Raw genomic sequence first — 72,089 nt, forward strand, 5'->3', positions numbered from 1 at the left:
GTGAAAATTCACAGAAATACTCAGCTTCTTTGAGCCTGGTGAAAACAAAGGTCTATGTGACTTTGATTAATTCTAGTTTTAAATCCTAGCTCTAGAAATCATCTCTCTGTGTCTCTAGAGATGATATATCCTTCAGCGACCTAGACTTTCCCTTGGATAATCAGCAACCCCTGGGGCAGCAGAAGACAATAGCCCAGACATAACTAGTGGTCACAATGCCTGGACCTCTGACAGGCCAAAGATAACATCTTGACCTAAATTATGTTTCAGCTCCTGAGCCCTAACGTGGAATGGACCCCTGGCTCCTTCTCCATGAGACCAGACAGAAGGATGCTAGAACAGACCTTGGAACCAACTCAAGACCTGAAGAAATGACTTAGCACTCTGAACTCACCTCTAACCAATCACCTCTCAGCATGACCCCAAGCCCCCTAATCCATGGTGTTTTGTGATTTTACCCTACATACCATCAGGGAGTTGGATCTTTAGAGCCTTAGCTCCCCATTCTCTGGATCAGCCAACCCATAGTAAATTCTTTTTCTTTCTGTGCCGCATACTCCCGCTCGTGAATTATTTTGGGCCAGTGTGCACAGGTGACTGACTCAAACACTGGGGTCCCAGTAACACTGTGTTTCTTAATTTGACTAATGGGGGTAGTAATCCCTATGTCATTAGCTGGTGTAGTCATTTCCTAAGGCTGTAGTAACAAAGCACCATACACTAGATAGCTTAAATAATAGAAACTTTTTCTCTCATAGTTCTGGAGGATGGAAGACTGAAGTCAAGATACCAACAGGACTATATTCTCTCTGAAGGCTCTAGGGAAGAATCAATCCTTCCTTACCTCATCCAGCTTCTGGTGGCCCCAGATGTTCCTTGGTTTATGGTAGCGCAATTTCAGTCTCTGCCTCGTCTTCACATGGCCATTTCTCTCGGTCTCTGTTGTGGCAGAAACTCGGTCCGCAGTAAGGGACAGACTGCACACACCCGGAGGACTAGAAAAGGACTGTTTAATGCACCAGTGCTGGCCCAGCAGAGTCACTCCAAAGGCTGAGACCCGAGCCTGGGTTCCAGCCGCCTTTTATACATGATAAGCTTCCGGGTATTTGGGGGCCTCCAGTTCTGCTGTAGTTTGGGCGGTTGGCTGATGTAAGGGGCAAGCAGGATTACAGAAGCCAGAGCAGGGTCTCTGCACGGCGAGCTAAGGGGGTTGTCTGCACCCACTCGCCTTCTCATCTCTGTGTTCTCTCCTCTTCTTACAGGGACATCAGTCATTAGATTTAGATCCAACTGTAGTCCAGGATGATCTAATCTTGCTTCTTAACTAGTTACATCTTCAAAGACCCTATTTCCAAATAACATAATTCTAAGGTTCTGGAAGGACATGAATTTGGGGGAGGAGGCACTATCAACCCTTGATAGCTGGTTAAAATTTAAAATGAGAAGTGCCTCATACAGTAGTTACATGTTATTGGTCTTTAATAAAGAGGTGGGTTTGTTGTTGTCGTTGCTGGTATAGGGGGTCACTGTTGTATTCCTAGGGAATGAAGAAAAAAGTTTGATTTGGGAATGAAAGGGCAGGCCGGGGAGTAGAGAGGAAGGGCAGAGACAAAAGTAGGAGGTTCAGAAAGGGGAAGAGAGAGTGCTAAGGCCACAGTCATCTACTGGGCTTGCTTAGTTCCTGTGCCCTCAGATGCCAACACTGGTTACCAGACTAAAGGGGTTTGTTTGCAAATGTGCATCAAAGCCCAGGAAGACACAAACAAGAGCTTGCAGCAAAGAAAACAAGGGTTCATTCGTTGAAGAAGTGGTATGATGATGCCTAGAGTTACAGGTGAGCTAATGCTGAGAGACCTGGCTCCCTCTTGGGGGAGTAGTTGATCAGTGCATCTGGTCCTGATGTCAGCCATGGCCTCGCGTCATTTGATTTTGTTGGTTTTCTGGGCCTGGAGCTGAAACACAACTGAGGCCTGGATGTTGTCTTTAGTTTGATTGGCATTCTGTCACTGTGGTCAATAGGCCCAAGGCTGTATTCCTAGAACTGTTTAATACTGACCAGAACCTCATCATCCTGAGGGCTTAGTGATTAAGGCAGTAGATGTACAAGGATGGAGGCAGGTGAGTCAGGATGCTGGATGAGGCCAGTTTGAATCAAAAGGAAAGAAAGGAGAGCCCTGGCCAGTTTGGCTCAGCAGTTAGAGCGTCGGCCTGCGGTCCGGAGAGACCCAGGTTCGATTCCCGCTAAGGGCACGTACTTCGGTTGCAGTTTGTCCCTGGCCCTGGTTGGTCGTGCGGGTGGCAGCCACTCGAAGTGTCCCTTCACGTCGATGTTTCTCTCTCTCTCTCCCTTCCTCTCTCTCCCTCCCACTCTATCTGTACAAAAAAATGGAAAAATATCCTCGGGTGAGGATAAAAAAAAAAAAAAGGAAAGAAAGGAGAAAAAGTTCCTATTAAAGAAACAAAGTTTCTGTACAGTTACATACCCGGGATAAGGTATCAGCATTGGTCAGGAAAACTGGACACCTCCGCTTGGCCTGTGGGGCATCTCCCCGGGGTGGCCTTGCTTTCCCGAGAGGGGTAGGAGAGGGGCACAAAACAGAGCAATCTGGGAAATGAAACCCTCTGAAGTGCCTCTTTCTTCCTCTCCTGGTATAAGTATTTCAGAATTTTCCTTATGGAAGAGAGAGAATTGATTCTGGAAGCAACAGTCCCAGAGTGCTGAGACCTTCTCACTGAAAAGTAAATGATCACAGTGTTGAGTGTGGAGAGAAATTCCCATGATTTCAGAGGATTCCTGAGACCTGGAAATTAACCAAGCATAACAAAAGTGTGAAGTCAAAGGCAGCTGGAATAGCTAAGCCCCTTCCTCCCCAAGGCCAGGATGACAGGCATCATAGATGCTCTGAAATTTAGTCAACACAATTCTGAATACATCAAAATTTCATTCTGATGTAACTGTATGCTGCCAAGCACTGTATGTAGCTAATGGTTTTGATATAAGTGTGTTACATCTTTATGTCACCAGGAGAGATAGAAGGGCAAAAGGTGAATGATGACTAAAAGTTATTAAGAATAAAGATTCCCTTGAAGACTTAACTTATTTTCTCCAGAGACCAGCCTAATGGCTTCTCAGCAAGGTTTTCTTAACCCTTTTTTTGTACCATGAACACTTTTGACAGTCTGGTGAAGTCCCTTGGCTCCTTGTCAGAAAAATGTTTTAAACTAAAGAAAATACACAAGACTACAAAGCATACTAGTGATCAGATGACAGTTATTCAGTACAAGTAATTAAGCCCTGGCTGGTGTGATTCAGTTGGCTGGGGATCCTCCTATGCACTGGGGGGTTGCCACTTCTATTCCTGGTCAGGGTGCCTGCCCGGGGTGTGGGCTCCATCCCTGGTGAGGGGCGTGCAGGAGGCAACTGATCTATGTTTCATTCTCACACCAATGTTTCTCTCTCTTTCCCTCTCCCTTCCTCTCCCTCTAGAATTCAATAAAAATATTTTTTAAAATAAATAAATAAATATCAATAATTAATATAACAAATTTGTGATATGGTCCATATGTGCTTCTTTACTAATTTACTAAATAACAGGATCCAGCAGCAGATCCTCTAGCTACTGTACTTTTGAAATTATGAAGGATATAAACGATATTTCAAGATTTCTGCCGCAACCATAGTGGGATCTACAAATACCTGTGATTTGTTGCCTGCATTGATAATGGAAGAAAATGCTAAATTTCCGTTGGAGCTTACTGAAAATAAACAGTTTTTTCCCTATCGAAGTACGTAGAAGTCTATCCATGGAATTTGTTGGCCCCAAATTTAGAACCCCTGTTGTAAGCAACCTTTTCAGAAGTACCCAGTGTTTGGTGGGGCTCCGCGCGTTAGCTTGAGTACCCAGTTATGTTAGCAAAGGAAGCCCCCTGCTGGCCAAAAGGCTCGTACTTTTCAACCAAAAACACATAATTGGCCCTGTCAGAAAACAGTAAATCAGGCAATTAATGCACTGACTCACATCAAGAAATGGAGCGGGACGTTACTTGTCAGCCAGGCCCCGGGATAGCTCATCAGTCCAGATTTAAAAGCCCCATCTGGCTTCATGGGAAAGGCTGAAGGTTTGTGCTGTTGGTCATTAGCAGAGGAGCTGGCAGGCTGTTACCTAAGGGGCTTCTGCCCCTCATCCTCTGCTCCTGGTCAACAAAAACAGAACCCTGTAGATTGTTTAAAGGTTAGATTTTCCCATGTGCTTCTATGACCAAGGTTTTTAGGAGCTGCTTTCAGAGCTTGGAGCTTGGAGCCACGAAAAAAGGAGAGGAACAACGAATCCAGGACTTACGATGTGCCAGAAACCAGGCTAAATATTTGTACATACATTTTTGCAATTCTTAAAACAATTCTGTATGGAAATGGAATTATTGCTGCTGTTGTTGTTGTTTATAGAGGCAAGTGAAGCTTGGGGAGGTGAGCTGTTACTTGCCCATGGCTACTCTGAATGAATGACTGGGGCCGGGGCCACGAGCCCGACTGCTGCCCCGTCTCTGCCGGCAGAGGCACAGTGAGGTTCACCAGAGGCACAGTGAGGTTCACACAACAGTGCTGGAGGCGCTTCGCCACTTTGAATCCTGGGATTCACCACTTACTTACTAACAGGGTAAGTTTAGACAAGTTGATCAATCCTTCTGTGTGCCTCAGTTTCCCTGTCTTTAAGATGAGGATGACTAATGCCTATTGTAAGGTTGTTGTAAAGATTAAATGTAAAACTCAATACTTGTATTACTCTCAGATGATATTGACTCCTGAATACCAAAGCTGCAGCAAGGCAGCCAATAGCCGAACCCAGTGCTCCTCAATTGCTGGGGATTCTCTTCCCCGGGGCATTGGTCAATCTCTGGAGACATTTTTGATGGTCACAACTAGGGGACATCTAATGGGTAGAGACCAAAGATATTGTAAAACATCCCACAGTGCACAGGACAGCTCCTCACAACAAAGAATTATGTGGCCCCAAATGTCAATAGTGCTGAGGTTGAGAAATTGTGCCCTAAACTGAACACTAGTAAGGTAGAGAATATTCCGCCAGATATGAGATGCTATTTTGAAACTGCAGGTCCCTGTCCTAATGGAGAGAAGCCAGACAATCAATCAAGCAAACAATAAAAAACTATTAGACGGCAATAAATGCTGTGATAAAAATAAAACATGGTGTCGGAGAGAGAGTGATGGGGTCGAACCGCTTCAGATTGGATGACCAGAAAGTCTTCTTAGAAGAGGTGGCATTTAAACTGAAACCAGAATGACAAGAAGTGACTAGCCATTGAATATCTGAGCAAAGGGTATAGCTGGCAAAGGGATAGTTTCTGCAGAGGTGACAAGGTAAGGACGATCTTGATGTGGCCGAGGAGCAGAAAGAATGGGAGATTACAGGTTCATTGTGGGAATGGAGATAGGGAGTCAGATAAAATTCCAATAAGGCCCTACAGAATGGCTTCCTTTGGCCAGTGTTACTTCTTGGTTTATTCCCTAGGAAAAAATAGTGCCTCGAAGTACTTGACGATGTACTAAAATACACATTTTGTTATGTGTTATAAGTTCTAAGTTGGTTTCAGAAGTAATTTTTTTTTCTTTTAGGAAGCAGTAATAGGAAGTTTCTTTTCTAGTAATGAATTACTATATTTGATCAAGTCAATTATTGGATGTGGTTACTTCTGGTTTACTAGCCATAGTATGTCTTCCTGTTCTCTCTAGCATGGGGGCTATTCGAATGCTGTACCATGAGAAGGGAGACCGGACCACAGTTCCGCTCTGCTCCTTCGGAGCTTTTCAACTGCCCTGAGGAGGGTGCAATATTACAAAGCCAGGATAGGGGGCGGGAGGAGGGCAGGCAGGGCGCTCTGCTAAACAGCTTTGTCTGTAGCCACCCTGCACTTACATCAGAGGCTAAGAAAAGGCTCATAAAAAGAACTGATTATCTAATTTGTCCACCGTTCCTGGTGGATCTCATTACATGAGAGCAAAAATTATCACAGGATACTTTGTCGACTTCTCACAAAATGGAGCCAGAGTTGTAATTTATTAAGCAAATAAATGATGTGAATTTTGATAGAATGTCCAGTAGACTGATTGGTTTATGAGGGGGCTGTGGGAAGCAGGAGGAGCTTTCTAGCTTTGAAGATGGGATAAACTATACCCGGGACCCTTTAGGCAGAAATGTGGGTGTGGTGTGAACAACAGCAAGGGAGCCCTCAGAGGCCACAATATTGGAGCGTGTTTACACAGCTCTGGAATCAAAAGATCTTTTCTAGGTGCTCTATTACATTTAGATTTTAAACATTAGCTGGGTAATGTTTAGGACTGTTACCAGACCCCATGGTCTCTAAAAGCTAAGCTCTTGGTTAATGAAGCTGGCAAAGCAAGCCTGTCAGCTCTTTACCAGAGTCTGCACTGGTTCATGACCAAGTAACCCAATTAGGGCAGGTTGTCTCCTCCTCTCCTTAGTCTTACGACTCCTAGTTATATTTGGGCCAATACAATGTATCCAGCTAAAAGACTATATTTATATTTCCCTGTCCCACCAATATTATTTGTCTCCATTTGACTAATTCCTATCCAATGAAATTAAGAGGAAGGGTTTTGTATGGTCTCTGGGAAAGCATCTTTTTTTTTTTTTTTTTTATCCTTACCAGGGGACATTTTTGCATTTATCTTCAGACAGAGTGAGAGGGAGAGAGGGAGGAAGAGAGAGAAACATCAATGTGAGAGACACATCGAGTGGTTTCCACCCACATGACCCCAACTGGGGCTGAGGACAAACTGCAACCGAGGTACATGCCTTAGTGGGAACCGAACCCGGGTCTCTCTGGACCACGGGCTGATGCTCTAACCACTGAGCAAAACTGGCCAGGGCTGGGAAAGCATCCTAAAGAACAGCTGATGTAATACCCTTTGTCCATTTTTCAATTTTCTCCATTCTGCTGCTTAGAACATGGATGTGGTGGCTGGAGCCCTATCGGCCATTTTGTACTATGAGGACAAGGGTCATATCCTAAGAAAGGCAGTTGTGACCAGAAAGAGCCTGGATCCCCAAAGACTGTGGAGTTGGCATACTAGCCCAAAGCATCCTGTCTCTGGACTTTTATTATGTATATAAGAAATAAATTACTTTTATATTATTTAAGTCAGGATTTTAAGTCTTTGTTTCATGCAGTCAGAACAAATTCTAAATGACGTACTGACCATTTGCATAATCTATCCATATTGTGAGATCAAATGACTAATATTAAGTGCTCTCATAAAGTCTTATCTAAGTTTCTTAAAATTATTATTTTGAAACAATAGATATCTCATATGGCACCCTCATTAATCCAAGGGGTATTTTAATGCACATTGGCAGACATCATTAAATGAAGAGAATGGAATTCAGGTGTTCTATGGCATTTTTCATTTAGAACTGGTTTACAACTGCAGTTATTGGTATATAGGAAGAGAAACCCTCATCTCAAGCTCCTTTGGCAGAATAGTCAGTAACTCTCAGTTAATAATATATCACCAAAAGATCTAGGAAATCCCTCTTTCTCCTGAGCATCCTGATCTCTGATGCAGTAGTGAGCACTGAGTGGCTCTAAGATAGCCATTTCTAGGGTTAAAACAAGAGAGATTGTTTCTGGCTGCACGTGGTGATCATTATTGCTGCTCACCAAATGCTTCTCACTCTCTGTCTTCCAGCTGTTATTGGTGGAAGTTGGGTATCCCTTCCCCCATTGAGCGCTAGGGGTGGTGTCTTTATGATATGTTGGAAAAAAACAAAACCAAACCAATAAAACAATTTTCTGAGACTCACACGGGAAGATGAGTGAGTTTTATTTGCATAGAATTGCATTCTGGGTTTCCAAAGTCCCATTTCCCTTAATCCTTTCCTGGAAGAAGTGCAGCTGGGGATTCAGTAGAGCTAGAAGCAAAGCCAGTGTCCAGAGTTTCCAGTCCATGTTGGAATTGGGTTTGGTATAGCATTAGGCTAGCTGCAGTCCATCGGTCCATTGTGCAGAGTCCACATGACTGTGAGACATGTGGGCAAATGCAAGAGAGCAGGAGCTTGAGAGCCCCGCGGCCAGGAGTCAAACAAGAGAAACCAAGAGAGCAAAATTTTTTGTTTAAATATTCCACATCTTCCCACACTGGCAGTGGCCACACCTACTCTGGCCAATGACCTGTTTCCAGGTGTGACTTTTAGGCAAGTACCTTTCCTATTTTACCCAGACTTTACTTGTATCTATTCTCCACCCTGTCCAGTCTTTTCCCCCAGCGATCTGTGGGGAATAGACTGGTGGCTACCTGGGGGGTGTTAAACTGCAGGTTCCTGGCAAAGCTGCACAAATGGCATGCTTGTAGTGTTTGGCCTTCCCTTTGCTCCTTTCTTGTTGTTAGTAACTAGGGTAATTACAACAGCATCACAGCCACATAATAGACTTCCTGGATCTCTGTGGTTGACAGGGTTATGTTCTGGCCAGTGAATTGTATCACTTCCAAGTTTAGCATGTAATTACTCATGTGAGACCCTTCAGAGTTGTTTTTCATTTGCCATAGTATCAGGAAGTGGCCACCCATCACCTGTGTCTAGGAGGGAGGGTGATGACACAATCAACAGAGTCCCTAAGTGTCTCTTATTAGATATGCAGTGTGAACAAAAAACATACTATTTATTTTGGCCTCAATACATTGAGGCTTGGAGATTTGTTGTTGTTGTTACTGCAGCATAAGCTACAGTATGTAAAATGTACTAGCATAATCTACTAGTCAGTACACTACACCATCCAGAAACAGCTTCTGAGGGTGGGGATAATCACAGAGGAACTGAATGATGTAAACTATGGTTCCAACAACCAGAGAAGAGATGTAGGAAAACGTTCCCTCCGATTTGACCTATGCCTTAACCCTTTTAATATCAACACCTTTTGTTTCTTAGAAATTTTTTTGAGCATTTTCCTATATCTACAAAAATTTGTCGGTAAGCAAAGCAATCCTCCCATTGCTTGGTGACTTCAGACCTTATCAAACTTACTGCTGATTCTGGTTTTAGATTCCATACACAATCAGCTCCACCGTGTGGTGTTTAGAATGAATGACATCTATTAGAAGACCATAAAAGCAAGATCACTATCCAATAATACCGCATACCTCCTGAGATGAAGACTGTACCTGATGAAATAAAACACATTTAGCTTGCTAGGGCATCAAATCAAAGGCAAGAAGAAAAATGTTCCTGTTATGTGAGTCCAGAAACTCAGCAGTGAGGTTCACTCATATATTTATTCATTCATTCAACTAATATCTACTTAGCTGTACTATGTACCAGATACTGCTCCAGGACCAAGATGCTTTAGTTGGATTGTTATAACCCAGTAATTCTCCATCCGCTAGAAGAAGGAACCTCTCCTGGGTTCCTTGAACCTGAGTTGTTTTTGCAAAAATTCTTGAAGAGGAATGTATGCATCAGCCATGACCACAAGGGTATTGACCATGAGCTTAACTAATTAGAAGATGCCAGATGGGAAAATGAGACATTCAAGGCTGGGATCTAATAAATGTTAAGAAATATAAAATAAACAACTTGTGCAACTACTAACTGCTGATACCCACTTCCGTACACGTAGCTTGCTTGCTCTGCTAACCTCTTGAATGACCCCTGTCCTATATAAGCAACCCTCCCCCTGAGCTGGGCTGCAGTTCTCCTCTGTGTAGGTTGGCTGCAGTCCCTGCGCAGGTAATAAAGCTCCTAATATTCAAAATTACTTTATGTCCGAGTGAGGTTGATTCTCCTGGTTACAACAGGAGAGCCAGATAACAGAACAGATCAACATAGTAATATATATTACAATGTCATACGTGATAATACTATAAACCAAAATAAACCTGGGTTAGGGCACAGAGAGTGATGGGGGAAGGATATTTTAAATAAAGTTGACAGAAATAAATGCAAACAGCCCACATTTAGCTTTCCCAATGTTCTTTTAGATAAATAATCCAAAATATCAAATGTTTATGTATATGAACATTCTTTTGAAGAAATAAAGTATAAAAACACTTCAAGATGTTCAAATCAGTTTCTAAACATCAGCCCCGTCTTAGCCCACACGGGCTGCTACAACAAAAGTATCACAGACTGAGCATCTTAAACAACAAACATTTCTTTCTCACGGTTCTAGAGGTTGGGAAGGCCAAGATCAAGGTGCCACAGATTCAGTGTCTGGTGAGGGCCCACTTTCTTCTTCTGTGTCTTCACATGGAAGAAGCAGTGAGGAAGCCGTTTTGTTTTTGATGGTGGTGTTTCTTAGTAGGGCACTAATCCCGCTCATGAGGGCTCCATCCCCCCCACCCATCTCCCATCACACTGCAGGGTAGAATTTCCACAAACGAATTGGAGGGTAGGGCACAAATATTCAGTGTATAGCAATTGACCTGAGAAAAATATCATGCCCCTTGGAGAAACCATTGAGTTTTCAGCTGAGGCAGACAACGAATAAAAGATCCTAGGATATACTGTTATGCCAGAAAGTGCAAAAGCACAGACTAACAACAGGGTCATGTTAGTCTTTAACCTGTCAAAGCAGACAGATTGCAGGGGCTCCTACTGGTTAAACTGGGGGCTATTTAAGCATCAAGAATAATAACTATTATGAATACTACACTGATTAAAATTCATGCATTTGCAGTGGTATTTTTAAATATCACTGTTTTACAGAAGAATGCCAGTAGAAGATATAGAATCATCATTTTTCCAACTATTTTGCAAGAATCATGTTGTATATTAATTTCCTGTTGCTGATGTAACAAATTGCTACAAATTTAGTGGCTTAAAACAACCATACATGTCTGAAACTTACTTTCAAATGGCTTAGGTAAAAACTATGTATATGATATTAGGATTTTATATATTTGGTCTTTATCTCAGTTTCTGGCCCTAAAACCTTTGGAACTTCCTAAGTGATAAGTGTCTTGATATTCCTAACAAACACCTTTCAACCACACCTGAGTTTATATTCATGCGGTGACTTGAAAAGCACCTAAGAATGGGGGCTAGTTGCCGAACTAACCCTGTGATTAGAGGGTTGGGACTTGCAGTCCCCTCTCCCTGACTCCTGAGGAGAGGGGGGCTGGTAGTTTAGTCGATAGTCAACAGCCTCAACAGCCGTGATGGAATTAATCACTGATGTAATGACTCCTCCATAAAGCCCCAAAAGGATGAGTTGAGAGAGCTTTGGGGAACATTTGCAGATGTGGGGTATGGCATGCTGAGAGGGCATGAAAGCTCCACGGACCCCTTCCCACGTACCTTGTCCTATGTATGCATCCATTCTATCTGGCTGCTCCTAGGTTATATCCTTTTATATAAATGGATAATCTCTAAGTAAAATGTTTCTGAGTTTTATGAGCTGCTCTAGCATATATATGAAACCCAAGGAGGGAGTCACTGAAACCTCCAATCTATAGCCAGTTGTCAGAAGCCCAGGTGATAACCTGAACTTGTGATTGGCTTTGGAGGGGGAGGGGGAATCTTATAGGACAGAACCCTTAACCAGTGAATCTTATATTATCTCTAGATAGTGTCAGAATTGAGTTGTAGGCCAGTCAGGTGGTATCTCAGAACTGCTTGACCTTATGGAGAAATCCCTTCCCAACACACACACACTAGAACCTAGTAGCAGATTAGTGTGTGTGTGCATATACAGAGATGAAACAATATGGCAAAAGTTAACCTTTGTTGAATCTAAGGGAAGAGTATATGGTTGTGTATGGTAATTTTATCTATTGACTTGACTAGGTCACAGTACTCAGATATTTGGTCAAACATTATTTGAGATGTTTCTGTGAAGATATACTTTAGATGAGATTAATATGTGAGTCAGCAGACCCTGAGTAAAGCAGATTACCTCCATCATGTGGGTGGGCCTCATTAACCAGCTCTTAGTAGAAGAAGACTAAGTCCCCCAGAAGGAACTCTGCCAGCAGACTTGCTTCAGACTTGAACTGCAGCATCAACTCTTCCCTGGGGCTCCAGCCTACTGCCCTATTCTGCAGATTTGGGACATACTAGCCTCTACAATCTTGTGAGCCAATTTCTTAAAGTAAGAATCAATTGTCCAATATGTATGGTTCCATTTTTTAATCTATTCTGTCCATTAGTCCTTAATATTTCTTATAAAATAGGTCTACTGGCAACAAATTCATCTTTTCCGTGTGAAAAGGTCTTTTCACACCTTTTCTAAAGGATATTTTTGTTGAATATAGAATTGAAGGCCAATAGGTTTTCTTTCAGCATTTAAAAGGTATCAAACCAAGGTTTCTAACTTGCAGTTTGAGAAAAGAAAAAGTCATTCTCTGTATTGAATGTTTTTTTGTTTCTCCAGCTGCTTTTATAATTTTCTCCGGTTTTCAACACTTCATGATGTACTCAGTGAGGTTTTTTGATGTTATCCTGTTTGATGAATTGCTTGGATATGTGGGTTTTGGATAGTTTTCATCAATTAAGAAAATTTTGACATTATTTCTTACATATATTTTATCTGTCCTACCCCAACTTCTAGGACTCCAAATGCAAGTATGTTAGAAGACTTGATATTACCCCACAGGTGGCCGACAGACTATTTTTTTCCTCTTTGTGCTTTAGAAAGCTTCAAGTTCACTGTGCAGTGACCAACCTGCCATAATTCCATCCATTTCTCCTTCTCATCTAGCTAGTGACCAGAGGTAACAAATAGCACCGATTTTAATAAATAAACCTTATACATATTTGAATTATTGGTTTAAATGTACTAATCACAAATATAATACTTAAGGACCATTGTTAGAAATGTGTAGTTTTTTCAGTACCTTATTATCTATAAAATTAGTCTGTATGTATATACATATACACGTATCACTAGAGATGATAGTGACTATGACACCAACAATGGGCTGTTGTAGTTTATTTTGACCTCTTCTACAGAAGGTGACAACATCATTATATCACATCAATATACTACAAGGAGTATTTCAGAATAATATAAAAGTAATCTACAGATTTGATTAAGTGAAAATAAACTGATCCAAATTTTCTTCCTTAGTTTTTTCACAGCAACTGCTAAAAGTCCAAACTAGCTGATTTCTTTCCAAGAAAGATTATTCTAGTAACTTTGAGTGATCAATCCGTGCAATGGTCCAGTCAGGCTTTACTCCTTGTGTAAACTCCCTCTGAAATCTAGGGAGAAAATTACAAATAATGTGAATTCTACATCAGTTCAAATATTTCTTACATAACTAATCTGCAAGTGTACATTAGAAGCAGTTTTTAGCAATAAGCTAATGGTAAATAAAAATACAAATAAAAGGTTTACCAATTCAATCACAGAAAATATCCCCACAAAATCAGAAGTACATTCACAACTAAAATGAGTATTTTTGATGGACTGATCTACACTCCCACATCTGCCAACCCTGTGAAAAATGGGTATGATTCTTTTATTAAATACTAGCTATAACATATGCTTCATATGAGGAGAAATAAACTGGACTATAGTGATGAAAACAGCACTTCAGTGTTATCTGGATTAAACACATTAGATCAGTCTTTAAAATAACAGTGTTTATGAGCTGCCCATGGTCTTACCAGGGAAGATCGAAAGAACCAAAGGTTAGTATTGATTATAGCACTCTTTCATTATAAATGATATTTCAAAAGAGACAATTCAGTAGATTAAAATTAAGTATTTAAATATATAATTATGTCTCCACTGACTTGCTTAACTTGTTCATTGCTCCAAATTTTATTAGCACAAAATATACAGTAGTGTCTCTTTTAAATAATTTGCTAACCTCCTACTAGACAGTACTCCTTAAGGGCAAGAACCTTTAATTTTGTATTTCAACCCCTTCTAGAGTACTTGGTAAATGGGAGATGGTCAATAAATGTCTAGTGAGTGTATAGTCCATATGCCAATTATGGCAGATTTTATTTTCCAACCAGGGCCATAAGCGTATCTCCCATCCAGCGGGCTTCTGCAGTGTAACCTTGCCATTGCCCCATAAGAGTAGAGTCTCTTCAGGCCCTTTTACCTGCACAGGTCCTGTGACTGCTTTGACAAGTGGACTATGGCAGAAATAATGTTGTTCCAACTCTGGGCATAGCGCTCCTAACATCTTCTGTCTTCTGCCTCTCGAAAGCCAACCACCATAAACACGTGACTAGCCCAAGACTACCACAAGCCAAGCCACGAAGAAAGGCCTTGGAGAATGAGACATTATGTGGAGAAGCCAAGAAGCACCAAGGTGACCCACGTGTCAGTGAAGAATCCACTGGGGAAATGAGTCCTCTAGGCCCTGTTACCCCAGTTGATGCCAGGTGAAGCAGAGAAAACCCCAGAGTTGAACCTTTCCAAAATTCCTGAGCAGTAAAATAGCAGACAATATAAATGGGCTGTTTGAAGCTACTGAGTTTTGGAGTGATTTGTAATGCAGCAATAGACAGCTGAAACACTGTTTAATTACATTTAACAATATTACTTCCTTCTAAATTTCTGAACACTCTTGCTTCATGGCCAGAATGTCATTATGACTTTCTTCATAAATAACTTGTCAAATTTCAATCCTTTCTTCCTAAAGTCCCCTTTAGTTTTCTAATCATAGTATGAAATGTAATTACTTACTCATAGCTTGCACTAAGAAGTTGTTTAGTTTCCACGTTCTGATCCCCCAACTTAACCTGGAACACACCGGCTCCACTTAAAGTTTCACTGGGGATGTTGGCACTGGTTAGATACCAAAAGCACATCAGGATGTTAACAAACTTCCTTCCTTAGGGAAAAAACATACACATACACACACAAATACAAATCACAATAATTTGTCATCCATATATCCAAAATGAAATAGAAACTGGCAGTAGTTACAGATCAAATTTTGTGCTTCTTCTAGTCTAACTTAAGATACCTATATTGTTAACTTTTTATCTTCAGAAAATTCTCTTACAGTAAATGACATATTTGCCCTCTTCTCTGCATTGCAATAACAGCTATTATTTATTGAGCATGTACTATTCACGAAGTGTACTATATAGATTATTTTCAATTTGTAGCATTTTCTAAAATTATAACAGATATCTGTTGTCAAACCAAAAATGAGGGGGAAAAATATTTCTTGCTGCTAATTAACCCCCAAAATGCCAGAAAGAAGACTTCTTTCTATTCTACCCTAATTCACTTTGCTATGCCTAATGATTATGACAATCTCTTGTGTACAAATTAGGTAGTAATTATGGTGCTAAGATGCAATTTGAAATATTAGGGGAGAAAATATATTTATGAAAAATATGTAAAAGTACGTTTACAAATTTTTCAAATTAACATGTGTATGACAAAATTTTAACTATTAAGAGTCCAAATCAGCCCTGGCCAGTTTGGATCAGCGGTTACAGTATCTGCCCGCGGACCAGAGTCCTGGGTTTGGTTCCCACTGAGGGCACTATCTCGGTTGCAAGTTTGTCCCTGGCCCAGGTTGGGGTTGTGTGGGTGGCAACCACTCGATGTGTCTATCTTACATCGAGGTTTCTCTCTCTCTCTCTTTCTCCCTCTCTCCCTCCCACTCTGTCTAAAGATAAATGCAAAAATGTCCTCAGGTGAGGATAAAAGAAAAAGTCCAAATCAGAAGTGGCTTGGGAAGTGTAAAAGCAAAGTCTAGATTTCCTACATGCCTGGCACACAATACATATGCAAATATTTATAGCAGGAATAAATAAGTCAATAAATTTTCAGGAATGCTGTGAAGAAAAAGTACGCACTGGACAAGAAGATGAACCAGATAACCACTAAAGTTTCTTTCAATTATTTTTCATTGCCTCCAAATAAATACACTTTGGGAGTTCTATAGTTGATCTTTCAAAACAGTTTTTAGATGATATTTACTTTTTCTTTTACTACTTCTACTTAACATATAGTTGGACATTTAAAATGCACAACTGTTTCCTTCAAGTTAGGAGATCGGAAACACATTTTTAATTTGAGATATGGGAGCAGCTTGTCCTAGACAGATTATTTTCATCAACTTACATAACAATGCTCTCTCCTGTAAATTAAATAGCAGTAGGGAGAAGTTCCAGGTAGAAAGGCATAAGAAACCATTATCATATCTCGACTCTTTCAGAGCTGGGTCTTTAAAGAATGACTATATTATTTTCTCTGAAGTCCATAAATATCTACTTGTACCAACAAACTCCCATTATTTCATGATTTTCCAGTAGTTTAGCTCATCTGGACAATTATAGACCATTTAAAGTTACCTATGCTCCAGCATTACCTTTGTCATCGTAGTAAATAGAGATGTCCCCTGTTGAGGTGTATACAATTTCATCTAAGTCAGCAGCAAGGGCATTTTTATGGCTGTCAGGTAGTGAAGTAACCTTTTCTTTCAATACATTCAGCAGCTAAGTTTGGAAAAAGAAAACTGTAATTCACCTCTTAAGTTTTTTTTAAAGATTTTCAAGAAGTTCAATAAATTGTTCATGGAATACATTTTCTATTTTTAAATTTACTACCATATTTACTCAGCTTCAAAAGCAAGACTAAAAAGCATCAAGTTATTCAACTAGGTAATTTATAACAGGGCATTCTATATAAGAACAATAGAAAGACATCATATGTACTTACTTATGCCTTAGTAGCAAGTAGTACTATGCTTTTACATGACCCAAGGTATCCAAAAGGAATGATACAGGGACTCTACTTTGGCTGATGGCACACATACTATTTTTAAGCATATGTAAGGACAATGTTCTGTATATCATTTGATTGCAAGGAAATAATGCATTTATTTTGGAAAAAAAAATTAAAGTATACTTTACCTCTTTGGCCACAAGTTCTTCCAACAGATCAAATTTACACTGTGACAGCAACTTGGACACATGAGCAAAGGCCTTAAAAAAATATATTGGAGGAAGGGTGGTGATTGTTATTTCAAAACACCGGGCTAAATACCATACAATGTACAATGCTCAAACTTAAATGGCTAAGTGTAACAAAGACTTTTATGTTAAAGGTAATAAAACAATGTCAAGCACTAAGATATCAATGTTAGGCATGACTCTTTCTAGTTGGTTGGCTTTTATTTTCTCATATGGCCTTCCCATATACATAGTAGTAACTAGGCAGACTGATAATTATGTATTCACTCTCAGGACCTGGGAAAAAACAGTGTGTGGTATACACACTAGGGCCTGAATAAAAATCCTCCTATATATTTAATTTTTAAATAATGATGAAGTAATCAACCATTCTGAGTGTTATACTACAATGGGTTCCAACTTTGAAGTAGGCGGTCCTATTTAAAAGTGGGGGAACAAAAATGAAACTGTGCATAAGGCTCAACCTGTCTTCAAGTAAGGGAGAAGGCAAGTAAACTGACAAGTTCAAAAATTATGTCAGGAGTAAGAACAGGATGATGTGGGAGCAAACAGAAGAGCCACCTAAGCCAATATGGGAGGACCAGAGAGGGCTTCCTAAAGAAGTAACATCTACGGTTACTGGATGAACTGGCAGGAGAAAGAGGATGCACACAGGCACGTCAGAGAGCCAACGTCACATAATTATTATGGGCTGAACTGTATTCTCCCCCAATTAGTATGTTGAAGCTCTAATTCCAAGTACTTCAGAAGGTGATTGTATTTGGAGATAGGACCTTTAAAGAAGTGATAAAGTAAAAGAGGGTAGGCCCTAATCCAATCTAACTGGTGTTCTTATAACGGGAAATCTGGACACACAAGGAGACACCAGGGGTACATGTGCACAGAGGAAAAAAAAACATCTATCTGTAAGCAAAGGAAAGAGCCCTCAAAAGAATCCAAAGCTGCCAACCCCTTGATCTTGGACTTCTAGCCTTCAGAACTGTGAGAAAATAAAATTCTGTGGTTTAAGCAACCCAGACTATGGCATTTTGTTATAGCAGCCGTATCAAACTAGAACAATGAAGCTGAATTTTGAGAAAAGGCACAAGCCCAACTAGATCCAAAGATCCCTTGCAAACATCTTAGAGGCCCTCAGGGTTCAGAGACCCTATATGTTTTAGTAAGCCTTCATGTGTGGAAGATGGGTAATATTTTGGTAAAAAGAAACAACCATAACCATCATATTGAAACCCAACCATTAGACTCTAGTCTGTGTAGCCAAGGGAGATACACCTGAGCGAATTATCCTATATGGTAATAATAAACCATTTGGAGGCTGCCCTAATAAGAAAGGCTTTGATAATATAGGAGTGTCTAACCTAAAGAGGTTTTTAGGAAATAGCCCTCTTTTTCACAGCAAAGGCTGAAATGTGCAAGCAAAATATAGGAGAACAATAGTATATGATTAATGTGGTTTGAGGGCAGTCATAGGGAAGATATATCAATATGCACATATGATTGATGTGATACTGTGATATAAGAAATATATACAGTAAAACCTCAAGATATAACAGACTAATTCAGGTGAAGGGGTGTCCATTAAAGCTGCAAGTCTGTTATATAACAAAGTAGGTTTTCTAAATTCATGTTAAAAAATTGACAAATTAGTTTACCTGTTTTTACTTTATGTAGATACGTTTGTGTAATTAAAATTTAGTATGTATGAAAAGTTAAATTTCACAGAAAAATTTTCTATATGTATTATTGTAATTTTAAATTTATACTGAGTAGGTCTAGTAAATGCTTGTATTCACCAGTCACTGTGAGTAAACAAATGCCCACGGCTGGGACGTGGCTTAGCGCACACGGGAACATTCACCGGCACACCTTAAAACTGATGAAGAAAGCCAGTTGACAACAGAAGCAATTACTGGGTGCGATGTAGTGTGTTCACGTGCTAATCATTCAACAAAACGTTGTTTACAATTGGTGACTCTTGAACTTAAATATGTAGACTATAGTTGTAGATATGTTATTTATTTATGTAGGCACAATTACTACAGTGTTTTTTCCAACATATAGCCTATTCACTAAAATTTGTTTATCCCAGCTGGTATGGCTCAGTGGTTGAGCGTCGACCCATGCACCAAAGAGGTCGCCGGTTTGATTCCTGGTCAGGGCCCATGCCCAGGTTGTGGGCCAAATCCCCAGTAGGGGGTATGCTGGAGGAAGCCAATCCATGTTCTCTCTCATCAATGTTTCTATCTCTCTCTCCCTCTTCCTTCCTCTCTCACTAAAATCAATAAAGAAATTTTTTTTTAAATGTGTTTAAAATAATAGTGACTTAATAACAAACAAAAACCTGTTATTTTAATTGTAAGCAAATCTTGGTCAAGAGCATTTAAAATTAACAGGGTGTTAATTTTCACATGACATACGGGTTGAAAATCTTGTCCATTAAACTGAGGTCTGCATAATCCAGGGTTTATTGTATTTGGTCTTTATTCTGGTTCCTGGCACAGAGCTCCTAACCATACCTGAGTTTAGATTAATGAGGTGACAATTGGAAGATGGGGGTTGGTTGTCAGAGGAACCAATCATGTGATTACAGGTTTGGAACTTTCAGCCCGACCTCCAGACTTTCAGGGAGGATACGAGTGCTGGGGATTGAGTTAATCACCAATGGCCAATGCCTTAATCAATCATGCCTACATAATGGAAGCTCTATAAAAACCCTAAAGGAAAAGACTGGAAGCTTCCAGGTCAGTGCCCCTGAGAGATGTGGGAAATGTGGTGCACCTGAAAAGGGCATGGAAACTCCACAGCCCTTCCCACATACTTTTCCATGTGCATCTCTTCAATTAGGCTGTTTCTTTAAAATAAATTGAAAATAGCAAGTGATGTGCTTTCCTGATTTCTGTGAGCCATTCTAGCAAATTACCGAGGGATGTGGGAATCCAATTTATAGTTAGTAGGTCAAAAGTATGGGAGGCCAGGACTTGGGTTGGTGTCTGAAGTGGAGGCAGTCTTGTGGGACTGAACCCTTAATCTGTGGAATCTGCATTAAATCTGGGGATTTAGCATCAGAACTGTTGTAAACTGGTCTGATAAGGAGTATCTAACCTAAATAGAAAATAGCTTTCTTTTTCATAGAAAAGGCTAAAATGTGCAAAAAGTTATAAGAAAAACCACAATGCAGTATATGATTAATGTGATTTGATGGCAGTAACAGGGAAGAAAGCGTGCCATATATGCATATCAATGGAGAGGAGGGTCTGTGGAGCTAATAAAGCCATTTACAGCATGGGATCGCCTATTTCTCTGCTTCAGGTGATAAATAAAAGCGTGCCTAGATGATACTCAACCATCTCAATTTTAGTGACTCTGAAGGACCAAGACTGCTTGTGGAGTGGGTCATAAGAGAGTGCACCTCGGCAGTCACTAGCTATGCATCCTTGAGCCAATCATTTCACTTTTCTGGAACTTCGTTTCCTCATCTGTAAAGGAGGATTAGACTACAATGATAAGCCCTAAGGTGCCTTTTCATTTTCAGGTTCTATGTTCTATAATTAAAACAAGAAAAATCATAATAAACATGATCTAATTGATAACTTGATATTCACAACCTAAGATAACAACTTATTGCTGGGAGGTTGTTAGCCCAAGGAGAAAGGGCAAGTGGAGCCCATGAGTGTAGATACACTAACTAATGTTTTTGCACTAGATTATTCCCGAGCCCGTAAATTACATTCATGCAAGGGAGGTACAGTTGCATTATAAGATCTAGTTGGAAGAAGGTTTTTTAGCCATGTCTTTTTAAATCTTAGGTGCTGAAGAACTGATTTGCTTAATCTGAAAGATATGATAAGCATCCACTAATTTAAGGGAACTGCCAAACATTTGCCACAGATGATCCAACATCCTTTTTGGATATCAGAAGAACTAAATACACAAAAATTGACTTGGAAGAGACAAAACTAAATACAGACTGGTTGATGAAGGGTGGAGATGCTACTTAATAGCAAAGGAGGGGTGGCTTAAAAAGTTAACTATTTTAGTTAACTCCTAAGGAGTTAACTCCTAAGATCAGAGAGTGACTAACAAGTGTCCCATTACCGCCCATGGTAGGGAGATTACTTCCATTCCTTATTAACACATAAATGAGCTGAGTCATATATGTGTCATGATGTAGGCAAGCTCACATGTCATCAGTGGGCATTGTGGAGAATAGTCGAATCATGGAAATTTACTTCTGCATGGACAAGATTTTGAGAACTGACATAAGCAAAGGTTTACACTTTATGATGCTATTAATCAAGTTTTCTTTGCTTTATAATTTTTTAATAAACACCTAAATCAGTCAAGAGTTGACACTAATTACAATATTAAATTTAGCCCTTGCCAGTTTGGCTTAGCAGTTAGAGCGCCGGCCCTTGGACCAAATGGTTTGAGTCCTGGTCAAGGGCATGCACCTGGGTTGCAGATTTGATCCCCGGCCCAGTCAGGGTTATATGGGAGGCAACTAATTACTGTGCCTCTCTCATGTCAATGTTTCTCTCTCTCTCTCTCCCTCTCTCCCTCCCTTCCATTAAATCTAAAGCCCTGGCCGGTTTGGCTCAGTGGTTAGAGCGTTGGCCCATGGACCAGAGAGTCCCGGGTTTGGTTCCCGTACCTCGGTTGCAGTTTGTCCCCAGCCCTGGTTAGGGTCGTGGGGGTGGCAACTACTCAATGTATCTCTCTCACATTGATGTTTCTCTCTTTCTTCCCGTTCTCTCTGAAGATAAATGCAAAAATGTCCTTGGGTGAGGATAAAAACAATAAAAATAAAAAAATTAAATTCAGTAGAAAAATATCCTTGGTTGAGGATTAACCTAAATAAATACGTACATACATAAAAATATTTAATTCATAACTGACAGGTCACATAAATACACATAAATGGCTGTGTTTATAGAAATAATCTGAAATAAATTAGGAGTAAATATACAAACACCAGTATACAACCAACTGTAAAATGATTACACTGATGGCACAATTTTAAGGTACATGCAGGTATAAACTGAGAAATAAACTATGACTTTTATTGTTTACCAATAGTTCTAAAATGTCTGGGAATGACAAACTCTCTAAGAGATTCAAGAAAGTTATAGGACTTTCATTCTGAAAAATGTATGTATACACAAAATCTGCACATCTCAGGACCCAAAGTGAGCAACATGTGGCAAGGGTAAGGTGAACTATTAATCAGCCACTCAGAAAGAGGGACAGAACTGTCAGGGTCAGGGCTGGGTGCTGTGCACTCATCAGCCACCAGGTTGTCTGAGCAAATTCTTTGAAAGGGGAAAATTGCTCTCCTTTAGGTTATTCTCTAGGAGTAGGATGGGAGGGGCGGGAGTGAGGGTAAGCGGAATAACGGGCAAAGGAGCTCTGGCAATAGATGGCAGGAAGTTTTTGTTCTTCTCCCCAAATGACATTACAGCACTTTAGAAATGTTATCTCATTTACTCTTCAAATCAATTTTATCCACTCATTCATTTGTTCAGCAAACATTTATGGAGTACCTACTATGTGCCAGACATTGTCTTTTTCATTTTGCAGAAAATCACCTCCAAAATGATAAAGTCACATGGCTTTTAAGTGGCAGAAATGAGCTTTCAATCTATTTCTATCTGATTCAAAACCTGTAGAGAGGGGGGAAAAGTAATTGGGGGACTTCCTCTGGTGCCTCAATCGAACCGAGAACTTCGGCACCATGCAAAGAAAGCAGAAGCTTACTTTAAAGTAAACAAGTGGCCGGAGAGAGACTGTGCCAGGGTCACTACCCACGTTTGACAGTCTGGGCTCCAGTGAGGATACCTCTGTGCTAAACACTTTTACATGTACCAGCTGAACGCATGAGAGACACACAGGTTAACCCCGGGGTAAGGAACAAACCTGCTTCGCTCCTTCTGAGAATTCTTTGATGCTGAACTCTTTGTCGAAATAGGCCCAGATAAGGAAGGCGTAAATTCGAGTCCGAACCCAGTTGATGGGGTTGGAGAAGCCCAGGATGAGCATCTTGGTTTTCTGGCGCTGCTGGGGCTGCTCCTCGGTGCTGTAGCGGCGCGGCGCGCAGACGGGGAAAGCGGGGAGGGCTGCGGAGAGTCCCGGAGGGCTCAGCAGGGGACGCCGGAGGCCCGGAGCAGGCAGCACCGAGGCCGCCGAGGCCCAAGTGACTCGAGGAAATGGGGCCGTTCTGGAGCCGAGGTGGCGGCGACAGAAGCAGCAAAGTCCAGCCAAGTGCGGCCTCACTTCGGCTGCATCGGGAGCCCGGGGTCTGGCGGCTCCGCCGGGCAGAGGCCCAGAGAAAACCAAGCGGGGTAAGAGACGAGCAGCCAGCGCCATTTTGTGACCTTTCACCCCGCGCCTGCCTGTGCACGATGGAAAGAAAGTCGGTGGGAAACCACCAGCTCAGCTGGGTTCGGAGAAAGAAACGGGAGAGTAAAGCGGGCTGTTCCGCCACCTCTGGCGAGCCCGCCCCATCCCTGCTCTCCGGCCGACAGTCCACAGGAGCCCCGCGCCCAGCGCTGGAAACCCGCCGCGCTCGCGACTTCAGCCGCCTCGCGGACCTTTTCTTTCTGGGACGTGTTTCCGGGCGGATCGGACCTTGAAGAACGTGGGACCTAGGTTCCCGGAACTTGGAAGAGGACGAGTATGAGGAGCCATGGCCAGGCAGTCGGTCTCGGTACCCCGGCTCCAGGGTGTTTCGCAGGAGCACTTCATGCAGCACCTCTACCCACAGGTGAGGCCCGTGCGCTGCGCGAACCGCAGGAAGCTGGGGATACCTGTCCCTACCATTCGCCTGGCTTCCAACCTTCTTGAGACCCAGGTGTGGGGAGAAGGCGGCGGGCATCTTCAGATGGCTCCTTAGCTCTGCGGCCAGGGGCGAGGGCGCTCGGGGATGTCGACTGGAGCACCCCTTAAGTTTTCCGGGGAGAACGGCTCCACGTTTCTGGGGAGCAGGGTGACGGGGAGAGCTGAGTGCGAGAAACGTTTTTGCCTAAAGCTCTGCTCGCGCGAAGGGTCGCCTTGCAGGAACTGTGTTAGGAAGCCTTCTGCCGTTACCTTGGCAAAGAAGGGAGCTTTCTCTACCATCGCCACCCCTGCCCGCCTTCCTATCTTCCTTTGAATTTCTTAAAATTTGGAGGTTTCGAGGCCCCCCTGTTGGCGCGAATAGCGCCTGTCAGGTCACTTGAGTTACTGGATTTAATGGAGCCATTTTTCACTGTACTGAGCCAAAGGGAATCAATGGGAATTCCCTCAGGACACTTCCACTGGTCTTGGTTGGATTCTAACTAATCTGGCTTCTAGTTAAAATGTTGGAATCTCTTATATGTATAATTCGAACCTTAGTTCTTTAAAAGAAAACTCAAGGGAAAAAATGTATTTTTTATTTGCAGTATTTTGTAAGGGAGTCCAAGCTTCCGAAAAACTGAGAATAACGAGTCCAACAGATACTAATTTTTACTTATATATAAATATATTTTTTTACTATATATTTTTTGTTGACAGTATTACAGATGTCCCCCATTTCCTCCCTCCTTGCTCCCCCACCCTGCAGATATTTAAAGAAAAGAAAACCATAAAGTTGTAGTTAGTGTGCTTATGGTAGAAAACACCCCCAGCAATTTTACTTGATATTTACATCTATAAGGGTGGTCATAGAGCTACAGTCCTACGTATTATAAAAGTCAGAGATGAAGGTTTTCTTTTTCCTTGAAGAGTTAGCAACCTGCAGAGTATTCAAGTCCTCATTTATTTGGGGGCTAGTGCTGGATGGGTTGTTGCCCACCCCAGCTCAGGATATGTTAGTATAAGATGCCTTCAGAGAGTATTGTGAAGATTTAATGTTGTATGTGGAAGTGCTATGTAAGATGCATAGCAAAACATGTTCTGTAATTTAATCTTCCAAGACAAGACAATATAGTATGTCACAAAGAAAGCTTCACTAAGTTTCATTAAGTGGAAAAACACCAACATTCTAGTCACAATGTAATTAAGCTAGAAATTAATAATAAAATGCAAAACAAGACTTTTCTGCTTCCAACGTTAAAGAAAAGCTGTAAGGGGGCATAGTCTTATCAGATTTTTAAATGTTTTAATAATTAACAGTGGTATGGTGTATGAATAGACAGATGAGAGAAACAAATAGAAAGTCTGGTGGCATATATATATATATATATATCCAGAAATAAAATTTAGTATGTGGTGAACATGACATTTTAAGAACCGCTGGGGCAAAAATGAACTTTTAAATTTATGGTGCTGGGACAGCTGGATAGTCATTTAGAAAATTATAGAATTAGATGTATATCTGACATCATACACGAGTAATTTCCAAATGGATCAGAGTTCTAAATGTAAAATATATGAAACTATACAAGTACTGGAAGAAAACATGGGTAAATTTCTGTATAATGTAGGTCTATAGAAGGGCTTTCTAACTATGACACAGAGTTCAGATGTAATAAAAGAAAATATTGAAATTTAAATAAAATGCAAACTGGGGGGAAATATTTGCAACATATTTCATAAAAGGGCAGTAAAAATCTATGTAGGTGAAGAACTTTCACAAAAATCTCATTAAAAGTGAGCAATTGACCCCCCCCCCCAAACAGATAAAAATGCCATCCAAACATGAAAAGATGTTCAACTTGGCCTCATAAGAGAAATTGAAAATGCCATTTCTTTCCTATCATAGACAAAAATTAAAAGGCTTTAATAATACACTTTTGGTGAGGCAAGAAGCTGTTACACTCTCTGCAAAGTGGTACAACCCTTACAGAGAGAGGAATTTTGCATTTCTAACAAAACTGTATGTTTACTTTTTGATCTGCAGTTTCTCTTTTAGGAACTTACTCTGGAGATACACCTTCAACAATATGAAAATATCTAAATAGTATTTATTGTGCCCTGGCTGGTTTGGCTCAGCGGTTAGAGCAACGGCCTGGGGACCATAGAGTCCCTGGTTCGATTCCTGCTAAGGGCACATACCTTGGTTGCAGTTAGTCCCCAGCCCAGTTGGGGTCATGTGGGTGGCAGCCACTTGATGTTTTTCTCTCTTCCTTCCTCTCTCCCTCCTGCTCCATCTGAAGATAAACGCAAAAAATGTCCTCGAGTGAGGATAAAAAAAAAATAGTGTTTATTATACTTCTAAATTATTGCAAGTAACCTAAAAACCTATGCATAGGAGAGTGATTGAACTAAATTTACACTATGTTGTATGAAGGTGTAAAAAAGAATGAGGAAGATAATCTGAACTAAGCAATGATTTTCAGTATATAGTTTTAAATTTTTTAAATGCAAGCTACAAAAAAAAATACATGGTATTCCACTTTTTGTGTAAAAGAAGAAGGGGAAATGGGGAAATACGTATGTTTTTTACACTGTGAAAAAAAAAAAATACAGGAACCATAAGCCAGAAATTAATGAGACTGGTTATAAGGGACAATGAGTACAGGGCAGAAAAATTTGAATGGTGTGATCTTTTTATATAGTTTTTACTTTAGTGGTCACATTAATGTTTTACATTCTAAAGTAATAAAATTACTAAGGATGAGGAATGATTTAAAATATAAAACTCTAATATAGAATATTTAAAAATAACAAGTGAACCTGAGTAATAGGACAAGAAGTAGTCCAAGTAACTTTTGAAACAATGCTTTAATTATATGTTCTTGCTCCAAAGACAAAAGAACTGTAAACAAATACTGAACTCTAGTTACTACTTATTTTTTATAGTGGTATGACTTAGCAATTGTGAGTACTTATTGTGAATTCCGGGATTGTGCAGTTGATTAAACATTGAGGATGGGAGGAACCTGGTTTCTCACTGTTAGAGTAGGGAGCTACAAATATATAAACAGTAAAGATTAGAGTGAATCTTGTGATATAATATCAGAATTGGAGGTATCAGTATTGGAGGCATCATGATTCATACATACACATCCATTAAGTATGTTTATATAGTGTAAATGGAAAGAAATAAATAGATAATAGTTATACATGTATGTATTGTGTGTATGTGTATGAATATATTTGTTGGGGAGTGAGTATACACATACCATCACCTATTTCCTAGCTCTGTCCAGTGAGAAGTAATGTTACCCCAAAAGCAATGAATACATCTAGCACTCAGGTTATAGTTTCTAAATATTTTCCACTAAAAGAAACCAGAGTCGCTTGAAGAAATGACTGTAGGGCTGAGACAGAGAAAGTACAAAAATTGCTGGATTGTGTTATTTTGCCATAAAATAAGGAAGTGTTCAAATAAAAAGTCTTTTTTTTTTTTTATCCTCACCTGAGGACATTTTTCCATTTTTTGTTCAGGTAGAGTGGGAGGGAGAGAGAGGAACAGAGAGAGAGAGAGAAACATCGATGTGAAAGGAACACATCGAGTGGCTGCCACCCACACAACCGACCAGGGCCGGGGACAAACTGCAACCGAGGTACACGCCCTTAGCGGGAACCCAACCCGGGTCTCTTAGGACCGCAGGCCGACGCTCTAACCGCTGAACCAAACCGGCCAGGGCTCAAATAAAAAGTCTTAAGAGCCAGTTTGAAGGGGCTCCTACTGGCCAAATCTGGGACAATTAGAGCATCAAAATTATATCAATAGATTATAACCCAGTGAATAAAATAAATGGAGAAGTTAGAGCTCATTTTGACAGTAGAATGCCAACTAATACATGTAGAAGATGGAATTTTTAAAAATCACAATTTTTACACTCATAGAAATATTGACTTAGGCAGGAATTACCAGTTGATGAAAATTAACAGCACAAATAATAGGTCAGAATATCATGTGCCATCTGATGTGTTGCATTGAGAAGGACACACATTGCTTCTGTGGTACAGTCATTCAAAAAATGAATATTCTGAATATGAAGAAATATTAGGTGAACCCAAATTGAAGGGCATCCTACAAAATAACTGGTCTGTACTCTTTATTTTTTTTTTTATTTATTTATTTTTTTTATCCTCACCCGAGGATATTTTTCTATTTTTTGTACAGACAGAGTGGGAGGGAGAGAGAGGAAGGGAGAGAGAGAGAGAAACATCGACGTGAAGGGACACATCGAGTGGCTGCCACCCGCACGACCAACCAGGGCCGGGGACAAACTGCAACCGAAGTACGTGCCCTTAGCGGGAACCGAACCCGGGTCTCTCCGGACCGCAGGCCGACGCTCTAACCGCTGAGCCAAACTGGCCAGGGCTGGTCTGTACTCTTAAAAAATGTCAGTCATTGAAGAAAAAGCTGAGGAACTGTTCCAGATTAAAAGAGACATGGCAACTAAATGCAGTGTGGCATCTCAGAAATACAAGAACAATAACTACAAAGGATATTATTAGAACAATTAGCAAAATTTGGATTTGGACTATGGATTAGACAATAGTATATCAGTGTTAACTATAATTTTGATATAAGATATGTAAGATAATGTCTTATTCTCAGGAAATATACTCAAGTTTTTAGAGATAAAGAAACATGGTAGCAGTAACTTACTCTGAAATAGTTCAGAAAAAATTAAATTATCTTTAATAATATGTTCTTCTCTATACACACATAGTGAGAATGAGAGCAATTGGTAAAGGAAACGGTGAATCAGAGTAGAAGGTGTATGGGAGTTCTTTGTGATGTTTTCATCTTTTCCATAAGTGAAATAATATCAAAATAAAAAGTTATAAACAATATTTGACTATAAAGTACAAATTTTGATCATTTAGTCATAAATAACACTTATGAAAATGCTTTGAAGAATATTCAGATATTTATTATTATGGTGTCACTGTTTTGTTTGGTTTTGTTTTCCTAATGTTAACATTTTGTTCTAAGTATATTGGATGGGTCCTCATCCTATTTTAGTTACAGCATGCATTGTTATCAAGAATCATTTCTTTTTATTTTTGTCCCTCTGTTGTCAAATACAGTTCCTAATATATTGTTGATTTTCCCTAAATTTTTTTTTTGTTGTTGTTCTTTTTCCCCACTTTTAGAGAAAACCTCTAGTGTTGGAAGGAATTGATTTGGGGACATGTACAAGCAAATGGACAGTGGATTACCTAAGTCAAGTTGGAGGGAGGAAAGAAGTGAAGATCCATGTTGCTGCAGTTGCCCAGATGGACTTCATTAGTAAGAACTTTGTATATAGGTATTTTCTTCTGAGGTTTACTCTTGGGATACAAATAACTTGTTTTAAACCTTTAAAATACTTTTGCATTATTATGCAAAGACATATGGAACTTCATCTTTTGGCTAGTTTGATACAATAATGGAATAGCTTACTAATTTTTAAAGAATGGCTTTTAAAAGATAGGAATTCTGAGTTTACATAATTATACAAAAACATTTCCGAGCACCATTTTTTACGTAGGGTTTGTATCTAATATCTTTTGGAATCACAGAAGGAACAGAGAATTGTCATAACTAGAGTTAGAGTACCTGAAGTTGTGTGTGCTGTATTCATTCAGTGCTTCATTTTTTTAATTTAATTTTATTTTTTAATTGATTTTTTTTTTTTTAGGGAGAGAGAAAGGGAGAGGGAGAATGAGATAGAAACATCGATGAGAGAGAACATTGATTGGCCACCTCCTGCAAGTCCCCCAATGGGGATCGGACCCACAACCTGGGCATGTGTTCTGACCGGGAATGGAACTGGCGACCTCTTGGTGCATGGGTTGATGCTCAACCACTGAGCCACACCGGCTGGACCATTCAGTGCTTCATTAATTAATTGATCCTACCGCATTAGTATTTATTATCTAGAATAATAAATTCTAAAGTTTTTTTTATAACCTGTTTTGATTTTTAATGCCCTGTTTTTTGAAAAATTTTTTAAGTCCAGATTGTTTTTAGGTAAGTATAAACCCATGTTTTATTTTTCTGCCCTCTCCTGAAATGTAGGGTAAGTAGTTGCTACGTTTGGTATAATCTTTCATCAATTCAGATAACTTAAAAAAAATCGTACTTAATTTTCTCTTTTGACAAAATAACCTTAAGTACTTTTAATTTTCCTCATAATTGTCATTTTATGTTTTGGGATCTCTTAAAAGCAAATAGATAGTTAAAAGCTGCTGGGTGTCTAAATTTGAAAGCTTTAAATGCTGTAATCTTAAAGTTTTAATATATTATTTATTCTCATGTCTTTTGTTAAAAATGTTAAATTAAAAAACAATTTTCACATTCTGAGCATGTGCAGTTCCCAGCAAATTTAATCTATTAAAAAAACATGTGGTTCACAATAGCCTGATTTTTAAAGGGAGTTAGCTCTCACTGTTCCTTCCAGAGTTTAGAGATGAGTTAAACAGAGCTTCTAATGTCCAGGACCATTTTTTTCTCATTAGTTTTACAAGCTCTTGTAGCAGCTTGCCAAAGCATTTCTCAGTTTTTGATCTTTTGCATATTCACCATTCTAGTATTGGTTTTTAATAGGCCATAAGTTGAATTTAATTGCCATAGTTTTTTCAAGTCTAAGAACTTTTCCTTTTTTATTAAATCAAGAAAGTGCTAGAATGATGTGTTTTTCAGTCTGCAGTTAATGATGTTTATTTTCCAGAGAGTCCAATACAATAGCAAATGGTTATTGAAACTTCTTGAATTGTCTTAATATTTTGTCATATCCTATAAGCTTTTCAAAACTTATTTTGAAGCACATACATTATGTAATAGTTCTTATTCCATCTCCTCCAAACATTTCACTAGAGCTACTAAAGAGCTGCATTTCTTAGTGCACAAAAAATACAGATCATATTTGGCAGTTAATGGGGATTAAGAAAGAAGGCGGCACCTAGGCCACAAACAGACTAGACAAACTAGAAAGAAATCCTACACATATTTGTCAGTATTACCACTTCAGTTTATTAATAATTATACAGATGACTAAATGGAGGCTGAAAAACATTAAATAATTTACCTAAGATCATATAGCTTGAAATGATGGAACCAGGACTTATACCCAAATTTGTCTGACTCTACACAGCCCATGATCGTAACCCCTCTTTAATACTACCTCCCTTACTGGTCTGTATGTCAGTCCAGACAAATGAAACTTCAATAGCAGGTGCTCTTTGTATTTTTTTTTAAACATGCAGGGGTAGATAAGATCTCAAGGCCAAGGAACTTGCCAATTCATATACTTCATTTCCCCCTCAGCTTTGCTTCTGCAGAGTCTCTGACAGGTACCACTGCCTAAGGGAGAAAGGTGGTAGTGCACCCCTATTCTACTTCTCTGGACTGAACCACTCTATCTGCCCTGTTCTTGTAAAGGTCTTGAAACACTTCTGGGTTCTTCTTAGAAAAAAGCTAAGCCTGGGCAATTGCACTGATTACAGAGGTAGCTCTGGGTCCGAGAGGCTTCCACATTGTTCCCAAACTCTTCAAAGATGCTTTGGTAGGAATGAAGGGTATATGGTGAGGTCAGACATGGAAAACATTGAATAGGAGGATGCCAAGTAAATTTGTTGATGTAATTATCCAGAAACTATAATAAGAGATAGAATAGGTCTGAGTAGATGGCAGACTCCTTTTATCTCTCTTGCAGTGCTCAGTCCACATTACTAACAGTGTCCTCAAGTTCAGATTGACATTTATGCTCACAGGACCCGCTAGTCCATAACGTGGCATCATATACACTTGGCTTTGAAGAAAACAGCATTCTAGCAGGATAGTATCAGCAGGAGTCCTTATACCAATCTGGGAGCCATTTTTTGGCTCACCAAATATAATAGCTTATTTATAAGGGAACAAGACTGTAGAGTTGAGCGCAGAAACACCCTAGCTTAGACATCAGTAGCACAAAACCACCTATGAACTTAAGTAGGTTTCTCCAAGGGGCATACTCAGTTGCAAGAGTTACACTGCACACAATGAGGCCAAATCCCCTGTTTCTTAACAGGTATTTATAGTCCACCACCAGCTTTCTAGTCAGACAGTTCACCAATCAAGGGACATTTTTATAATACATAATATTACCTGATACCACAGTTGACATTCCACATTTATCTTAACTCAGTATGTTTTTAGGAAAACATTGCTAGGAGAAAGTAAGCTCAAGATCATCTTCTTACAGAGGAAAAAGCATTTTGCTAATGACCCTTTTTCCCCATCTCCCCAGTACAGAGTTCAAGTGCAAAGTAAGAGTGAAAAGATTATAACGTTTAATCAGAGGTTTGGAGGCTGGAATGCAGTGCTGGAGGAGGGGAGAGGCTTTTGACCTGGATGCTTTTGAGAGGCAATACTTTTGATTCTAGAAGGTTGAAGGGATAGAAGGTTGAAGGGGCCTGGAGAAAAAATAATCCTAAAGGATCAAGATTGTGAGGTAAAGGAAACACACTTTGCTTCTACAATGTTTAGCCCTGTTCACCTGAGTGGAAGAGGCATTTGGGTAGAAATATTGAAGAAGAATAAAACTGTCACTTTGCTGGATTTCTCCTTGAAATATTCCTCAGAAGCCTTCAAATAACAGAGGGTGGTTCAGGAGGATGAGAGCAGTATTCCAGGCTTCTGTGTTCTGTGCTGGTACCAAAAGGCAGGAAGATCAGTGAGAGGGAGGGACTTGACCTTCATCGACCCTTTGCCTACTGTCTCTCCCAAAGGAGCATTAATAGTTGCCCCATCATCACAAGACGTGCTCTGCCATGACACTTGAAAAGAGGTAGCAATAAGAGCTTGAAAAGTGTGTTTTTCTAAAGGTAACCAGACACCATAGAAATATTTTTCTAACAATAACTTGGAATAGGAGGATATTGATATTTTAGTAAGATCCATAGATTTAAAAATATTTAATTTTTGAAATTGAAATTTTAGACAACCTATGTCAAATAAGCACATCACTACATGAATTTTTGAAAATTTAGAATTTCCCATTATAGGTTATAATAAAAATTAGGAATATTGTAACAGAAGGTCATATCCAACTTCCACAAACCCCTGTATATAAAGTGATTAGAATATTATCAATTTATTATTAAGTCCAAGGATTCTTTTATGTTTATTTTAGAACTTTACCTTTTGACAAGTTGGTACAGAGGGCAGCTGAAGAAAAGCATAAAGAATTCTTTATTTCAGAGGTAATTGGTTTTAACATTTTCTTTAGAAAGCATTAATATCTATAAACTAAGTAGATTTTCTTATAAGAATACTATATAAGAGCTGTATCCTTCTCTGATAGCCACTGTTTATTTATTTTTTCTTTTTACTGATTTTTAAAATGAGAAGAAGGGAGAGGGAGAGACAGAAACATCAGTGAGAGAGAACATCGATTGGCTGCCTCCTGCATACCCCCCGCTGAGGATTGGGCCCACAACCTGGGCATGTGCCCTGACCGGGAATCAAACTGGTGACCTCTTGGTGCATAGGTCAATGCTCAACCACTGAGCCACATCGACTGGGCTCTGATAGTCACTCTTAAGGTTTGGCTATGTATGCCATAGATATTAATGTGACTATTAGCTTTCAAACCTTGGCCAAATTATTTTTCTGTGCCTTAGTATACTCCTCTACAAAATATGAATAACAACAATACGTAATTTGTAGAGTAATTATTAGCACAGTGCCTGACTAGAAACTACTCACTAAATGTTAGCTATTGAAAATGCTTTGGTTTGATATACCAAGTTCAAATGCTACTGGAGAACTAATTCTTCATTTTATTATTGTTAGTTACTATCAGTGTGATTTTTTTTTTTTTTGTATTTGCTAAAACATTCAGAAAAATTCTACTTATTTATATTATCCACCTTTAAATAATTCAGTTTAAATATGGAACTCCTGAGCAAAGACTGCCTGTTAGAGGAGTCTTGTGTGGGTAACAATGTCTAGGCCTTTTACCATTTTGCCTAGTCATTAGTTGGGGCTATCCCAAGAAGAGCATGACCTTGGTTCAAAAACTGAGGGGGACCTGAAAGAGTTAACAGCTGGCAGATGTAAGTTAATCACACTCTTTGGAAGTAAGCAGTGGGTCCTTTCTTGAAGGGGGATCTGAGAAGTGAATTTCTGTATCTGCCACATGAATTTATTTTTTAAATCCTGAAATATTAGAACTGGTAGAAATTGGTCTTAGATTTTAAAGAACATATTTTGAAACCTATTTAGTAATAAATTTATAGAATTTACCTGATAATGGCACTAGCTAAAAATATAAAACACAATCTGAAAGTTTGGTTAAATTTCTGATTGTAGATTTATAATTTGTTGTTAAATAAGACATATTTTGGAGTTTGTGTTATTAACAGTCAGTGTAGGTATGAAAGTGATAGAATTCCTGTGTTAGATTGCCCCTGTGCTTGACTCAGTATATCCCAGTTCTCTAATTCTTGTAGGAAATGCGGCAACAGAAATGTCTTATAATTCAAACATTATAGCTACTCAGTGCATTATAATTGATCTTTTTTTTTTTTTTTTTTTTTTTTTTTTTTTTATCCTCACCCGAGGACGTTTTTTCATTTTTTGTTCAGGTAGAGTGGGAGGGAGAGAGAGGAACAGAGAGAGAGAGAGAAACATCGATGTGAAAGGAACACATCGAGTGGCTGCCACCCACACAACCAACCAGGGCTGGGGACAAACCGCAACCGAGGTACGTGCCCTTAGCGGGAACCGAACCCGGGTCTCTCAGGACCGCAGGCCGACGCTCTAATCGCTGAGCCAAACCAGCCAGGGCTAATTGATCATTTTTTAAAGTATCAGATTTATTACTATAAAGTGACATTTCTAATTCACATGCATGAGCTGACTCTTAAGGATTTTGCTTGAGAATTTATATTATCAAGGATAGCTTTAGCTTGACAAAATACAATGCTCTAGATTTAAAAAAATTATTATTAAAAGTATATTTTTGCCCTGGCCGGTTTGGCTCTGTGGTTAGAGCATTAGCCCACGGACCAAAGAGTTGCGGGTTTGATCCCAGGCCCCAGTCAGGGTCATGTAGGAGGCAGCCAGTCAATGTTTCTCTCTCCCTCTCTCCTCTCTCTTTCTCCCTCCCTTTCTCCCACTCTAATTAAAAAGAAAAAAAAATTAATGGAAAAATATCTTCGGGTGAGAAGTTAAAAATTTTTTATTAAAGTATATTTTATTTATCCCCTATTGTACATTTGTATTATATTAAAGAAGTTTTTTGTTGGGACTCAATAGTACCCTAAGATTGTGTGTGTTACACAAATAGGAATTTCTTTTAAGTCTTAAGATGTTGCTAAGAGTCTAAATAATTCTGAATATGAAGTCTAAATTGAATATTGTGGCTTTAGCTGTGGTATGTGTATATTGCTTTTAGAATTTATTTTACTGATGTTTTATGGATCCAGTCATTGTTACAAGCAGCATATGAAGACATTTCTTCATACGGCCACCAGAGAGCATTAGTAGGAAAGGGTTAGAAAATGGAACTTCTTCAAAGATGACTTAACTGGGTTAGATTTTAAGAATTATTTCCTTTTGTCTTTACTTTCTAATATTTTCAAGTGAATATTGATGTTATTTTTCTTTGGGATCTTTAAGGATGAAAAATATTACTTACGATCACTTGGGGGAGACCCTAGAAAGGTAAGAATTTTGAATGTGAAACAATTGCTTTGAGCTTAAACGGATGTATATATTTTTAACTGGTGCCATAATTTTTATACTTACTGTCTGTAGTATGACCTGTTTTATTCTTTTTCATTCTTTTTTCAATGATTTGTGTCTTTGAATAAGCTAAAAGTTGATAATTTAGTTTTTAAAGTAGAACTATAGAATCTTAGTGTTTAAAATCATCTACTGGTAATCTCTACACAATAAAGAAATTCTTTCTATGGTATATTTTACAGATTGCAATTTACTAATAAAATACAATCTTAAGTAATCATAAAAATTCTAAGTAACTCATTATATTAGCTTTTACATGCATTCAGAGTCTAATTAATATAGCTGCAGTGCTAAGGAGCAGTCCTTAGAGTGATTAACTAAGATTATATTTTTTCCCTTTATGTCACCATTTAGTTCTTTACTTTCTTTTATTCTCCTTCAATAGAACCACCGGTTTTACATAATTGATAACATTCAAGTTGTTGACTCCTAAACTTAAAATACTTAATATTAGATGACAGTTATATGAATCTTGCTTAAAGTAGAAAGTACCTTTCTATAAATGAAGCCTATTAAGCTAAATAGTAGTGATATTGTTGAATCTGTAGTCTTGTTACATAGTTGGTATTATTTCATTTGTTGGCTATGGTCACATCCTAGTATTTTATTTATTTATTTATTTTTAAATATGTTTTTACTGATTTTTTCAGAGGGAGGGAGGGAGGGAGGGAGGGAGAGACAGAAACGTCGATGTGAGAGAGAAACATTGATCGGCTGTTTCCTGTATGCTTCCTACCGGGGATTGAGCCTGAAACCTGGGCATGTGCCCTGACCGGGAATTGAACCGGGACCTCTCAGTCCATGGGACAATGCTTAATCCACTGAGCTATACCAGCCAGGCAACATCCTAGTGTTTTAAAGCAGTGAATAGTTTTACTTCATTCTTCCTTTATTTATTTATTTATTTATTTATTTATTTATTTATTTATTTATTTATTTTTGCATGTATCTTTGGCTAGAGCGGGAGGGAGAGAGGGAGGAAGAGAGAGAGAGAGAGAAATATCGATGTGAGAGAGACACATCAGCTGGTTGCCACCCACAGGATCCCAACTAGGGTGGGGACAAACTGCAACCAAGGTACGTGCCCTTAGCGGGAACTGAACCCGTTACTCTCTGGTCCACAGGCCAACTGTTGAGCCAAACTGGCCAGGGCCACTCCTCCTTTAAATCATGGTCTCTGATGGCAGTCTTAGATAAAATAAGCATTATGCCAGTGTTGTTTATACTAAAATTTTCATTGTGTTTCTCTCAATGCAGGATGTTGCAGATATCAGAAAGCAGTTTCCTTTATTGGAAGGAGATATTAAATTTCCAAAATTCTTCAAAGAGGAGCAGTTCTTTTCCAGTGTTTTTCGAATTAGCTCACCAGGATTACAACTTTGGACCCACTATGATGTATGCTACAGAAATGAGAAACCTAAAAGCTATTGTAGATCTTTAGTATTTATAGATTTAACAGTCACAGTTCCAGTTCTCTGTAGACCACCCTAAATATTTTTGACATGTAATTTGCTGAAACAGGAGGTTTGAAAGCAGGTGCTCTGCTAGGTGGTGATATGCGAGTGAATTATTAGCTAATGCAAAAGCCTAGTTTATCACATTTGCATTTCTCTGATTCATCATCATAATTACATTAAATTTTATTGTGTGTTTGGTTTTTTTACTCGAAAAATGGTCACCAGAGGAGGGGGAAATTGTGAAAATGGAAAAAGTGATAAGGTTGTGATACGAGGATGTTGAAAATAATGCACATGACTAGATGGGACTGTTATTCAGGAGAAAAGCAGAAGTTTATGGAGAGCTGTTTCCAGTTATAAGAATTTGGGGCTGTCTGAAGGTCTTAGGATATATATTCCCTGATGTTCCTATTTTTGAGTAGCAAGATGTGTACATTATTGATCTTGATTATTCAATGGTATTATAATTTTATTTGCTTAATTATACCCATATACATAAATGTTTTAAAAACTTCAAAAATCTGGTATTATGTATGGTTTGGTGTTGGGTGGAGAAATTTAGGAAACTAAAGCAATACCTTTTTTTTAAGTTTTAAATCCAACTATCTTAATTTTAATAAGTATGTTTTATAATTCAGCTGAGGACCTCTTGGGAAGATTTTAACATAGCAACTGTATAGTTGAGATAGACAGTCTACGGCCATACCACCCTGAACGCGCCCGATCTCGTCTGATCTCGGAAGCTAAGCAGGGTTGGGCCTGGTTAGTACTTGGATGGGAGATAGACAGAATCCTAGCATATTGTGTTTTAAGGTTTTACATAAATGATATGATAAAATGATGTGATAACTCATACATTTTTAACTCAATTCTATGACTTTAATTTTAAGTAGTATCCCTTTTATATTGAGTTATAATATTATAAAGCTTTTCTTAAAAATAAGTCAAAGGAATGCTAGTCATACAGATATCATATAGTTAAGGTTTATATAAGTAAAGGGTTAGTGGTAAAAGGAGAAATGCTTAGAAATGTAAATAACCATGAATATATCTTGCTAAATATTTATTTTTGTTCTTTAGTTGAGAATTATATAGCTCTGCCTTTTAACATTTTTCACAATCTCTACCAACCAAGTGTACCCTTATATACACAGGAAAAAACAAGATTGCTCCATTAATATGTATGTCAAAATTTGCAAGATTATAGTCTTATAGAAACAATTTAGAAATTAAAACTCCTGTAACCAAATTATGGTTGGCCATATATCGTTATTAAAAGAGCAATGGTTGCTGCAGTTCCTTGTATTTTCCCAACACCTAATATTTCTAAGTGCTTTTAATCTGTTGTTGAATATTGGCCTTCTAGCATTCTTTGACAGATGAGGCTCCCTTTGCCTCACATAGGTATAACTGCCTTCACTGTCATAATGGTGGGGCAAGGGCAAATAATTTTGACTTCAGATTTCGTAATGGCTTGCCAACCCTTTCCATTTTAAGGCCGTGCTACAGAAATATCTTTAATAAAGGAACAGTTGTGTTTGGAATGTTATCATTGTTACATTAGAACATTGCTATAAGATTTTAAATACTGTGAGTCAAGTCTTATTAAAGGATAGGATTTACAGTTCACTGCTTAGAATACCATGGTTCTGTTTATGTGAATTTTAGATACTATTTATTCATAAGTTCTTATTGGTCTTCAGGTAATGGATAATGTCCTAATACAAGTGACAGGAAAAAAGCGAGTTGTACTGTTCTGTCCTCGAGATGCCCAATATTTATATTTATCAGGTAAAAGTTTTTGTTTTCAAAGTCTGGTTTATTCAGTACTTTTTTTGAGAAATCTCTTTATTCTCAGAAAAACATTTTAGGGCTTCTTACTAATGAAAATGTATTGTGTTCTCCATTGTGTGCATGTATACATGTAATGATAGGCTATGTGAGGAATGAGATTTACAGATTTTCTTAATTGTATTACATGGATGGTCATACATGAAGGATGGATGGGTCATTGAAAAATGTATTAGGTTTCAGGAGAATAGTAATTGTTTTCACAGTGTGGGTACAGTAAGTAATTGTACAGAAATAAATTTTCAAATTTATATTTTTAATTACTTTTAAAGATGTTAATTTTGTTCAATATATATTATCTTTTTTGGAATGTTTCAGGTACTAAATCAGAAGTACTGAATATAGATAACCCAGACTTAGCTAAATATCCACTGTTTTCCAAGGCTAGAAGGTATGAATGTTCCCTTAAAGCTGGAGATGTGTTATTCATTCCTGGTAAGATTTCTGGACCTCTGTAATTCGCTATTTATAAAATCGGTACTCCATCACTTATCCATTATATGATTTTTTTTAGTACAAAAGTATATTTGTTATATGTGTCCTGGCCTATCTAAGATTATTTTTATACACAACTGTGTGTGTGTGTGTGTGTGTGTGTTTAAAGTATGCTTAGACAAGCCCGGCTGGTGTGGCTCAGTAGTTGAGCATTGACTGCCATGCACCAAGAGGTCACTGGTTTAATTCCCAATTAGGGCACATGCCCAGGTTGTGGGCCTGATCCCCAGTTGGGGGCATACAGGAGGTGGCCAATCGATGATCTCTCATTGATGTTTCTATCTCTCCTTCCCCCTCCCTCTCTAAAAACCAATAAAGAAAAAAAAAGTATGCTTAGACAAATTCTTATAAAATTAAATCTTGTTTTTTGAAGGCAAACTATAAATGTATTATTATATTCTACGTTATTTTACTAAATGACATCAAGCAAGATGCTTATATCTGGGAAAAGATTCTACTTGGTTGTTCTTATTAATGATTTTTAACATATTTATGTATTTTAGAAATGTGTCACTTAAGTATTTACCAAGAAATGGTAAATATATTTCAGAGCCAAAACAGATTAGAGATTTTATTAAATATAAAAATGTTATACTCTTTAACACCTGTGATATCTTTTGTGTGCATTATTTTGCTAGTCTGAATTAGTTTCTTTGTAAATAGACATTAGTTGTTACTAAGCAGTTATGTAATTTACATCTATAATTATTATTCTAAAGTAAATACCTAAAAATTATAAAAATCATAATTAAGATTAAATGGTTGCATTAACAAATTCTCTCTATATAGTTATTTTCCCATATCTAAGTTAATAATATTTATAATCATTAGTACCTCTTTTTAGTGATAGAATTAAATTTAAAAGTATTAATAAAAATATGCTGATCTCATTTGCAGATAGATTATAAATTCCTTGAGGACAAGGAACTATGTTTTGTTAATCTTGGTATTCTCCAAGGGACTTGATACAGTGTCCTTCACATATTGTCTATAAAAGTTTGATATATTGACTTATTATTATATTCATTGAAAATAACCCAGTACAACTAGTCTTTAAATCTATTGCCATTATTTAAAAAATTTTTAAATCTTTAGTGTGTGGTTAAGGGCTATGTAGAGTTCCCTTATTCTGTGTACAACCTTTATAAGACCAAAAACAAAAAAAAACAAAACCCAGAAATACTGAACATTTGCATATATTTTGAAATAAAAGCAAAAACCCCATCTTTGGATTGAAATGAACAGAATGGTTAGCATTTTCCCTGTTATACTGAATAATGAAAAAAATATTCTGAAATAAAGACTGGTTAATATTAAAACCATGTTTGAAAACTAGTTTTGCAAATCAAAGTATTTTAAGCTTTTGTTTTTCCTATTGCACTCTTTGAGTGTTTCTAAAATTTAACATCTTATAAATCTTCCTTTCACCCTTTCACTAGCTTAAATATGTTTGATGAGATTAGTATTTCATCTTTGTTATATTGTGTGTGGTATTGCTTTAATATTCTTGTAGCACCTATATTTTGAAGATGTTTGCTCAGTTGAAAACAAAGATGTAAACTTTCTAGTGGAAATAAATTAATCAATTAGCTATATAAGATAAAGATTACTCATCTCCTCCACCAAAATACAGAGGTGGGCAAAAGTAGGTTTATTGTTGTAATTCCATAGTTGTATTGTATAAATAATGCAGTAGTAAGTAATAATACAAGAATAAACTATTTCTCATGCTCACAACTGTAAACCTACTTTTGCTTACCCCTATATTTGCTTTAGTTTTATATGCTTATTGTAAAGTAGCTGAAAGAAATACAGTTATGATTACATTAGAAATATAAAAACTGAGGAGACTACAATGATGCAAATTTAAGCAAGTTAGAAAAGCAAATGCAGCTTCAACAGGAAATCTTTGAGAACAGAAGTATTATACTAAGTCAGAAAAGGTTAAATATACTCTTCAAATAATTGAAATGTTCTGTGTACAAAAAATAAATACTTTTGATGTGGTTGTGACTCAGGAAGTATAAAAAAGTAACACAAAACACAGCCCCAAATTACAGAACTATAAAACAAATATAACTTTATTATGTCTTTCAAATTGAAAGAAAAATTGCACCCTGGCCAGTTTGGCTCAGCCGGTAGAGTGTCAGCCTGATTCTGGTCAAGGGCATGTACCTTGGTCCCGGCCTGGTTGGGATCGTGCAGGAAGCGACCAATTGATGTTTCTTTCTGTAATGGTTGTAAACAACCATGGATGTTTCTTTCTCTCTCTCTCTCTCTCTCTCTCTCTCTCTCTCTCTCTCTCTCTCTCTCCTCCTCCTCCTTTTCTCCCCCTCCTCCTCCCTCCTTCCTTCTCTCTCTGTCTACCTCCCTCTCTCCCTCCTACTCTATCTGAAAATCAATGGAAAAATATCCTTGGGTGAGGATTAAAAAAAAAAAAAGGAAAAATTGCTATTTGCAAAGATTTTAAATGTAGGGTTGTGCTATTGACACTTTAAATTGGTTGGCAATTCATAAAAGTTAAAAAGATTCTGTTAAAAACTGGGAGTGTGCTAACGAAGGGATCTAGTTACAAGAATTATTTCTTACATTGGTTATATGCAATTCGTGATATTTCACTGACATTTTGGGTTATTTTTTTAACTATAGGTTTTATTTTTAACTTTTAAAAAATTTTTCTCCAGCTTTATGGTTCCATAATGTACTTTCTGAAGAGTTTGGAGTGGGAGTGAATGTCTTTTGGAGACACCTTCCATCTGAATGCTATGATAAAACAGACACCTATGGAAACAAAGATCCTACAGCAGCATCAAGAGCTGCACAAATTTTGGACAGAGCAATAAAAACACTGGCTGAGTTACCAGAGGAATACAGAGACTTCTATGCACGGCGAATGGTCTTACACATTCAAGAAAAGGCCTATAGCAAAAACTTTGAATAAGTAATGAAATGAATGCAATGAATATAACCTTTTAAATATAGTTCAGCCCAAATATTAGAAAATATAACAAGATACAAATTATTTTTTAGATTCTTTGTTAAAAGAGGAAAGATAAATCAATTCCATATTTAGAGATTAAATAAATACAAACAGGTGTGTGTATGGTTTTTACTTAATACAGATCACTACGGTTCAAAGAATGCTGTACTGGGATCCCTTTAGTTTCAGAGGCAAGTAACTAAAAATTTAACTTAAAATGACAAAAATGTATTGAATTGTTATACATGAAGTCTGATATATTGGGCTTCAGTATTATTTATTTATTTATTTATTTAGGTATGTGCCCCTAGCAGGAACCAAACCTGGGACTCTCTGGTCTGCAGGCTGATGCTCCAACCGCTGAGCCAAACTGGCCAGGACTGGGCTTCAGTATTTTTGATCAGTATTTCAGTAGTGTCATTAAGAACGTCTAGGGTTTTTTCCCTTCTGTTTTCAACTGTAGCATTGGCATCATCCTAAGGCTGGCTACCTTCATGGAATGATTGCCAACAGCAGTTCAGGCTGTGTGCACCTTCATTTACATGCAGTGGAGGAGGTCAGGCTGGGTTCCAAGGGCCCTCTCTTAATATAAGAAAGCTTTCCCAAAATTTTCCACCAAATCCTTGGGTTTCATTCATCTAAAGTGGCTTAGACCTATCTATCCGTGAACCAGTTACTGGCAAAGGCTATGAAATGACCCTTAAGCCAGTCTGGTGTACTGGAGCTGGAAGTGAGGCACATGTGGGCAGAATGGATAATCATTTAAATCAGGATTCTGATAAGAAAGGAAAAAAGGTGGGCAACCAACAATGTCTACTATATTAATCTTTTGAGCTTTTAAAAACAAGTGCCTAGGTCCCAATTTATAGACCTGGAATCAGTGTGTTTGGGGTTTGGAGTAGATATCTGTATTTGATAAACCTCATAGGTTGTTTTGATGCATAATCACGATTGAGAACAATTGAGTAAGATGATAATTTGGATTTTTTTTATTCATCCAAAACATATTTAATCTGATCCTAATTTTTATAAACATCCAGTATGAGTTAGGCCTGCCCCTTTTTCCAGTTTTTAAATGTCAGAAAATATTCAAGTCAGTATACCTGAGGCTAAACTTTCATCTAATTAAGTTTTCACCACTAAATGCTCTTCCACCTATCTTATTTTTAAGAACAGATACATGAGAGATTTCAACATTGTAGTCATTGGAGACGGTGAGCCGATCTGTGCCATTCTTTGTTTTGGACCTAGTAATTATTTACACTTTCACTGAAGACTAAATGTGCCTATCTAAAGCAATCTGAGTATATAAATTTGATTCATTTTAATTATGGAGAAAATAATTTCCTCTATTGAAAATAATTCATCTACTCATCCTGTGTTTACAGTTGGATTAATTTCAGATATAAAAAGCAAATTACAATAAATAGGAAAAGTATATAAACATTCTGACCTTCCTAGGCATCTTTGAGAAGAAATGTTGGTTACTTCGATCAACAAGAATAGGAGTCCATCAGAAAAGGAATTAGTTGTATTAGTGAGATCTAATTGTTAGATTTTGGTATTTGGTTACTTAGGATAAGCAAAGTACTATTCAGAAGATTAGTTTTCCTTTGGGAAGGAAAACATAAAAGACAAAACCCGTAAGAATTTTATTGCTGAATTAGAAATCATCTAATCCAGATACTTAAGTGATTGTCCAGGCTCACAGCTGGGTGATAGAAACTGGAATTTCAGTTGTAGTAACCAGATTAGTAATTCTCCTTTCTTTCTCCTTTAAGTGCATCTCATCTCAAATACTTCTGAATACATTATATAGTTATTCTTTGGCTAGAGTTTAAGGGCCTGACCTGATCCACAAAGGAATAGTTTTCCTCTGCCAGCAAAACATCTCATTGTTCTGCTTGCTACATAGACAAGGGATACAAAATCTAATGAACAGGCAGACAACAGAGTGTAACATAAAAATGGAAAATTATGCAAAGAGTGAGGCAGGTATATACACACATACTGGCAAATTTTTCCAAGGTAATTAACAGGTTTGAAACTATTGATGTGGTATGCTGCCATTTATGTAAAACATGCTGTAAGTAAACATACCGGGTTGGCAAAAGTAGATTTATAGTTGTAATACAAAAATAAATACACTTTCATGTATTTGCAACTGTAAACCTACCCCTATATATTGGTACGTACATAGAATTATCACTGCAAGAATACACAAGAAACCAGTGATAATGACTGCCTCTTAGAAGAGGTTAGACAAGTAGGCAGATGGAAATCTGCAATTGTGTATTATTTGAAATTTTCCCTCATTGTAGATTTAAAAAATATGTGTGTAGACTGTAATTATTAGCTTTTCATGAACATTAACAGTATTTGTCTTGGTGCATAATTACACTGGAAGTCTGTATATTTAATAATTAGTTTCAAACTTGTCACTTCCAGCAACAAAAGGAGGGAAACAACAAGGCTTATTTTGTATCTTTCTGTTCTTTTGTGTAGCTGTTACATGAACATTTGAAAAGAACTTAGTAACACAGCTTTTCTCTCTCTTATCTAAAGTTACCAACAGATATCTAAGTTGAATTTAAGAAGTTGACCCCCGCCCCCCCCCCCCAAATGCAGGAAACTGGAATGCAGGTCTGGATGGAGTTGGAACTGTACTACTGACTCCTCCCAGTGCTGAAAAACAGATGTAGTCAGGAGGAACTAACATAGATTGGCAGTCACCCACATATCTCTGGTGTTACCTTCAAGTCTCATTTCAAGCATACATGCCATGAAATGTTTGGAAGTCTTAAATACACCTAAGTTGTATTCTATTTTTTAAAGTTCCATTTAATGATATACTGAAATGACTATCTAAATTATTATCCTTGTCTCTACCAAAAGCTACTAGTTCTCTCTGCCTTTGTAAAAAGCAATCTGAATTTATGCATGAGGTCTATCTACATGTGTATCTTGTAAGCATGTTTCTCTTGAAGACCCTTAAAACATGCTGTAACAGTAGCTCTTTTAAGAATACTACTTTTTGTTTCATATTTTATCTCTTATGCCTTACACAATAGCTCTTTTAAGAATACTACTTTTTGTTTCATATTTTACCTCCTACGCCTTACACATTCCTATACTCATATGCTGGGACTGTTTTGTCTGTACTATATCCTTAGTGCTTAGACTTACTTTGTCCTTGGGTGCTTAGATACTACACAAATGGAATGTAAAAAAAAAAACAAAAAAACTCACCATATTCTAACCAAGTCTCTTAAGGAGAGCTAAAGGAAGACAGATATGTGAGATAATGAACACAAAAAGGGAAGAACTTATTTTTGAGAGATTTTGTTCTCTAGGAAATGCAACAGAAGAAATGGAAATTGTGTAAAATTTTGTGGAGCAATAAAAGCAAGGGATACTTTTATAGAAAAGGTTCAAAATTGTTCATTTGAAAAAAACACGGGGATTAATGAAAACACAAACTCAAACTGGCAAAGTGGAGAGAAACAGCTTCCTTCCAAATAATGATCTGAAGTTTTAACAAATCTAGTAACATAAAGCACATCAAAACAGACTTCTGTGGATTAAATTTAATACAGTTATACATTCATGCTGTGGTAGTAACTTTCACATTATTTGTGTGACTACTTTTCTCAGTTGACACATGACACAAACACAAAGGCACAATCCAAAAGAATATACTAACAATTACAATAGTTTTAAACAAATGCGGAGAAAGAACAAATTTGAAGTATTAAAGTACTTGAGTATGGGTCATCTTGAATATATTTTAATTCAAGAAATACTTTACTTTTCAACACTGTCTCATTTTGATGCAATGGTAGTTCCAGGTGTCCAGTGGCTAATTTTTAATATCCATTGAACATATATAAAAAATTAAGCATTCACATGACTTGATAGTGAAAGAACCCACATTTTTAAGTATCTCAGGTGTTTTATAATGAGAATCCTGCTGAAAGTCCTACTTTTTCCATTTTAATCATACAAAAATAAATGCCTTTCCTTCCACACTCATTAAAGCATTCAGTAATTTAGCTATTTTGTACCAGATACACATGAATTTAACCAAGGATTATGAAACCTTAAAATAAGTCAATAAATTATAATGCTTTAAGGTAATAAAATGCTGGAATCAGGCTGACTAGTTTCCTTGATACCAGTTTTTGGTCTCAAAAGAAACAGGTATTTAAAGGAACTGAAGCATTATAAAACTACTTTATCCTAAAAGAAAAACAACAATAAAAACTCGATACTATTCTGTAATTTATAGAATTAAAGGATGCTATTTATACTCATTCAATAAGAATCCTTTCTCATAAGTCCCTGGATATTTGGAATGTGTTTATAGTCATTAAAATACAATTTGGGGGGGAAAAGACAATTAACATTTTCACTCTATATTGTTTTATAAATTTAGGTCTTCCCGGTTATTAAGATATTAAGCTTGTCTTTTTCAGTCTGAAAGCAGCATGTTACTTCCCTGCTTTATTTCAGGCCCTGCAAAAGCTAGATTTAAATAAAGTGACCACTCACCTTTTAAACACAGAGCAATGTTTTAATGTTGGTTGACATTAATTAGATCTTGGTTTCTCAAAATGTATTTATCTAGGTCAAGAAAAACAGGCAGAAGGAAACCTCACCCAAATTATGTAGCAGTGTTAAGCAAATTCAGTTTTTGAGCCAAAATTAAATTATGTTTCTTCAAACTTTCCCTTGTAACTTTTCTTATAGCAATATAATTTTTGCATTCTGGCCAAAGAGAGCTGCTTTCTTTTGGCAGACAGAACCATGCTTCTGGAGAAACACTGACTTAGATCTATAGAATCTGTCCCCTTGTCAAGAGAACACTAACAAATAGAGTGTTATATATTTATTTTACCTAAGTTGATCTCTCTCAAAAGACTGATATAAAAATTTTTCAATCTTTAATATATTTTTACCCAATATACATAATTATGTTCACTTTAAAACGATGTTCCCAAAAGAACTGGTTTTTGGCCAAGATTTAAGAAACTCCAAAATATCTTAGCCAAAATTTGTCAATTAAAATTTTAGCCACAGTGCTTAGGTGTAATGTTTTTAAAAACCAACTTTACAGTACTGCACATTCTTGGATATTTGGAAACAAGTATATTGACTCTTGAGAAAAAACACTCAGTGGCACACTAAAGAATGATTCTATGAGTTTACAAAACATAAAGGCAGAGTACAGTTATTCCAAAATGATGGAAAATATCCATGTGCTTTTACTTTGTTTTAAGAGAAATGGAGTGTTTCTACCCAAAAGTTTTCAGTACCCAAACCGCTAATTACTGTTAAAATGCCACCAAAATTAGTTTTGAGCATTACTCAGAAAATAAACTATTTCCAACAATAACAATTTTAATTACCTTTTATAAGGACTATATTGTAACTTTCATGAAGGGTCTTATAGATCTCCTCATAGGATTATCACAAACCTAGATTTCAAACTAATTCTAACCCAGTCCAAATTAAAAACTGTTCACATTCATAAGCAAGAAATACTATTGCACATTATATTCATATTTTAGGAATGTGTTCCCTGCCCCACCCAAATGGATGTATTATCTATGAATTACATCTCATTATCTGAATTTGTAAAACTCAAAAGTGCTTTTTCTCTTCCACTGAACAAGTACATTAATATTCTCGAAGTACATTCTGTAGTCTCAAAATACTTCATGAACCCTGAAGTGATTCTCTATGGAAGGAGCTTCCTTTACAAAATGAATTTGGCTAGTCACCTGCATACCAAAATCTCTAAGTATCTGAACAAATTTCTTGTGCTCCTTTCCAATCCAAGATCTCATTGGATCACGTACTTGGTAAGGTGTTACATGGGTGTGAACAATAATCCCTGTTTGTGCAAATTCTTTCAAGACTTCTGGATAAGTAATCCAAGTATTGCTTCCTCCAGAATGTCCACCATCCAGCCAGTACATTGTTTTTATGCTGTCAATAAAAGCATCTATGTTCTTGTCTTTCTTAGCTTCTTTCAATTCAAAAAGTAACTGATTCAGAACAACACAACCTTTACTGAATCCAATCAAAGTAAAAGAAGCACCCTTTAGTGATGGTGGATAAAAAGTCATGGCAGACTCATCAAAGTTTTCACAGGGGCTCTCTTTTTCTCCCTGACAACCATTAGTAGTATGAGAAGAACTGGATCTATAATTAGATGCTTTGGAGTCCTTATTCAAATCTTTCACATTCTTCTTTGATAGCAAACTGTTCTGACTTAAGTTAAAAGCATTAACTAATAACATATAAAGGTGCTTAAAAGCTCCAAAGTCAGTACTGTGTTCTGGAGCACCAAACATATTACTTTTCACAAAATTGTCATAGCAGCTGAATTTGTGTAAATGCATTCGGGAACACTTTATCACCCAAATATAACTATTGGGGAACCGTTGGGCTAAAATGGTGGCAACATTTTCTAGACTCCAGTTTTCCCACTGATAATTCTCAGGATGATGAGTCATAATTTCATGATAATTCTGAAAAGTAAGAAAGATGAAACAAGCATTAAATACATATATATACAAAATTATTTCCACAAAATAGTTTCCTATTTTTATTGTGGGGGAAGTTGAGCTGTTATAACCTATAGTTAATATACTACACATGAAAACTATAAATCTGTCATTACTTTCTGGTTATAAAATTTTGCTCAAATTACCTCTTCTGTTTAAGCTTCCAATCCATTAAAAGACAAGGTTATAAGACATAATAGCTAAATAGCATAGTAAGAATTTAAATAAAACACTTCAGAAGGATCATAGACATTTTTAATAAATTTTATTTAATATACATACAATCTATTATTTGTAACACAGTAACTGAAAATAAAAATTTGGTCTATTAAACAGTTTTTGACCACAGAATTTTAAAATATTTTCCTATTAAAGCTGCTATCCTGAACCCCTTCCTATCTGGATTACTCTAGCAACCTGAATGCTATGTTTTATTTTGATTTTTGTTTTACAAACAAAGCTGCAATGAACATTATAGAAAAATCTTTTCATACATCTGTGATTATATCCTTAAGAATAAATTCCTAGATATGGAAAAACTAGGTCAAAGAATATTCATAATTTGTTTTCTATATGGACTACAATACTATTTCCCAGAGAATTATGTTTAATTTTCCTTTTATCTTTGTTAAATATCATAGGCACAGGAATGATATTCTAGTTTGGGTTTACTAGAAATTTGAAGTTGAAATTTTGTTCATATATTTATTAGGTATCTGGATTTCTACTTGTGCAAGTTCATATCTTTTGCCCTTTTAAAATTGGATCTTATTGCCCTGGCCAGTTTGGCTCAGCGGTTAGAGCATTGGCCTGCAGTCTAGAGACCGGGGTTCGGTTCCCGCTAAGGGCATGTACCTCGGTTGCAGTTTGTCCCCGGCCCTGGTTAGTCGTGCGGGTGGCAGCCACTCGATGTGTACCTTCCACGTCCGTCGATGTTTCTCTCTCTCTCTCTCTCTCTCTTCCTCTCTCTCCCTCCCACTCTATCTGAACAAAAAATGGAAAAATGTCCTCGGGTGAGGATAAAAAAAATAAAAAATAAAACTGGATCTTATTTATTTATAAGCATTTTATATGTATGAATAACTTTTTACTTAGGTTCTAGGACATGCATGTAAATTTTGTTTTCCTCTTAATTTTCATTCATAGCTTTTTTTAAAAAGGGGGGAAATTCATTAAAATGTATTCTATAAAATTTATTGGATACCTAATGATTGGGTATGGATCAGAACAGACTAAACTCCTGTCCACATGGAGCTCACAGTCTAAGTAGAGATACACAACAAACAACTCCATTAGTAAATAGAGCAACACTTTCCAACAGAAATATAACATGAGCTACACATAAAATTTTCTAGTAACTACATTCAGAAAGTTCACAGGTGAAAATTATTTTTAATAATACATTTTGAGCACAATATATCCAAAATATTACCATTTCAACATATAACCCATATAAAAGAAACTACTGAGAGAGTATTACATTTATTTTTCTTACTAAGTCTTTGCAATCCAGTGTATTTTATAGTTACAGCACATCTCAATTTAGGTGCTAAACTTTCAGTGGAAATACTTAACTGAATTTAGATTTCATAAAATCTACAGCTGAAAAAGTAGAATCACATACCAAGTTGTTCAAGTATATTTAAAACTTTTCCAGGAACTGACTGGAGTATCAGTTTTTAGATTTAAAATTAAATGCAATTAAAAATGTATTTCCTTGATTAGACTAACAACATTTCAATAGCGACCAGTGGCTAGTGGCTGGCTGGATAGCACAAAACATTAGATGGTGGTAAATGCAATGGAGTATAATAAACAAAGCAGGAAAAAAGAAGTGCAGGGTTTTGGAGAGTGTGGTAGATTATTATTTAAAAAACAGGGTGGTTTCCAATAAAGTGATAGTTGAGAAGGACCTGAAGGAACTGAGGGAGTGAATCATATTTCAGGCATAGGAACTGCAACTGGCAAAAGGCCCTGAAGTGGAAGCATGCTTGGCATAACCAAGAGGCCAAAGGAGCGCCAGTGGAGTGAAAAAGCAGCAAAAGTCATCACTAAGAAAGAGATTGCTGGGGAGGAGGAACGAGCAGATCACACCTTGTAAGACATCATGAAGACTTTGGCTTTTGCTCTGATAGGGTTTGGAGCAGAGGGCTGATATAATCTATATTTTGAAAGATTACTATTTGTGAATGGGGCAGCAGTTGAAGCAGAGGCTACTTAAGTGTAATCCTGATGAGAGAAGACAGCTTGAACCAGAGTGGTAGTAGAACTGAAGGTGGTAAGTGGTTAGATTCTAAATATATTTTAAAGGTAGAGTCAACAAAACTTGCTGATGGACTGGATATAGGGTATGAGGAAAAGAAAGAGTTGTGATTCTTCCTTATTTCTAACATATATATATCTATATCTATCTATATATAGATAGATATAGATATATCTATATCTATCTATCTATCTATCTATCTATCTATCTATCTATCTATCTATCTATCAGATTTAAATGTACCTCACTTTTTTTTTTTTTTTTTTATCCTCACCCGAGGATATTTTTTCCTTTTTTTTTTTTTTGTACAGATAGAGTGGGAGGGAGAGAGAGAGAGAAACATCGATGTGAAGGGACACATCGAGTGGCTGCCACCCGCATGACCAACCAGGGCCGGGGACAAACTGCAACCAAGGTACGTGCCCTTAGCGGGAACCGAACCCGGGTCTCTCCGGACCGCAGGTCGACACTCTAACCGCTGAGCCAAACCGGCCAGGGCTAAATGTACCTCACTTTTGATTTAGTAATCCTACTTTTAGGAATTTATCTCAGTTGATATACTTGTGTACACACATAAATAAATACGAATGGGGCAGCTCTATGAGTATCATATGGGTTGTAAAATGGTGGAAAAAAAAAACAACCCTGTATGCCATGCCACCATTTGTGTTTTTGGTTTTTTTTTTTTGGTACCTGCCCCTAGTGGGAACCGAACCCGGGACTCTCTGGTCCACAGGCCGACGCTCCAACCGCTGAGCCAAACTGGCCAGGGTCCATTTGTGTTTTTTAAAAAAAGTTTGCATCAACATAAAATATCTATGGAAGGACATATAAATCGGTAACAGTGACAGCCTTAGGGAAAGGAAATGGGAGACTAGAGGAAATGGGATGGAAGGAGGCTTACTTTTCAATGTACAACCTTAAATGGACTAAATTTTTAGCAAAATGCACATTTTTTCCATTAAAAAAGTAGAACTAATAAACATAATACTATAAAAATTTAGTCTATATCTATAAATATATAAGATAGAAAAATCCTCCATAAAATCACCAATTAAAACTAATCATTATTGCCCTGGCCAGTGTGGCTCAGTTGGTTGGAGTGTTGTCCTATACACCAAAAGGTGGCAGGTTCGATCCCCAGTCTGGGTACGTGTGGGAGGCAACCAGTCGATGTTTCTCTCTCCTATCAATGTTTCTCTCTCTCTAAAATTAAAAAAAAAAATTTATAAAAATTTTGGTGTTTTCTTTAGTATACAAATACATATGCAAATATGTATATCAAAAAAGCATTCTTTACTTCTCCCCCAGCAAGCTTATATATATAGTTTTCACTTAAAAATATAATATAGGTATGATTCCATATCAATAAATATAATTTGCATCATAATTTTTAGACTTCCCATCAGAAAGATTAATACTAATTTACATTCCAACTAGAAGTATATATGAGTGCTTATTTTCCCACATCCTAGCCCACACTGGCTATTAACACTAATTTTTTAAAATCTCCCCTACTATGATAAAATGATGTATACTTTTGCTTTAATTTCCATGTTTTGATTCCTAATCAGGGGAATATTTTTCTGTTTATTGGTAATTTTCATTTCTTTTCTTTTTTTGTTCATTCTTTTTTCATGTCCTTTGATAATTTTCCCAATAGGATGCTCAAAGTCCTTCATGATGTATCTCATTAATATTGTTTGTCACATATTTTAAAAGGCTATCATTTAATTTTTATGGATTATGCTACTGCCTTCTGCACATCAGATTTGTGATAAAAGTATGGTAAAATTATCATAGGAGCTTATATATGAAACAGATCATAAAAATTCATTTTATAGCTAAGGAAACTGAGGTCCTAGAAAACTATACAGTTATTTATATAGTTATTTAGTTAATGAGCTAAAATTAACTCAAGATTTTATGATTCTGTTTAGTCGCTACCACATGGGAGGTGGTAAATCTAAAAACTTGGTATTTTATTTCCCCCATGATCAAAGGAGAAATGCTTATATTAAGGATCTGTGTGTACTAAAATGTAAAAATGGCATTCTAACTGTTGTGTCATAGCCCAGATCTGAGAACAATGGATAAGTAGTTCTGTATTTGACAAAAGACACGAAACAGTTTCACAGGACTTGCTAATTAGAAGCCCAAACTGGTTCTGCAACCCAGATAATATACCATTGCAACATACAGAAAAGGCTAAAGACTATGGAATGCACTTCTTTACCCTGGCATGCTTATCTTCATCCCAAGTGAGGCAGGTGGCAACAGAATCTCCTGGAGAGAGATTAAAGATGCTTACTGCAAAGGCAGATGCTTGCTAACCTGCAAAACTTATGGCCCACCTCACACTGTTACTGAAGTAAAGGTACAAAGGATTTTTAGGAAAACTTAACATGTGTCTCCAAGAATTTAAAAGACATTCATGATAAAAATTTAAGCTAGGTGGCCTAGTCTTATAGTAGAGTGAGGAGAACTATACTGGGTACAAGCTATACTTTCACACACACAAAAAAATGGGGCAAAGGGGAATCTTTGCTGAGCATAGAGTAGATGTCCTAAGTAAGCAAGATAGAAGGACCATAGCAGGATCCAGCCTAAGAAGAAGGCTGCCTGACAGAGCCCTAGGGGAATATGATCAGGTGTGAAATAATAGAATATATATACAGGGTGGCACAAAAGTAGGTTTACAGTTGTGGGTACGTGAAACAAAGAGTTTATTCATGCATTATTATTTATTATTGTATTATTTTCTGTACCAACAACTGCAAACCTACTTTTGCCCAACCATACACATGCACACCTGCACCTTTGCCATGATTCCTGGCACAGAGTTCCTAAAACCCTTGAAATTTCCTGGGTGACTCTTGGTGTGCCCCTGGATATGGACTAATCACCAGAAAGATCAAGACATGATCAGAAATTTGGAACTTTCAGCCCCACTACCCATTCTCCAGCAAGGGGCTAGAAATGGAGTTCATGACAGATCATGACTATGCAATGAAGCCTCCATTAAAACCCCCAAAGTACAGGTTTGGGTATCTTCTGGGTTGGTGGACATGTGGAAGTGCTAGGAAAGTGATGTGCTCAGAAAGAACAAGGAATCTCTGCAACTCTTCCCACATACCTTACCCTAAGCATATCTTCCAGTTGGATGTTCCAAATTAATGAAAATCTAGAAAAGGCAAAAACTATAGTGAAAGAAAGCAGATTAGTGACTTCATGGGGCTGAGAGAAAAGAGACTGACCAAAGTGGGACATAAGGGTACTTTTTAGAATGATGGAGATGTTGTATAACATGACTGTGATGTTAGTTACATAACTGTAATATTTGTCAAAATTCATCAAATTGTAAGCATACCCTTTAAAAAGAAAGAGATAAGTGTAATTCTATATCATGAGGTTTTAGTTCCCTTTTTTTTTAATCTTCACCCGAGGACACTTTTTGATATTTTGTTCAGATAAAGTGGGAGGGAGAGAAACATTGACGTGAAAGGGACACATCGAGTGGCTGCCATCCACACGACCCAACCAGGGTCGGGGACAAACTGCAACCAAGGTACCTGCCCCTAGCGGGAACTGAACCTGGGTCTCTCTGGACCACATGCTGATGCTCTAACCGCTGAGCCAAACCAGCCTGGGCTATATCATGAGGTTTTAAAAAAGCAAGATAACTGAAGAGAATTAGAAAGCATCTACTTAAAAGAATCCTGATCCCTCTCCAAAATCATTACTGAAGCATAAGAAAAACATCAAGAGATACCTAAAGAAATATGAATTACTATGGCCTCAGTCTTCCTGTAATTCAAATGATAAAAGGACAAGTATAGAATAAGAAAAGGCATACAACAAAAGATGACTGCAAAAGGAAAATCAAAAAGTAATAGTAACCAGGATTTAAAATTACATGGATAAGCAGGTCCAGTTAATACCAAACAATGAATCTATGTTAAGATGAGGTAAAGCTTTCAATGATACCCTACAAAGTTCTGTTTGGCCCTATTCTATTCAATACTTATCCAAATACTTTCAAATGAAGATATAAAAAGAATGCTTATTTTATATATATATATATATGATACAAAATAATAGTTCTAAAAGGATCAATACACTAAAAACATGGGCTGTGTCACAGGGTAAATTTCATATGGATCAACATCAAGCTCAAAAGAATCAAGTACAAGGCTATGGATGAGGAAATCTGAGTCTAAAAGCATTTCATATAATAGCCAAGACTTACCAAACATTTCATGCAATATTCAAAGTAACTTACATACATTTATTCATTCAACAAGTCATCTACTGAACACCTACTACATACCAGTCACTAAGTATCATAGATACATCAGTGAAGAAAACACTGTAGTAGTAGAAGACAAAAACCAAAACGAATGAATAATATACTTGATTATTAAACAGGATGGTTAGAAGAGGCTTCACTATAAAGGTAACTTTAGAGCAAAGATGTGAAACAGGTGAGGTAATGAATCCTACATATATCTACATGAAGACTGTTCCTCCAGGCAGTATTTTCAAAGCTTTTGAGGTGAAGTGTGCCTACCATGAGCAATTTGAAGAAGGCTGGTATGGCTGGAACAGAGTAAAAGAGAAAAAGGAGAATCAGAAAAGCAACAAGGTGGGAAAAGGTGAAGATAGTGAAGGGCCTTGCAGGCCATCAAGAGGTTTCTGGCCTTTACTCCAAGTGATATGAGAAATTACTGGAATTTTGAGCACAGAAGTGTGTCATGATTTGACTTCTACTTTTAAATGATTATTCTGATCACTTTTAGATACATTAAGGACATGAAGCCATTTTATTGAGGGATTAAGAAATGAAGTGTGAAAGAGAGGACTAAAAAGTAATGTCAAGATATCTAACTTGAGCAACTAAAAAGGAAATTTTTATTAACTGAGATGAGGAAGACTGTAGTAAGAATAGGTTTAGAGGCAAAGATCCCAAGATTTTTAGGTTTGAGATATCTATTAAATATACAAAATGAAATAGTGTGCAAGCAATTGGTAAGTCTAAAGTTTGCGATTTATGTCCAGGCTATATACACAAATGTTGAAGGTTGTCAGAGAACAGGTAATATGTAAGGCCACAGGTCTGAAAGAGATTACCAAGGAAGTAAAGGCACACAGAGAAAAGGCCCTAGAACTGAGTACATGGGTACCCCCATAATTGAAGAGGTAATTAGAAAGAAGAGGTAATTCATTGGGTATTCACATATTTAATCCTTATTGATATCCTATAAATTATTATTCCTATTTTATAGTTGAGGTAGCTGCCACTGGTCAGAGATTTAACAGCTAAAAAGTGCAGAATCAGGGTTTAAACCTAGGCAATCTGGCCTAAAAGCCTTTTGTAGCATTATCTTCTATTTCTTCTCTAAAAGACCTGGATTTTTAGAGCACTTCATACTCTGCATAAAACAGTATATCACTGTCCAAAAATCTAATGGAATCTCAAGCTACATAAAGAAATGGATGATGTCAAAACAAAAGGAGGTATTACTCTAACTAGCATTTTTTAGACCTCACCTGAAGACTTATGTTCTGGCTGGCATATTTTAAAAACATTTAGTAGATGTTTTATCATCATCATCATCATCGTTATAGATGCACACAACAGCTAGTCCACAATCTGGAAGTCTCTATCAGCAATGTCATGATGTTTTCCTAAACTGAGCAATAGGGCACTGATTAAGTAAGCTTTTTCTCTTAAATCTAAATATCAGACCGACTGGCGTGGCTCAGTGGATTGAGCGTCCTCTTATGGATTGAGAGGTCCCAGTCCAATTCCAGGTCAGGGCACATGCCTGGTTTTTGGACTTGATCCCCGGGGGGCCTGCAGGAGGTAGCCAATCGATGTTTCTCTCTCACATCATGTTTCCCTCTCTCTCAAAAATCAATAAAAACATATTTTTAAAAAATAAAATAAATCACCCCAGCCGGTTTGGCTCAGCAATTGGAGCATCGGCCTGTGGACCAGAGAGTCCCAGGTTTGGTTCCTGCTAGGGGCACGTACCAAAAATAAATAAATAAAGTACAAAATAAAATAAGCCTAAATATTAGGGTTTTTTCATAGTATTTATTAGCAGTCAACTATTTTGAGGACAAGAGAAAAATATTACAGATATCTTTTTTTTTAATCCTCACCTGAGGACAGTTTTGCATTTACCTTCAGATAGAGTGGGAGGGGGAGAGAGAGAGAGAGAAGCATCGACTGGTTGCCACCTACACGACCCCAACCGGGAATGGGGACGAACTGCAACTGAGGTAGATGCCCTTAGAGGGAACTGAACCTGGGACCCTCTGTTCCGGGGCCCATGCTCTAACCGCTGAGCAAAACTGGCCAGGGCAACTACAGGTATCTTAATCACTATTTGACTCAGGACACAAAGTTTTAAGTATATCTTTTTAAATCATCAATTTCAAAAAATAATAAATTAATACTGTTTCATGGACTAAGAAATACACCTAGCCATATTCTAGCTTTACCTGTCTATACCAATAGTATTCCATAGAACTTTCTGTGATGATGGTAATGCTCTGTGGGAATGCTCTTCTGTATTTGCCTTACTCATTACAGCACACACAGACCTCAGCTGCGGCTGAGCACCTGAAATGCAGCTAGTGTGACTAAGGAACTGAATTTCTATTTAAATTAGTTTAAATTGCCACATATAGCTTAATGACTACTGTTTTGGACAGCAGGTTCTAGATTAAGATCTAGACTGATACCCAGATTTCCAGGACAAGATATCCACAGTAATTTGCCTTAAGCTATAATAATAAAGATAAAATCACACCCACACAAAACAAAAGTACAAAATTTAGGTGAGCATCAAAGTAGTGACATGCTTGGTAGTCACTGTCCCTTTTCTCCACCCACTGTCCCTTTCTTAGGGTTACTGTCATACCCTTGATTTTCTTTCTTTCTTTCTTTTTTTTTTTACTTGTTTGCTTTTTAATAACTGCCAGCGGAACACTATGCGCTAAGTTAATTTAAAGGCCACCTGTCTCCTGCTCCACACACACACACGCACACACACACTCCTCTGAGAAACCAAGTCACAGAAAGAATATATATTATGCGTCTCATTTCTTGTATGTTTCAAATTCTACTCCCTTGAAGCCTGGACTGAGAGCTGTCTCTTCGGAGGTCGTAACTCTGCAAGGACACCTTCCCTCTGGGGCTACAAGAGGAAGGGGTGGGGGTGGAAGGGGAAGTTTGGGATTTCGTGGAGTAACGAAGAGCCACCCCCGAGCGCACGTGTGGCTGTGTCGAGGCGGGGACCGGCAGCAGCTGCGAGGAGAGAATCTAGGGAATTCGCACACATGCACAAGACGAAGGAACAGGTGCCCAGGCAGGCCCCAGGTTACCTGCACATCCCCTGGGAGATAGAGAACGTGATGCTGGGGCGGCGGCGGCAGCTCCTCCGTCCGGTCCCCAGGGAGATCCCGCAGTTCGGGCCCCTCCGCCGCCGCCAGCAGGAGCAACTCGTTGGTGCGCTGCGGATCGGCTCCTGGCACCGTGGACAGCCGCAGGCAGTGGCGTCGGCGCCCCTCGGCCGAGGGGGAGCATCGCGCAGAGGTGCTGCCGCCCAAGTTCATGGTTCCGGCGTGACAGCGTGAGGCGGCGATTATCCCGATTCCGAGCTGCGGCAGCAGAAGCAGCAGCGGCGGCGACCGCAGGAGTCCGAAGCTCCACATGAGTCGCCGCAGCAAGAACGGTTGGCTGGGTTGGGGCGGTGGAAGGCCCTGAGGGAGGGGCTTCGATAGGCCGCCCAACGGTCTGCGGGAGCGGCCCCGGCGGGAGTCCGCGCGAGGTCGACGACGGCGTCACAGGCAGACGTCTGCGCGCAGCGTGCGTAAGGCAGGAGGGTGTGCGTGAAATCCGACTCGGGTTCCTGGAGAGGACTATGGGGGGCGTGGCCTGAGGAAGGGCGTTTGTGATTGGTGGGTTCTGTCAAAGCGGGAAGTTTGAACGGAAGTCTGGGAAAGAGCCGAAGGACAGCAAAGAAAGAATGAGCAAAGACGCTGTGCTAGAAGCCCGGCAATTGTGGCGCATGCGCAGCAGCCGGAGCAGCCTGAAGGTCGCTGTCCAGTACTGCGGAACAGGGTTTTGAGTATACCTGGTGCCCATTTTGGTAGGCTCACCTTTCAAGTGAGGATTTTCTAGTCCTTTGAGACTTCAAAGGGACACAGTCCCAAAGATATAAGTGGAATAATTTTGCCCTGTAAAGAAATCTGTGGGAAGTCTTCTACATGCCCTGGAGAAAAGGAATATCCCTTTTCTCATACCCTGGAGGTTGTTTTTCTTATACGAAGATTTCCAGGTTCATAAGAATTTATGGTTAGATATGAAGTCTAATGCATCTGGTAGCAGGGCACATAGATTGAGACAGGAAAAAATGAGGGCAAGATATTACTTATTATACTTTTGCTGTTGTTTGCTATTTTAGGATTTTCAAAAACCAATTTGAACAGTGGGAAAATCATAGGTGTCTAATAACTGTCTGTGGCCAGTTGTGTAGGAATAAGATTTGCCAAGTATATGCTAAAGACAGAAGGGAGAAGGAAGGACCCAGTATTCTGAACTCAAGTGCTTGTGAGGCAAGGCGCTGTACAGAACCTTATGGGAGAAAATATTAGTGAGAATATAAAAATTAGGGCCATCATTTATTGAGGGCTTACTATAGGCTAGGAATCAAACTAAGCAGTTCATATGGTAACTATCCTGAGTCTATCTATATATATGTTTAAGCACGAATATCATTTTCTTTGCTCCACATATCAAATATTAACAATAGCTTTGAAGACACAAATGAGCAAATGATAAAATATAATTTTATATATATATATATATACATACACACATATATGTATATATACTTAGTGGCATCATAGAGGTATAATATGCCATCAAACTCTGGTCTAAATTATTGAATTCCATCTGACATCATAATAGTGTAAACAATAAAAAATTATTTAATTGATATTACTAAGTTGATCTGCTTTCTGAAAATAACTGGTTAAAAGAAGCAGAGGCTATTTATATGATAATGAATATATAACCATATTCAGACAACCAGCCTTCATTCTATTTTGCAAATCGCATAAATGTTGTTACTTTCTCTCATTAGGTAGAGCATGACTGAAATGTAATTCAAAAGCCCAAACATGTACATGTACTTCATATACAGCTTTTGATTTTTGTATTCTTGTTTTTAGGTTGACCTTTTCAGTGAATCTATCACTATTGAATTAGATGGGGAGTTCTTGTGTTTTAGAACGAAAATTAATTATAGTAAAAATAAATACTGCAAAGTTGTCTCAGTATCTCTAATAATATTGAGGTCCTGAAGAAATACATGTAACCATTTAAAGGACAGAGAAAAGAAACAGACTGAAGTAAGCACAAGTTTTTCCCCCCCACAGGCAAGGATGTATTCAACCCCACAGGAAACACTTCCAGAGTAATTAACAGCTCTCAATTCATCACTTGATTTATGGTAAGTCATAGAAATTGTAATTCTTTTTCATAGGTGCTGTTGATACTACTGTAATATCTGTTTTTCTCTTTCCATCTTCCTCTTCCTTTTTCCAGGAAGATCAATTTTGTAAATCACTACTTTTCTAATATTGATAGGCACAGACAGCCCAGGACTTACCCCTTTAATCTCTTACAGCTGGTCTTTCCTACCCCCAAGAGGTCTTTACATACAAAGTTACTGTAATCAGTTGTTTGAGTTTACCTTTCCTTTCTAACAGAAAAAGATCTCCACTGGGATTTTATTAAGCTCATAGTGCCCAAAAGGTGACAGCTCATCTCTGGACTCTTGACAATTCTCAAGGGATCCTGTGGGGGTTCTCAGAATTCTTGTTATACTATTCAGTATAATAAATAGAAAAAATTGCAAAATTAGAAAGTGTCTGAGAAAGGCTAATTTACATTGGAAAGGACAACATAAAAAGATCATAGACTCCAATATCTATAGAGGCTAGGCCTATATCATAAATAGTAAAATGGGCCATATATAATCAATAGGGGGTGGCAAAACTGTAGCAAACCAGAGGAACATGTCATATTTGACAGAGGCAGTCATATATACTATAAGCCAGTTGTAAAATGAAGGCAACATTTTGTCAAATTTTCAAGGAAAATCAGATACACAGATATTTATGTGTAATTTCCCAAGTATTGACAACTAATTAAATTTGCTTTTAGAATACTATATTAAAGTAAATGCATACATAGGCCAGATTTGGCATATGGGCCACAATGTGCAATTTCTCTACTAAAAGGTAAAATGAATGGATACAAGAGGGAAGAAAATGGGGGGGAAGGACAGAAGATCTTAAATGTAGGTTTCTATCAGAGATTGAATAGGAAAGGAAAGATTTTAAGAAGTTTTTTATGGAATTTGAATTAGATCCCATTTTATATCCTTCGGCAGAGTCCATAAATGTTTTAATTCTTTTCAGTTTTTCTTGATTTTGAATATACTTTTTTTTTCTGTATTATTGGATATTGAAAGGAGTGGGCTTCATATTAGGTTTGCAACTGTAGTATATAATTTTGCCCCAAAATACCTGATAAAATAAGAGTAGAGTGTAAAGGCATTTGGGACTTTGCAAGCTTATTTTTAACTATGCTCACTGGCTAAGTGACACCTTTTGCACTGCACTTGCAGAATATGATTTAAACATATGTTTCAACAAAATTCATGATTCAGCAAAATACAAATCACTATAAACCAAGACCTTATGGATTATTTTTAACACTTAATGAACCCCCAAATGCAATGATGTTGGTGAATGTAGTTCTATACTTTACCTACTATTAAATGGGTAGGAAAATTTTATTAAAATCTGGATAAATGCTCAACGAGATACTAGGAAGCCAAATCCAGTAACATACAAAAAGAATTATATACCATGGCAAGTGGAATGTATCCCAGGAATGCAAGGTTGGTTTCACATCTAAAGATCAGTTAATATTATATACACCATATCAATAGAATAAAAAGCAAAAATGACACGGTAATCTTAATAGACATAGAAAAGGCAGTTGACAAAATCCAACACCCTTTCATGATAAAGGAAAAAAATCAACAAACTGGGAATAGAAGGGACTTCCTCAACCAAATAAAGGGCATCTATAAAAAAATCACAGCTAACATTATACTTACTGGTGAAAAAATGAGTGTCTGTCTCTCAAGAACAGGAACAAGATAAAGATGCATATTCTTGCCACTCCTAATCAACATTGTACTAGAGGGTCTAGCCAGGACAATTAGGCAAGCAAAAGAAGTAAAAGACATCCAGATTGGAAGGGAAGAAGATTAACCATGCAGATGACATGATCTTGTATATAGAAAATCCTAAGGAATCCATTAAAAACTATTAGAAATAATAAATGAGTTCAGCAAAGTTGCAGATCAGTATAAAACAATCAGCCCTGGCCGGTTTTGCTCAGTGGTTAGAGCATCAGCCCACAGACCAGAAAGTCCTGGGATCAGTTCCCACTAAGGACATGTACCTCGGAAGAAGTTTGTCCCCGGCCCTGGTTGGGTGGCAGCCACTCAATGTGTCTCTCTCATATTGATGTTTCTCTTTCTCTTCCTCCTGCTCTATCTGAAGATAAATGCAAAAAAAAAATGTCCTCAGGTAAGGATAAAAAAAAAATATGTATATACAACAATCAATTGTATTTGTATACACTAGCAATCTGATGAACAATCTAAAAATGAAATTAAAACAATTTCATTTACAATAGCATCAAAAGAATAAAATACTTATGAATAAATTTAATGAGAGTAGTGAAGAACTTGTATACTGAAAGCTACAAAACATTGTTGAATGAAATTAAATAAGTTCCTAAATAAATGGAAAGATGTCCCATGTTTGTGGATCAGAAGACTTAATACTGTTAAGAGGCAGTTCCCTTTAAATTGCTGTACAGATTCAATGCAATCCCTATTGCAATTTCAGCTGCCTTTTTTTTTTTTTTTTGCATAAATGTACAAACTGATCCCAAAATGTGTGTGGAAATGCAAGGGAACCAGCATACCCAAAACAATCTTGAAAAAAGATGATCAAAATTGGAGGACTCACAATTCCCCTATTTCAAAACTTACTACAAAGCTACAGTAATCAAGACAGTGTTATACCGGCACAAGGGTGAATGTAGACACCAATGGAATATAATTGAGAGTCCATAAATAAATCTTAATTTTATGGTCATTTGATTTTCAACAAGGTGCCAAGATAATTTAATGGAAAAAGAAATCTTCAGCCTGGCCAGTGTGGCTCAGTGGATTGTGCATCATCCTATGGACTGAGAGGTCCCAGTTCTATTCCTGCTCAGGGCACATGCCCAGGTTGTGGGCTCGATCCCCAGCAGGGGGCATGCAGGAGGCAGCCAATCGATGTATCTCTCTCACATTAATATTTCTATCTCTCTCTCCCTCTAAAATATCAATAAAAACATATTAAAAAACAAAAACAAAAAGAAGTCTTCAACCAGTAGTTCTGGGGCAACTGGATAGCCACATACAAAAGAATGAAGTTGGATCCCTTCCTTACACCACATATAAAAATGAACTTAAAATGGATTATAAACCTAAATGTATTAGCTAAAACTATAAAACTTTAGAACAAAAAATGGGATTAAACCTTCATGACCATGCATTAGCCAAAGTTTTCTTATATATGCAATAGTCAAAAGAAAACTTAGACAAATTTGGCTTCATTTAAATTAAAAACATCTGGTAGATCAAAGAACATGAATAGGAAGTGAACAGCAACCCATAGAATGGGAGACAATACTTGGAAATCACATTTCTGAAAAAGGACTTGCATCCAAAATATATAAATATTACCATCCAACAGTAAAAAGAGAAATAACCCAATTTTAAAATGGACAAAGGATCTGAATAGATATTTTACAGAAGATATACAAGTGGTACAATAGGGACATGAAAGATCATTAGCCACTAGAGAAATGCAGATCAAAACCACAAGCAAGCCCTGTCCAGTGTCACTTAGTGGATAGAGCATAGATTAGCCCACGCACTGAAGGTTCTCGGGTTCAATTTCTGGTCAAGGGCACGTACCTGGGTTGCAGGTTCAGTGTCTAGCACTGGTCAGGATGTGTATAGAGGCAACCAGTCGATGCGTCTCTCTCACATTGATGTCTCTCTGTCTCTCGCCCCCCCCCCCACCCCTTCCCTTCCACTGTCTTTAAAATTCAATGGAAAAAATATCCTCAGGTGAGGATTAACAACAACAACAAGAAACCAAAAAACAAAACCGCAAGCAATACCACTTCACACCTACTAGGAAAGCTATAATGCAGAAATACAGATAATAACTGGTGTTGATAATGACGTGGACAAGTTGGAATACTTATGCATTGCTGGTAGAAATGATGCGGCTGCTTTAGAAAACAGTTTAACCATTTATTAAAAATGTTAAACAGATTTGTCATATGACCCAGAAATTCCACTCATAGGTATATATACTTAAGAGAAATGAAAACATATACCCACACAACAACTTGTTTACAAATGTTCATATTAGCATGATTCATAATAGCCCCAAAGTGGAAACACCAAAATGTCCATCAACTGATGAATGAATAAATAAAATGTGATATGCCCATACCATGAAATATTGTTCAGTAACAAAAGGGAATGAAGTACTAATAGATATTACAACAAGGATTAATCTTGAAAATGTTATGGTAAGTGGAAAATGCTAATCACAAAAGACCTAATATTATAGGGGTCCTTTCAAATAAATTGTGTCTGGAAATAGCACCTATAGAAAAAAAAGACTTTTTTTTTAATCCTCACCCAAGAATATGTTTTCATTGATTTTAGAGAGTGAGGAAGGGAGAGAGAGAGAAAAAAAAGGAGAAAATTCAATGTGAGAGAAACATCTATTGGCTGCCTCCCACAGGCACCCTGACCAGGGATCGAACCTGCAACCCAGGTATGTGCTCTGACTAGGAATCAAATCCACAATCTTATGGTTTACATAACGATGCTCCAGTCAACAAAAAGTAGATTAATGTTTGCATAGGGCTCAGGAGGAGGGGAGTTATTAAAAACAAGTCACTAAATTCAGCCCACACTCAACGCAGAGGAAGGGAGGCGTGTCAAAACTCTTGCAGACTTATTTTAAATCAAACACACCCAGCTTTCCCTCCAGACACATCAAAATTCAGAGATCTTTGAATTGAAACACAGGGGAATAAAAGATTAAGTAGATTTGACTAAGATGTTATTTATAAAACAAATACAAGATGATTCTGAAAGGTGGGAAAAAGAAAGCAGACAGGCTAAGGACCTTGGGACTCAAGGAAAAATATAGGTGGTGAATACCTTGAGTTTTATTTTTGCCTTCTATAGTGGAGAATTAAAGTTAAAGAATTCAGCAACCTCCAATAGGCATAGACAAAAGTCTCAAGGAAAACTGCTCTTTAGACAAAGCACCAGAAAAGGAGGAAGCCTCACAAGACAGAAAATGTTTATGAGATAATGGTTCTACTCCAGCCAAATATCACAGAAAAAACCGTCCCCACCCAAAAAGCAAAGGCTGAGTGGGGAGCCTGGGCTTCTACCCTTAGGCTATAAGAAGGTGCCCTGACACCCTTTCCAGCTGGTGTCAGAGAAGGCCAAGCAGAGGGCCTGGGCTTTTATCTCCATCACCAGTAACAAGCCTTCTCTTCCTCCCCTAGTGTTAGTGAATACCACATGGAGAGGCAAGACTTCCACCGTTGCCCAGCAATAATAGGCCATTCCTACCCCAGTGTCATTATAGACCAAGTAGGGAGCTAGAACATCTTTTTTCCACCTAGCAGTAATGAGGAGCCCTTTCCACCTATATTCAGTGTCAAAATAGGCCAAGTTGGGAATCTGGACTTCTACTCAGCCTGCCAATAACAAATTAGCAAACCCCTTCCTCTGCTGGAGTGGCATCAGAGAGAGTGAATTAAAACCAAAAGATTATATAAGATACAGAGTCATGTAACATAACATAAAAATTCCAGGTTTCATTGGAAAACCACTTATACCAAGAATGAGGTCAATTTCAAAGTGAATGAAAAAAGACAACCAATAGATACCAATAGTGAGATGTTGGATGTGTTAGAATTATCTGACAAAGATTTTAAAGCAGCAATGATAAAAATGCTACAACAAGCAATTATAAACACACTTAAAACAAACTTTAACAATAGCCTCAACAAATAAATAGAAAATCTCAACAATGAAATATAATATATAAAAAGAACCTAAATTAAAAACAAACAAACAAACAACACAATGGATAGGCTCAACAACAGAATGTAGGGAATAGAGAACAGAATCAATGAAGCTAAAGATAAATAGAAATTACCCAATCTGAAAGAAGAGAGAAAATAAACTGAAGAACAAAAGCAGAAACTTAGAGGCGTGTGAGACTATTACAAAAAGTCTAATGTGGGCCATTAGAGTTTGGGAGGAGAGTAGAAAGAGAATAGGGCTAAAAAAGTACATAAAGATAAATAATGGCTGAAAAGTTTCCAAATTTAACAAGAAACTTAACTTACATATATTTAAGAATCTGAGTGAACCCCAATAACATAAATCCCCACAAATCTATGCCAATACATATCATAGTTAAATGTGTGGAAACTAAAGACAAAGAAAAAAATCTTTAAAACATTCAGAGAAAAATTTCCCTTAAGGGAAAAACAATTTAAATGACAGCACCAGAGATATTTAGAACAGTGAAATTGTTAACCGTTGTAATTAGCTGGTTATTATTTTTGATAATGGGAAAGAAGCAAAGGGAAGGCCAGACTTTATAAGCATGGCCATTTGGGCAGTTTCACCAGGAAGCTGCAACTTCACACTCCCCATTCTCTGTAGATCACTGAGGGGAAGGGACTGGTCCAAGGGGAAAATGAGTACATGCGCAGTGCTTTGGGGTGGCATAGGGAAGGTGCTTGCCTGTCAGTCTAACCTGGGAACAAAGATAATTGGCCAGAGGGGTGGAGCCACTGCAAGCCCTGGAAAATCTGGGAATACATAATCTTGAGACAAAAGACTTCTCACACTTTTGTTCCTCTTGCTTCGCTGCTGCTTCCTTGCACTCACCCGCTCTCCGTCCATAGCCATGTGGCCCTAGAAGCCGCATGGCCTAGGCCGCGCAGACCCTGCAGGCAATGGACTGCAGCTGGGAACACAAGCTGACCTAGCCGGATGCTGGACTGCACTGTGCAGATGTGAAGTGGAAACCCTGGGCAGTGGCTTTAAACCTAGATCTGCTGAAGACGAATGGGACTTTTCCCGTGGCGGAACAGAGGAACATGGGACCTCAGAAACCCAGGGGTTTAATTCCACAGAAATAAAACCTTTCATCCTCCCATGGGAGTCTTAGGAAATTCTTATTCCCATGGCACCCCAAGAAGCCAGTTCCACTGGCAATAGGTGGGGACACAGCACCCCACTGATGATAAACTTATTTAGCAATGGTGAGTATGTGCATTGTACATTTAACAAAAATCATAAAATGTAAAACACACAATAAATGAATCCTAATGTAAACTATGAACTTCAGTTAATAGTAATGTAACAATATTACCTTGTTAATTATACCAAATGTATCAAACTAATGGAAGATGTTAATAATAGGGAACCTAGGGTAGAAAGGTAGGGGGAATATGGGAACTCTATACTTTCCACTCAAATTTTCTGTAAATCTGGAAGTGCTCTAAAAATAAAGTTATTAATTTAAAAATTCACTAAGCATTATACAGGGTGGGGCAAAAGTAGGATTACAGTTCTTCGTGTGGAAAACAATACAATAATTAATAAACAATAATACAAGAATAAACTCTGTTTCACAGACCCACAGCTGTAAACCTACTTTTGCCTAACTCTGTATATACAATTTATGCACTTGAACAAAAAACATTGTGCTTAAAAAATAAAAATAAAAGGGCTGTTGAGGTTATTCCCAGAAACTGGCAGCGCAGGGCTTCAGGAGCTAAAATGGGGACTTGATTTCTCTCGTTTTCATTCTCTGATAGAGAGGCAGGTTTTCTGCACGTATCAGGAATAATGGCACCCCGCCCTCCAACCTCCAAAGGCCTAGATTGATATCTGAGGCTGGTGGCAGTGCAGGAATCTGGAATACTAAGTCAACTAGGAAATTACACTGAAGCCTTGAAATATTATGACCTGTAATATGATAGCAAAACAACTGACCAAACTGTTGTCTGCAGTAAGAAGATAAAAATTAGCATAATTAAATTTTAAAAAGTTTAACTTATTTTCAACTAATTGTAGATTCATGTGCAGATGTAGAAATAATAGAGTTCCTCTGTACCTCCTCCCTCGTTCCCTCCTCCTGAACCCCTGGCAACCTCTGATCTTTATACTGTCTCAATAATTTTGCTCTTTCTGGAATGTCATAGTTCAAATCATATAGTATGTTGGCTTTTCAGAATGACTTCTTTCACTTAGCAAAATGCTTTTAAGCTTCCTCCATGTTTTTTTAATGACACAATAGCTCAGTTCTTTTTATTGCTGAATAATATTTCACTGTATTGATGTACCACAATTTTTTTTATCCATTCACCTATTGAAAGACATCCTGGTTGCTTCCCAGTTTTAGCAATTATGAATAAAGCTACCATAAACACTCATGTGCAGGTTTTTGTCATTTGGATAAATACCAAGGAGTGTAATTGCTGGATTGTGTGGTAAGAGTATGGTTAGTTTTGTAACAAACTGCCAAATTGTCTTCCAAAGTGGATATACCATTTTGCATTCCCTCCGTCAAAGGCTGAGTTCTGGTTTCTCCACACCCTCACCAGCATTTTGTTGTCAGTGTCTTGGATTTTAGCCATTCTAACAGGTGTGTAGTGGTTTTATTTTATAACTCTCTGATGATATATGATGTTGAATGTCCTTTCATATGCTTATTTATCATCTGTATATCTTTTTTGGTGAGGTGTCTGCTCAGATCTTCTGCCCATTTTTAAATTGGGCTTTATTTTTTATGTTTTTTATTTCTGAGTTATAAGAGTTCTATATAGATTTGGATACTAGTCTATTACCAGATATGTGATCTGAAAAATTTCCTTTCAGTCTGTGGACTGTCTTTTCATTCTCTTAACAGTGTCTTTTACAAAGCAAAGCTTTTAATGTAACAAAGTCCAACTTATCAATTTTTTCTTTTATGAATTATGCTTTAGTTGTTGTATTTAAAAGTCATCACTGCCCTAATCTGTGTGGCTCAGTCAGTTGGGTATCACCCTGTGCACTGAGGAGTTTTGGGTTTGATTCCTGGTCAGGGCACACGCCCGGGTTGCAGGCTCTATCCCCAGTGGGGACTGTGCAGGAAGCAGCGGATCAATGTTTCTCTCTCTCTCTCTCTCTCTCTCTCTCTCTCTCTCTCTCTCTCTCTCTCCCTCCCTCCCTCCCCCCTCTTTCTTTTCTTCCTCTCACTTCCTCTCTCTTTAGAAACCAATAAAAATATTTAAAAATCATCACCAAACCTGAGGTCACCTAGATTTTCTCATATGCTATCCTCTAGGAGTTTTACAGTTTTGCATTTTACATTTATGCCTATGATAGCATTTGATTTAAATTTTGCATAGGGTATAAGATCTGTGTCTAGATTTATTTATTTTTTGCATATGGATGTACAGTTGTTCCAGCACCATTTGTTGAAAAGACTAAGATCATTTGACTATATTAGTATGGTTCTATTTTGGGGCTCTTCATTCTCTATGTTGTCAGTAGCCTTTTAATAATTTCCCTTATTTGCTTATGCTGATTTGTGTTGAATTTTTATCAGTTGCAGTGGAACTATCACTGATTAATTCTAGCACTTGGTACATGCCAAACACTGTGTTAATCTCTTTACATAAATTCAATCACAGCAGTCTTTTGAAATAAATGAGGAAACTTGGGTTTTCAGGTTTAAGTAACATGTCCAAGATCATACCACTAATAAACCCCAGGTCTGTCTGCCTATCTATACTATACTGCTTTTCAAGTATGACCTTGTTCCTCCTTACTCGAACTATGACAGTTGCTGTCCGTCTTCTGCTAATTACTACCTCTAATTACACTACAGTTGTCTTCTAAATTAAATACAGACTCCTTAGCCATTTAAAGCATAACTCCTCCAGCTTCCTTTCAATACTCTCTTATATGTGCAGTGTGACTACTCGGTGACCTTCTAGCACCCTCACTGTTCACCACACCAATGTGCGACCTAACTTAGTTCTTATACTTGCTGCATCTCCAAGTATTGAATTTGTTTTTGTTAGAGTTCATCTCGAAGGTCATTTTATCTGTCAACCTCCTCAATTTTGTATCCCTAACTCACCCTAAAACTGGAATTGAGATCTTCTCCCTTAAAATAACCAAAGCATTTCATTTCAGCCTCAGTTGTGGCACATCTTATGCCTTGTTTTCAGGTATATGAATTTCACTTGTCCTTACTACTAGATTGGCATCTCCTTGACATCTTATATCCTGTGTGGAACCTGGCATTCATTAAAAAAAAAATCTATCGAGTACATAATATCTGTACCAAAAACAGCACTAAATGATGAAGTGGCAAAGGTAAAAGACATAGCTACTGCCTTAAAAAATGTTATAGTCTGGTAGGAGAAGCCAGACCAGAATGCAATTACTTTTATGTAATTTAAGTTCTAACATGAAAATAAATCCTCCAGTATTAAAGCTCAGAGTATGGAGTACTTAATGCAGTTTGAATTTGGGAAAGAGAGAAGACTAATCAGGGGACAACACACAGAAGCTATACCCGCTGAATGAATGAACATCATATGCAACAGCAGAAAGGCCTGAAAGAGCATCACACATTAGGAGAGCAAGTAGTTTGGATTAGGTATACTGTAGTATTTGAGTTAAGAGTGGAAAGGATGGCCCTGGCCAGTTTGGCCCAGTGGTTAGAGTGTCAGCCCATGGACCAAAGAGTCTCAGGTTGGATTCCGGTCAAGGGCACGTACCTCGGTTGAGGTTCATCCCCGGCCCTGGTCGAGGCCATGCAGGAGATAACCAGTCAATGTGTCTCTCTCCTATTGATGTTTCTCTCTTTCTCTCTCTCCCTCTCTCCCACTCTCCCACTCTCCCACTCTATCTGAAGATAAGTGGAAAAATATACTCAGGTGAGGATTAAAAAAATGGGATGAAAAGGTAGGGAAGTGGCATATCTTAAAGAAGCTTCCGAGTCTTGCAAAGGAGTTTGCAAGTTGATATAGTCTTTAAGCAAGGAAATTCTAGGATCTCACTCATGCTCAGATGGGTCACTCTGGTCAACTACAGGGATGATAGGGTTGAAACTAGCTGAGACTAATGACAGGAAGGAAGGCCAGCTAGCAGGATGTTACAGTAGTCTAGATTACATAGGATTAGGATCTGAACAGCCAAGGATGAAAGAGGACATATGTGAGATGTATTTAGCAGATAGAATATATAAGACTTGGTGATGGGGTGATGTAATTCTTTAAGATCTCATATTCTCTACACTTGGGGATTCATCTGAAGAGTAACTTTCTCATGCCAATTTAAAGAGATACTTCTTCCTATTCCACTGTATATATTTCTGGGATCCATCTCCTTCTTCCTCATCACTAATAGCCACCTTGCCAAGCAAGACAGCCTCTACTACCAAAGGAACTCTTTATACCAGAGCCTCTGCTGCTACTAGAACATAGAAGAACCCTGCTCATACTCCAAACTTGGGAGAGATGTACTTCAAAATAAAAATTAGAACTCTTTTTTTTTTTTAAGAGCTTATGTTAAAAGAGGGACTTAGATACATCATGTGTTAACTGGCCCCTTTGTATGTTCTACCCTAGA

At 37.8% G+C, this 72,089-nt stretch overlaps 3 protein-coding genes across 6 annotated transcripts; 1 reads left to right on the forward strand and 2 right to left on the reverse strand.

Annotated features, from left to right (window-relative positions):
* Positions 1 to 9,153: 9,153 nt before the first annotated feature.
* On the reverse strand, positions 9,154 to 23,360 carry MAIP1 (matrix AAA peptidase interacting protein 1). Of its 4 annotated transcripts, none has more exons than XR_004958674.1 (5): positions 22,842 to 23,360; positions 16,869 to 16,940; positions 16,325 to 16,451; positions 14,680 to 14,781; positions 9,154 to 9,196 (listed from the first exon to the last, which is right to left on the reverse strand). XR_004958674.1 is itself a non-coding variant. In XM_036254413.1 (5 exons), exons 1-5 carry the CDS (start codon positions 23,289 to 23,291, stop codon positions 13,157 to 13,159), a joined length of 876 nt encoding a protein of 291 aa, XP_036110306.1. In that variant the 5' UTR covers positions 23,292 to 23,360; the 3' UTR covers positions 12,956 to 13,156. The 4 variants fall into 4 exon arrangements, 2 of the variants coding, with proteins under 2 accessions (XP_036110306.1, XP_036110307.1); XM_036254413.1 differs by lacking the exon at positions 9,154 to 9,196 and adding an exon at positions 12,956 to 13,235 and having other exon boundaries at positions 14,680 to 14,827; XR_004958673.1 differs by lacking the exon at positions 9,154 to 9,196 and adding an exon at positions 13,145 to 13,235.
* A 219-nt stretch (positions 23,361 to 23,579) lies between these two features.
* TYW5 (tRNA-yW synthesizing protein 5) lies at positions 23,580 to 42,370 on the forward strand. The gene is made up of 8 exons (XM_036254672.1): positions 23,580 to 23,688; positions 28,944 to 29,098; positions 32,945 to 33,014; positions 35,437 to 35,481; positions 36,820 to 36,957; positions 38,723 to 38,810; positions 39,189 to 39,305; positions 42,050 to 42,370. The coding sequence occupies exons 1-8, from the start codon at positions 23,611 to 23,613 to the stop codon at positions 42,304 to 42,306; spliced, it is 948 nt and encodes a 315-aa protein (XP_036110565.1). The 5' UTR covers positions 23,580 to 23,610; the 3' UTR covers positions 42,307 to 42,370.
* Positions 42,371 to 46,212: 3,842 nt separating this feature from the next.
* On the reverse strand, positions 46,213 to 58,986 carry CUNH2orf69 (chromosome unknown C2orf69 homolog). Its single transcript, XM_036254671.1, has 2 exons — positions 58,576 to 58,986; positions 46,213 to 48,881 (listed from the first exon to the last, which is right to left on the reverse strand). The coding sequence occupies exons 1-2, from the start codon at positions 58,903 to 58,905 to the stop codon at positions 48,054 to 48,056; spliced, it is 1,158 nt and encodes a 385-aa protein (XP_036110564.1). The 5' UTR covers positions 58,906 to 58,986; the 3' UTR covers positions 46,213 to 48,053.
* Between the last annotated feature and the right edge of the window lie 13,103 nt (positions 58,987 to 72,089).

Source organism: Molossus molossus, unplaced genomic scaffold (genome assembly GCF_014108415.1).
Source record: "Molossus molossus isolate mMolMol1 unplaced genomic scaffold, mMolMol1.p scaffold_m16_p_11, whole genome shotgun sequence".
Classification (NCBI taxonomy): domain Eukaryota; kingdom Metazoa; phylum Chordata; class Mammalia; order Chiroptera; family Molossidae; genus Molossus; species Molossus molossus.

Coding starts and splice junctions, on each gene's coding strand:
- MAIP1 (XM_036254413.1), bottom strand. CDS start 23,291: ATGGCGCTGGCTGCTCGTCTCTTACCCCGCTTGGTTTTCTCTGGGCCT. Junction 16,941..22,841: donor TCTCAGAAGGAGCGAAGCAG/GTTTGTTCCTTA, acceptor TATTTTTTTAAG/GCCTTTGCTCATGTGTCCAA. Junction 16,452..16,868: donor AAGAACTTGTGGCCAAAGAG/GTAAAGTATACT, acceptor TTCCAAACTTAG/CTGCTGAATGTATTGAAAGA.
- TYW5 (XM_036254672.1), top strand. CDS start 23,611: ATGGCCAGGCAGTCGGTCTCGGTACCCCGGCTCCAGGGTGTTTCGCAG. Junction 23,689..28,943: donor TGCAGCACCTCTACCCACAG/GTGAGGCCCGTG, acceptor CCCCACTTTTAG/AGAAAACCTCTAGTGTTGGA. Junction 39,306..42,049: donor AGATGTGTTATTCATTCCTG/GTAAGATTTCTG, acceptor ATTTTTCTCCAG/CTTTATGGTTCCATAATGTA.
- CUNH2orf69 (XM_036254671.1), bottom strand. CDS start 58,905: ATGTGGAGCTTCGGACTCCTGCGGTCGCCGCCGCTGCTGCTTCTGCTG. Junction 48,882..58,575: donor ATCTCCCAGGGGATGTGCAG/GTAACCTGGGGC, acceptor CTTACTTTTCAG/AATTATCATGAAATTATGAC.